Below are 72,089 nucleotides of genomic sequence, written 5' to 3'. Positions count from 1 at the left end.
ACCACAAACTCTTTAGTCTGGTGTGACCAGAACCGGATGTTTACACAGAGTTCTCTTTAGTTCCTGGATCGCCATCTCTGTGTCATCAGACCATTTTACTATCATCGATTTAGTGCCTTTAAGAAGATCTGTCAATGGCGCGGCGATCATAGCAAAATTCGGAATGAATCTCCGATAGTACCTCACCATTTCAAGAAACATTCTCAATTGCTGCTTGGAAAGCGGTTGCGGCCACTCTTGAATCGCCTCGATCTTAGTTATCTTCAGCTTAATTTCGCCGCTCCCGACGACATAGCGTAAGTACTAGGCCTCTTCCTTCTCTATGGCACACTTTTTTGGATTTATCATGAACCCCACATTTCTTAAAGCATTAAGAACTGCCCCCTGCAGAACGAATAGCACCCTGGTGTATTGAAAACACCCATCAGGTGTCGGGAAAGCTGTCTTCTAATTGGCACTCTGGGACATTGGCATGTGCCAAAAGCCCTTCGTCAGGTCCATGGTTGTAATACAACCCCTGGCAAAAATTATGGAATCACCGGCTGTGGAGGATGTTCATTCAGTTGTTTAATTTTGTAGAAAAAAGCCGATCACAGGCATGGCACCAAACTAAAGTCATTTCAAATGGCAACTCTCTGGCTTTAAGAAACACTAAAAGAAATCAAGAACAAAAAATGTGGTAGTCAGTAATGGTTACTTTTTTAACCAAGCATAGGGGAAAAATTATGGAATCACTCAATTCAGAGGAAAACTTTATGGAATCATGAAAAACAAACAAAAAAACCACTCCAAAACATCCCTAGTATATTGTTGCACCACCTCTGGCTTTTCTAACAGCTTGCAGTCTCTGAGGCCTGGACTTAATGAGGGTCACACAGGACTCTTGATCTTCATCAATCTGGCTCCAACTTTCTCTGGTTGCTGTTGCCAGATCAGCTTTGCAGGTTGGATTCTTGTCATGGACCATTTCCTTCAACTTTCATCAAAGATTTTCAATTGGATTGAGATCCGGACTATTTGCAGGCCATGACATTGACCTTATGTGTCTATTTTCAAGGAATGTTTGCACAGTTTTTGCTCTATGGCAGGATGCAATATCATTGTGGTGAAATATGTGTATATATATCTATATATGTGTAGTGACATATGTCTATGGTTATATGTGTGACTAGTGATAATGTAACATCTGTCCTGAAGGCAAGTCGCACCTAGGTGTTAATAGGTACTTCCTTTGGACTAGTAGAAATTGTGTCTCCATATCTCACCAGGAGGTCTGGCTGAGGCCAAGAAGAAAGGAACACTTTACACCCCCTGGTGCTTGGAGGGGAGATGCTAATTGCGGCCTGAGGGTTAGCTATTCCTGGGAACCATCTCACAAGTGTCTCCAGAGGAAAATAATATATATTCATTAGTAGAGCGGCCGTGCCCAATCAAACAATCCGCAATTATGATATTAACCTGGGTGGCCAGTCTAGAAACCTGACCTCAGACCAAAGTTATAAATTTAGGCTGCAGACAGAGAATTGTGTTCATATGATGGGGGCAGCCTGAGAAGCTGGAGTGATCCAATCTACATTCTTCCTACCCTCAGGGAGCAGAAAGCAACTACCAGTTAGATCATTTCTGTACGTTTTCTCCTGTTTATTTTGATACTGTTTTGCATAAGTTGTATGTCTTTTTATTATCATATTTTTATACCTTTTTCTTATTGTAAGCATTGAACCTTTTGTTATTAAAGTATAAAACTTTAACAAGTTGAACCTTGAATGTTCTAAAAGAATCCATAGCCTAAGGTGTGTGAGCCTTATGAGTGATAGGCATATTTTTATTAGTATTGTTAGTTCCGGGACTCATCGCCCGTGTATTCGGTGAGTGATGGCAGCGTGTATGAGCGGGGGTGTGGCCTGGGTCGGTATGTGATTTATGCTCCCATTACAGCATAGGACAGAGGTTGAATGCTGGGACTGAGAGTGGGGAGATAGATTAACCCTTGCAGGCACAACTCCAAGTCACGTGTGAGAGCAGGCACGTGACGAATAAGTGACACCACGGAGAAGGGATCCGTGACAATCATCTTGAAAAATGATTTCATCATCCCCAAACATCCTTTCAATTGATGGGATAAGAAAAGTGTCCAAAATATCAACATAAACTTGTGCATTTATTGAAGATGTAATGACAGCCATCTCCCCAGTGCCTTTTCCTGACATGCAGCCCCATATCATCAATGACTGTGAAAATTTGCTTGTTCTCTTCATGTAGTCATCTTTATAAATCTCATTTTAACGGCACCAAACAAAAGTTCCAGCATCATCACCTTGCCCAATGCAGATTCGTGATTCATCACTGAATATGACTTTCATCCAGTCATCCACAGTCCACGATTGCTTTTCCTTAGCCCACTGTAAACTTGTTTTTTTCTGTTTAGGTCTTAATGATGGATTACATTTAGCTTTTCTGTATGTAAATCCCATTTCCTTTAGGCGGTTTCTTACAGTTCGATCACAGACTTTGACTCCAGTTTCCACCCACTCTTTCCTCATTTGTTTTGTTGTGCATTTCCTGTTTTGGAGACATATTGCTTTAAGTTTCTGGTCTTGACGCTTTGATGTATTCCTTGGTCTACCAGTATGTTTGCCTTTAACAACCTTCACATGTTGTTTGTATTTGGTCCAGATTTTAGACACAGCTGACTGTGAACAACCAACATCTTTTGCAACATTGCCTGATGATTTACCCTCTTTTAAGAGTTTGATAATCCTCTCCTTTGTTTCAATTGACATCTCTCGTGTTGGAGCCATGATTCATGTCAGTCCACTTGGTGCAGCAGCTCTCCAAGGTGTGATCACTCCTTTTTAGATGCAGACTAACGAGCAGATCTAATTTGATGCTGGTGTTATTTTTGGGTGTGAAAATTTACAGGGTGATTCCATAATTTTTCCCTTATGCTTGGTTAAAAAAAGTAACCATTACTGACTCCACATTTTTTGTTCTTGATTTCTTTTAGTGTTTCTTAAAGCCAGAAAGTTGCCATTTGAAATGACTTTAGATTTGTGCCATGTCTGTGATCGGCTTTTTTTCTACAAAATTAAACAACTGAATGAACATCCTCCAAGGCTATTGATTACATAATTTTTGCCAGGGGTTGTATACCTTGCGGGTCCAAGTCTCTTAATAAGTTTGTCCACACGAGGCATCGGGTAAGCATCAAAGCTAGAGACTTCCTTCAGCTTGCGATAGTCATTGCAAAACCGCCACTCACCATCAGGCTTTGGTAAGAGGACGATGGGACTCAACCATCCACTTTTTGGCTCCTCTATCACACTGAGTTCTAGCATCCTCTTCACCTCACTGGATATCACCTCTCTCCGTGCTTCCAGAATTCTATAGGGCTTGAGGTTTACCCTGACATGCTGTTCTGTGAACACGTCATGCTCGACCACCTGTGTATGGCCTGGCAACTCTGAGAATAGGTCCCGTTCCGCTGCAACAGCTCCCGACACTGTTGTCTCTGGGCTGTCGTCAGAGTCTCTGCAATGGTGACATCATCCACGGTGACTTTGAGATTGGCTCCCAGGCAAGGGGTGTCCAGCGATTCTCAGACTCTCTGGGGTTTTAGCAAGTTCACATGATAGACCTGGCGCGGCTTCCTTCACCCCGGCTGGTGTACCTTGTAGTTAACTTTGCCCAGTTTTTCCACCACTTCGTATGGATCTTGCCACTTGGCTAGGAACTTGCTCTCCACTGTAGGGATAAGCATTAGCACGTGGTCCCCTGGCTGGAACTGCCTCGGCCTCGTTGATTAGTTATACACCCTTGTCTGTGTCTCCTGTGCCTGGAGAAGATATGCAACACTTTCGCCATTCTCTCCTGCAGCTTGGCGACATGCTCTGACGCCCTGGTGTGGTGTGACCTCAACTTCCCATGTTTCCTTGGCGATGTCCAGGAGCCCTCGCGGATGTCAACCATACAGGAGCTCGAACGGCGAGAAGCCAGTAGAGGCCTGGGGAACTTCCCTGATGGAGAAGAGCAGAAATAAAAGCAGGTAGTCCCAGTCTTGACCGTCCTTCTCAATGACCTTTTTGAGCATGGCTTTCAGGGTTTATTGAAGTGCTCTACTAGGCCGTCGGTCTGTGGATGGTACACGGAGGTTCGCAGCTGGGCAATCTGGAGGACCCTACAGAGTTCTTTCATAACCTTGCTCATGAAGGGGTTCCCTGGTCTGTCAGAATCTCCTTCGGCAGGCCCGTCCTAGCAAAAATATGGACAATATTGCCAATATAATATGGCAATTCACTCAAACGGGATCTCTATTACTGGTAACGGAACTAGAGACTTCGGAAGTGAGAAGAGAGAGCGGTTATCTGGCAGGTGGGGTAGGACCTACAATAATTCAGGATCTTCCGATAACATCCCAGCCAATAGAACCTCTGCAGTATTCTCTCCTGCGTTTTCTCCACCCCCAGATGTCCCCCCCAAAAACATGTGAATGGGCCATATCTAGAACTCTCCACCGGTATGGCCCTTGAACCAACAGCTGCTCCACTATTTCACTTCCCCTCAGTGAAGTCACTTGATATGACAAGTCGCTATTGACTGCAAAGTGTGGAACCTGGAGTCAGTCCCTGGCTTTTGAGCAACCCCATTAATCAGACACATTTTCAAATTTACCTTTTGGGGTAAGATCCCGCATTTAAGCAGTCCCGAAATTTTCTCCAGAAACCCTCAGCTCAGGAACCTCGGCCTCACTGGTCACCGGTTCATCTTCATTACCAGCTAGGACACACAAGGGGAACTCCTCCACCTCTGACTGCTCCACCTCCGATGGGGATTCTTCAGGGTGGCACTGGCTCCTGCCTGAGCCACTGGGCTTTCCCTACAAGTCCCAGAACAGGCTGAAGTACCACCCGATTATCACGGGGTGCAGCAAGTCTCTGACTACCTCGACCTCATGGAACTCCGTATCACGGCTCATTTTAATCAACACTCTGGCAACCGGGTAGTCTTTGGCATCCCGGTGGATACGGCGTACACCCACATATTTCCCTGGGATCAACTGGAGGGGAAGTGTAGCCCTTATCAAGGTCACCAAACTTTTACCTCAGTATTTGTAGCCAAAACCAGGAGTGGGTGATAAATACAGAAGTGGTGACGTGTTTCTATTATACTTTTCCTCTGATTGTTCCACTCCTCATTTTGGCCTACAAATACTGATGTAAAATACTGACCACATACTGAACGTGTGAATGTGACCTAAGTGTCCTGATACCAGTACTCTGTTTCTGGTCACTGCGGCCCCTCTCCAGGCTGATAGTCCACACTGCAGGCTGGGTATGCATAATATGAGCAGTGCCTGCCCAGGCTGCAATTCATCTGCTCGGCAGACAGAGCAACGGACCGCTATGTGTTCAGGACCGTGACACCGCCAGCAGATCAGGTCTTTACCAGCAGCCTTTGGTAGCTCTTTGAGACCTTGGACTCCCCCAACCAAGTGGTGGTTTTGTTACCCCTCTTTTTGGACCTGGGCTCCCGCTGGGTATCCCAGTGTGGAGATGTACCACCCCATGGCTTCTTCAGGGACCTCTTAACCACCTTGTACCTTTCTACTAGGCCCACCAGGTCATCCACATTCCGGGGGTTTCCTTGGGCAACCCAGATATGCACCGGCCTGCGGAAAGAGTGAATAAATCTGTCCTTGACGACCCACTCGACCATCTGGGCTGGAGTGGAGGACTCCGGCTGCAACCATTTCTGGACCAAATGCAAGAAGTCAAACATTTGTGAGCGGGAAGGTTTGTCACCAAAATACACCCAGTGATGAACCCTTTGGGCTCTGATAGACATAGTGATCCCTGAGCATGCCACCATCTGTTTTCAACTTGGCATATTCTTGGGCATCCTGCAAGGCCAAGTCAGCTCAGGAACTTGGCCTTGCGTTCACCTGTCAGATAGGGGGCTAAGACCTCCACCCACTGCTCCGGGCAGTCTCTCCGGCTCTGCAACCCATTCTAGAACAGTCAAGAATGCCTCTATATCATCCCCTGGGGTCATCTTTTGCATGGCTCATCTTACCGCTTTCCGGATGCACAAGTCCTCATCTTGATATGGGGGAGGGGCCGTTTCTCTGCTGCGGACATCTCCCGCCAGGAGTTCCATCTGTCTTTGCTGTTGTTGTTGCAGCTGTTGCATTAGGAGTTTATTAGTCTCCTGCTGTACCTGGTGCTGTTGCTGCTGGCTCAGGATCAGGTGCTTGAGTAGCTCGTCCATTTTGTCTGACCGCTGTTCCATCTCCATAGCTGCCTTAACCCAGGACATACGATTTGTCCACCGCCGCTACACATGTATCTGGAACATTTGCCCACATCCGAAACACCACTTGTGGCACGTCGGCTCACTTAGCTGCTCCTCGAGGCAGACACAGGCACACGTGGGTTAAAGTCTCTGGGTGGTTTATTGTATCATAAACCCAAAAATGGTGACAGAAAACAGCCTGTCCAGCTCAAAAGGGAATAAACCGTTCACACACAGTCCTGGCCAGCACTTCTGGGCCGACACATATGGCCGCTCTCACAGGTGCGTCAGCCTCCACACAACATAGAAAAAAAACTGTCTGGACATTGATTTCCCCGGCCACCCCTGAGGTGGAGATATGGTGAGTATGCATCCCACCCTTCTCTTACCTACTCACCTACAAACCCACCCATAACATGGCCGACTAACTGCTTCAGCACATGGCATGCGGAAAGGAAACATGGGTTTCTAGATCACGGACGGAAGGCAATCTCCGTGACACATATCTCCCCTGACATGCCGTGCCAGTGACCCGGTCACACCAGAGTGTTACATAGGACTGCAAGTGACATCTACTACATTATCTGTACTCAGAGAGTTATCACTGTGTTATCTGTGGTGTTACATAGGACTGCAGGTGACCTCTACTCCATTATCTGTACTCAGAGAGATATCACTGTGTTATCTGTGGTGTTACATAGGACTGCAAGTGACATCTACTACATTATCTGTACTCAGAGAGTTATCACTGTGTTATCTGTGGTGTTACATAGGACTGCAAGTGACATCTACTACATTATCTGTACTCAGAGAGTCATCACTGTGTTATCTGTGGTGTTACATAGGACTGCAGGTGACATCTACTACATTATCTGTACTCAGAGAGTTATCACTGTGTTATCTGTGGTGTTACATAGGACTGCAGGTGACATCTACTACATTATCTGTACTCAGAGAGTTATCACTGTGTTATCTGTGGTGTTACATAGGACTGCAGGTGACATCTACTACATTATCTGTACTCAGAGAGTTATCACTGTGTTATCTGTGGTGTTACATAGGACTGCAGGTGACATCTACTACATTATCTGTACTCAGAGAGTTATCACTGTGTTATCTGTGGTGTTACATAGGACTGCAAGTGACATCCACTACATTATCTGTACTCAGAGAGTTATCACTGTGCTATCTGTGGTGTTACATAGGACTGCAGGTGACATCTACTACATTATCTGTACTCAGAGAGTTATCACTGTGTTATCTGTGGTGTTACATAGGACTGCAGGTGACCTCTAGTACATTATCTGTACTCAGAGAGTGATCACTGTGTTACCTGTGGTGTTACATAGGACTGCAGGTGACATCTACTACATTATCTGTACTCAGAGAGTTATCACTGTGTTATCTGTGGTGTTACATAGGACTGCAGGTGACATCTACTACATTATCTGTACTCAGAGAGTTATCACTGTGTTATCTGTGGTGTTACATAGGACTGCAGGTGACCTCTAGTACATTATCTGTGCTCAGAGAGTTATCACTGTGTTATCTGTGGTGTTACATAGGACTGCAGGTGACCTCTACTCCATTATCTGTACTCAGAGAGATATCACTGTGTTATCTGTGGTGTTACATAGGACTGCAAGTGACATCCACTACATTATCTGTACTCAGAGAGTTATCACTGTGTTATCTGTGGTGTTACATAGGACTGCAAGTGACATCCACTACATTATCTGTACTCAGAGAGTTATCACTGTGTTATCTGTGGTGTTACATAGGACTGCAGGTGACCTCTACTCCATTATCTGTACTCAGAGAGATATCACTGTGTTATCTGTGGTGTTACATAGGACTGCAGGTGACATCTACTACATTATCTGTACTCAGAGAGTTATCACTGTGTTATCTGTGGTGTTACATAGGACTGCAGGTGACATCTACTACATTATCTGTACTCAGAGAGTTATCACTGTGTTATCTGTGGTGTTACATAGGACTGCAAGTGACATCTACTACATTATCTGTACTCAGAGAGTTATCACTGTGTTATCTGTGGTGTTACATAGGACTGCAGGTGACATCTACTACATTATCTGTACTCAGAGAGTTATCACTGTGTTATCTGTGGTGTTACATAGGACTGCAGGTGACCTCTAGTACATTATCTGTACTCAGAGAGTTATCACTGTGTTATCTGTGGTGTTACATAGGACTGCAGGTGACCTCTAGTACATTATCTGTACTCAGAGAGTTATCACTGTGTTATCTGGTGTTACATAGGACTGCAGGTGACATCTACTACATTATCTGTACTCAGAGAGTTATCACTGTGTTATCTGTGGTGTTACATAGGACTGCAGGTGACATCTACTACATTATCTGTACTCAGAGAGTTATCACTGTGTTATCTGTGGTGTTACATAGGACTGCAAGTGACATCTACTACATTATCTGTACTCAGAGAGGTATCACTGTGTTATCTGTGGTGTTACATAGGACTGCAAGTGACATCTACTACATTATCTGTACTCAGAGAGTTATCACTGTGTTATCTGTGGTGTTACATAGGACTGCAGGTGACATCTACTACATTATCTGTACTCAGAGAGTTATCACTGTGTTATCTGTGGTGTTACATAGGACTGCAGGTGACATCTACTACATTATCTGTACTCAGAGAGTTATCACTGTGTTATCTGTGGTGTTACATAGGACTGCAGGTGACATCTACTACATTATCTGTACTCAGAGAGTTATCACTGTGTTATCTGTGGTGTTACATAGGACTGCAGGTGACCTCTAGTACATTATCTGTACTCAGAGAGTTATCACTGTGTTATCTGTGGTGTTACATAGGACTGCAGGTGACCTCTAGTACATTATCTGTACTCAGAGAGTTATCACTGTGTTATCTGGTGTTACATAGGACTGCAGGTGACATCTACTACATTATCTGTACTCAGAGAGTTATCACTGTGTTATCTGTGGTGTTACATAGGACTGCAGGTGACATCTACTACATTATCTGTACTCAGAGAGTTATCACTGTGTTATATGTGGTGTTACATAGGACTGCAGGTGACATCTACTACATTATCTGTACTCAGAGAGTTATCACTGTGTTATCTGTGGTGTTACATAGGACTGCAGGTGACATCTACTACATTATCTGTACTCAGAGAGGTATCACTGTGTTATCTGTGGTGTTACATAGGACTGCAGGTGACATCTACTACATTATCTGTACTCAGAGAGTTATCACTGTGTTATCTGTGGTGTTACATAGGACTGCAGGTGACATCTACTACATTATCTGTACTCAGAGAGTTATCACTGTGTTATCTGTGGTGTTACATAGGACTGCAGGTGACATCTACATTATCTGTAGTCAGAGAGTTATCACTGTGTTATCTGTGGTGTTACATAGGACTGCAGGTGACATCTACATTATCTGTACTCAGAGAGTTATCACTGTGTTATCTGTGGTGTTACATAGGACTGCAAGTGACATCTACTACATTATCTGTACTCAGAGAGTTATCACTGTGTTATCTGTGGTGTTACATAGGACTGCAAGTGACATCCACTACATTATCTGTACTCAGAGAGTTATCACTGTGTTATCTGTGGTGTTACATAGGACTGCAGGTGACATCTACTACATTATCTGTACTCAGAGAGTTATCACTGTGTTATCTGTGGTGTTACATAGGACTGCAGGTGACCTCTAGTACATTATCTGTACTCAGAGAGTTATCACTGTGTTATCTGTGGTGTTACATAGGACTGCAAGTGATATCTACTACATTATCTGTACTCAGAGAGTTATCACTGTGTTATCTGTGGTGTTACATAGGACTGCAAGTGACATCCACTACATTGTCTGTACTCAGAGAGTTATCACTGTGTTATCTGTGGTGTTACATGGGACTGCAGGTGACATCTACTACATTATCTGTACTCAGAGAGTGATCACTGTGTTATCTGTGGTGTTACATAGGACTGCAGGTGACATCTACTACATTATCTGTACTCAGAGAGTTATCACTGTGTTATCTGTGGTGTTACATAGGACTGCAAGTGACATCTACTACATTATCTGTACTCAGAGAGATATAACTGTGTTATCTGTGGTGTTACATAGGACTGCAAGTGACATCCACTACATTATCTGTACTCAGAGAGTTATCACTGTGTTATCTGTGGTGTTACATAGGACTGCAGGTGACATCTACTACATTATCTGTACTCAGAGAGATATCACTGTGTTATCTGTGGTGTTACATAGGACTGCAAGTGACATCCACTACATTATCTGTACTCAGAGAGTTATCACTGTGTTATCTGTGGTGTTACATAGGACTGCAGGTGACATCTACTACATTATCTGTACTCAGAGAGTTATCACTGTGTTATCTGTGGTGTTACATGGGACTGCAGGTGACATCTACTACATTATCTGTACTCAGAGAGTGATCACTGTGTTATCTGTGGTGTTACATAGGACTGCGGGTGACATCTACTACATTATCTGTACTCAGAGAGTTATCACTGTGTTATCTGTGGTGTTACATAGGACTGCAAGTGACATCTCCTACATTATCTGTACTCAGAGAGTTATCACTGTGTTATCTGTGGTGTTACATAGGACTGCGGGTGACATCTACTACATTATCTGTACTCAGAGAGATATCACTGTGTTATCTGTGGTGTTACATAGGACTGCAAGTGACATCCACTACATTATCTGTACTCAGAGAGTTATCACTGTGTTATCTGTGGTGTTACATAGGACTGCAGGTGACCTCTAGTACATTATCTGTACTCAGAGAGTGATCACTGTGTTATCTGTGGTGTTACATAGGACTGCAGGTGACCTCTAGTACATTATCTGTACTCAGAGAGTTATCACTGTGTTATCTGTGGTGTTACATAGGACTGCAGGTGACCTCTAGTACATTATCTGTACTCAGAGAGTTATCACTGTGTTATCTGTGGTGTTACATAGGACTGCAGGTGACATCTACTACATTATCTGTACTCAGAGAGTTATCACTGTGTTATCTGTGGTGTTACATAGGACTGCAGGTGACATCTACTACATTATCTGTACTCAGAGAGTTATCACTGTGTTATCTGTGGTGTTACATAGGACTGCAGGTGACATCTACTACATTATCTGTACTCAGAGAGTTATCACTGTGTTATCTGTGGTGTTACATAGGACTGCAGGTGACATCTACTACATTATCTGTACTCAGAGAGTTATCACTGTGTTATCTGTGGTGTTACATAGGACTGCAGGTGACATCTACTACATTATCTGTACTCAGAGAGTTATCACTGTGTTATCTGTGGTGTTACATAGGACTGCAGGTGACATCTACTACATTATCTGTACTCAGAGAGTTATCACTGTGTTATCTGTGGTGTTACATAGGACTGCAGGTGACATCTACTACATTATCTGTACTCAGAGAGTTATCACTGTGTTATCTGTGGTGTTACATAGGACTGCAGGTGACATCTACTACATTATCTGTACTCAGAGAGTGATCACTGTGTTACCTGTGGTGTTACATAGGACTGCAGGTGACATCTACTACATTATCTGTACTCAGAGAGTTATCACTGTGTTATCTGTGGTGTTACATAGGACTGCAGGTGACATCTACTACATTATCTGTACTCAGAGAGTTATCACTGTGTTATCTGTGGTGTTACATAGGACTGCAGGTGACATCTACTACATTATCTGTACTCAGAGAGTTATCACTGTGTTATCTGTGGTGTTACATAGGACTGCAAGTGATATCTACTACATTATCTGTACTCAGAGAGATATCACTGTGTTATCTGTGGTGTTACATAGGACTGCAGGTGACATCTACTACATTATCTGTACTCAGAGAGATATCACTGTGTTATCTGTGGTGTTACATAGGACTGCAAGTGACATCCACTACATTGTCTGTACTCAGAGAGTTATCACTGTGTTATCTGTGGTGTTACATGGGACTGCAGGTGACATCTACTACATTATCTGTACTCAGAGAGTGATCACTGTGTTATCTGTGGTGTTACATAGGACTGCAGGTGACATTCACTACATTATCTGTAATCAGAGAGTTATCACTGTGTTATCTGTGGTGTTACATAGGACTGCAAGTGACATCTACTACATTATCTGTACTCAGAGAGATATCACTGTGTTATCTGTGGTGTTACATAGGACTGCAAGTGACATCCACTACATTATCTGTACTCAGAGAGTTATCACTGTGTTATCTGTGGTGTTACATAGGACTGCAGGTGACATCTACTACATTATCTGTACTCAGAGAGATATCACTGTGTTATCTGTGGTGTTACATGGGACTGCAGGTGACATCTACTACATTATCTGTACTCAGAGAGTGATCACTGTGTTATCTGTGGTGTTACATAGGACTGCAGGTGACATCTACTACATTATCTGTACTCAGAGAGTTATCACTGTGTTATCTGTGGTGTTACATAGGACTGCAAGTGACATCTACTACATTATCTGTACTCAGAGAGATATCACTGTGTTATCTGTGGTGTTACATAGGACTGCAAGTGACATCCACTACATTATCTGTACTCAGAGAGTTATCACTGTGTTATCTGTGGTGTTACATAGGACTGCAGGTGACATCTACTACATTATCTGTACTCAGAGAGTTATCACTGTGTTATCTGTGGTGTTACATAGGACTGCAGGTGACATCTACTACATTATCTGTACTCAGAGAGTTATCACTGTGTTATCTGTGGTGTTACATAGGACTGCAGGTGACATCTACTACATTATCTGTACTCAGAGAGTTATCACTGTGTTATCTGTGGTGTTACATAGGACTGCAGGTGACATCTACTACATTATCTGTACTCAGAGAGTTATCACTGTGTTATCTGTGGTGTTACATAGGACTGCAGGTGACATCTACTACATTATCTGTACTCAGAGAGTTATCACTGTGTTATCTGTGGTGTTACATAGGACTGCAAGTGACATCTACTACATTATCTGTACTCAGAGAGATATCACTGTGTTATCTGTGGTGTTACATAGGACTGCAAGTGACATCCACTACATTATCTGTACTCAGAGAGTTATCACTGTGTTATCTGTGGTGTTACATAGGACTGCAGGTGACATCTACTACATTATCTGTACTCAGAGAGTTATCACTGTGTTATCTGTGGTGTTACATAGGACTGCAGGTGACATCTACTACATTATCTGTACTCAGAGAGTTATCACTGTGTTATCTGTGGTGTTACATAGGACTGCAGGTGACATCTACTACATTATCTGTACTCAGAGAGTTATCACTGTGTTATCTGTGGTGTTACATAGGACTGCAGGTGACATCTACTACATTATCTGTACTCAGAGAGTTATCACTGTGTTATCTGTGGTGTTACATAGGACTGCAGGTGACATTCACTACATTATCTGTAATCAGAGAGTTATCACTGTGTTATCTGTGGTGTTACATAGGACTGCAAGTGACATCTACTACATTATCTGTACTCAGAGAGTTATCACTGTGTTATCTGTGGTGTTACATAGGACTGCAGGTGACATCTACTACATTATCTGTACTCAGAGAGATATCACTGTGTTATCTGTGGTGTTACATAGGACTGCAGGTGACATCTACTACATTATCTGTACTCAGAGAGTTATCACTGTGTTATCTGTGGTGTTACATAGGACTGCAAGTGACATCTACTACATTATCTGTACTCAGAGAGCTTTTACTGTGTTATCTGTGGTGTTACATAGGACTGAAGGTGACATCCACTACATTATCTGTACTTCGTGAATCTTCAGTATTATCTTTGGTGTTACATGGGACTTCAGACTATTTCTGCCACATTCTCTTTAATATATGCAGAAGCAGTGGACAGTGACATTCCCAGCTCTGCTGTACCTGCTGTGACCTTCCCAGCTCTGCTGTACCTGCTGTGACCTTCCCAGCTCTGCTGTACCTGCTGTGACCTTCCCAGCTTTGCTGTACCTGCTGTGACATTCCCAGCTCTGCTGTACCTGCTGTGACATTCCGAGCTCTGCTGTACCTGCTGTGACGGTCCCAGCTCTGCTGTACCTGCTGTGACATTCCGAGCTCTGCTGTACCTGCTGTGACCTTCCCAGCTATGCTGTACCTGCTGTAACATTCCCAGCTCTGCTGTACCTGCTGTGACGGTCCCAGCTCTGCTGTACTTGCTGTGATGTTCCCATCTCTGCTGTACCTGCTGTGACATTCCGAGCTCTGCTGTACCTGCTGTGACCTTCCCAGCTATGCTGTACCTGCTGTAACATTCCCAGCTCTGCTGTACCTGCTGTGACCTTCCCAGCTATGCTGTACCTGCTGTAACATTCCCAGCTCTGCTGTGACATTCCCAGCTCTGCTGCGACATTCCCAGCTCTGCTGCGACATTCCCAGCTCTGCTGTACCTGCTGTGAAATTCCCAGCTCTGCTGTACCTACTGTGACCTTCCCAGCTCTGCTGTACCTGCTGTGACGGTCCCAGCTCTGCTGTACTTGCTGTGATGTTCCCATCTCTGCTTTACCTGCTGTGACATTCCGAGCTCTGCTGTACCTGCTGTGACCTTCCCAGCTCTGCTGTACCTGCTGTGACCTTCCCAGCTCTGCTGTACCTGCTGTAACCTTCCCAGCTCTGCTGTACCTGCTGTAACATTCCCAGCTCTGCTGTGACATTCCCAGCTCTGCTGCGACATTCCCAGCTCTGCTGTACCTGCTGTGACCTTCCCAGCGCTGCTGTACCTGCTGTGACATTCCCAGCTCTGCTGTAACATTCCCAGCTCTGCTGTACCTGCTGTGACCTTCCCAGTGCTGCTGTGCCTGCTGTAACATTCACAGCTCTGCTGTGATATTCCCAGCTCTGCTGTACCTGCTGTGACCTTCGCAGCTCTGCTGTACCTGCTGTGACATTCCCAGCTCTGCTGTAACATTCCCAGGTCTGCTGTACCTGCTGTGACCTTCCCAGTGCTGCTATATCCGCTGTGACATTCCCAGCTCTGCTGTACCTGCTGTGACCTTCCCAGTGCTGCTATATCCGCTGTGACATTCCCAGCTCTGCTGTACCTGCTGTGACCTTCCCAGTGCTGCTATATCCGCTGTGACATTCCCAGCTCTGCTGTACCTGCTGTGGCCTTCCCAGTGCTGCTATATCCGCTGTGACATTCCCAGCTCTGCTGTACCTGCTGTGACCTTCCCAGTGCTGCTATATCCGCTGTGACATTCCCAGCTCTGCTGTACCTGCTGTGACCTTCCCAGTGCTGCTATATCCGCTGTGACATTCCCAGCTCTGCTGTACCTGCTGTAACATTCCCAGCTCTGCTGTGATATTCCCAGCTCTGCTGTACCTGCTGTGACCTTCCCAGCTCTGCTGTACCTGCTGTGACCTTCCCAGCTCTGCTGTACCTGCTGTGACGTTCCCTGCTCTGCTGTACTTGCTGCGACATTCCCAGCTCTGCTGTACCTGCTGTGACATTCCCAGCTCTGCTGTACCTGTTGTGACATTCCCAACTCTGCTGTTACGTTCCCAGCTCTGCTGTACTTGCTGTGACATTCCAAGCTCTGCTGTACCTGCTGTGACATTCCCAGCTCTGCTGTACCTGCTGTGACATTCCCAACTCTGCTGTGACGTTCCCAGCTCTGCTGTACTTGCTGCGACATTCCAAGCTCTGCTGTACCTGCTGTGACATTCCCAGCTCTGCTGTAGCTGTTGTGACATTTCCAGCTCTGCTATACCTGCTGTGACCTTCCCAGTGCTGCTATATCTGCTGTGAACTTCCCAGCTCTGCTGTACCTGCTGTAACATTCCCAGCTCTGCTGTGACGTTCCCAGCTCTGCTGTACCTGCTGTGACATTCCCAGCTCTGCTGTAGCTGTTGTGACATTTCCAGCTCTGCTATACCTGCTGTGACCTTCCCAGTGCTGCTATATCTGCTGTGAACTTCCCAGCTCTGCTGTACCTGCTGTAACATTCCCAGCTCTGCTGTGACGTTCCCAGCTCTGCTGTACCTGCTGTGACATTCCCAGCTCTGCTGTACCTGCTGTGACATTCCCAACTCTGCTGTGACATTCCCAGCTCTGCTGTACCTGCTGTGACATTCCCAACTCTGCTGTGACATTCCCAGCTCTGCTGTACCTGCTGTGACGTTCCCAGCTCTGCTGTACTTGCTGCGACATTCCAAGCTCTGCTGTACCTGCTGTGACATTCCCAGCTCTGCTGTACCTGTTGTGACATTTCCAGCTCTGCTATACCTGCTGTAGTCATGTGGTCAGTGTCTGCTATCCTTTCTGTGGCTGTCCCGGGGCAGGGGAGGTGGACCAGTGGCTGGTGGCCTTCCGTTGGCCCCGTGCTGCAGTGTGATCCTGGTTTGGCTATTTTTCTCCTCAGTTTGGGCAATGTCTTTTGTAGGTCCACAGTTCTATGTACAGTCCATCCAGTCAGCGGGTTATGCTGGGGGCTGTAGTTCTCCCAGTAGCTGGCCCTTGAACACAATCCATGCAGCGCTGATCTAATGCAGAATCCCGAGATACAAGTTCATTCAATCCCTGATAGAAGAACAATGAGGCAGAGTCGGATTGCTCAGAGTCGGATTGCTCAGAGTCGGATTGCTCAGAGTCGGATTGCTCAGAGTCGGATTGCTCAGAGTCCCTGCACCCCCAGAACCAGCATGCAGTAACTATAGTTATTATTGCTTCGTCTTCAGTATGGATTCCTCATGGGAACATATTGCAAATAAGCGTTAACCCCCACCCCAACAAACCCTACAAAATTGGCATAGATTCCAAACTCTGGCATGCAAATCCCCCCAAAATAAGGTGACTTGGACCCGTCTGCAGTCCAGGCCCCCTGATTGCGCAATGGTCAGAACGTCATCTCCGCTTCACCGCGTGACCAAATCCTGCGTTCTCAGAGCACAAAAAGGACATATGCTTTGGCAAAGCTCTAGAAACCCGGAGAAACCCTATCATACCCAAAATACTGGTGAATGATGGCCCCTCTGACTAACCACCAATATCAGACCACAATTCAGACCACCCAGTAACTGACTGCAGCGTTTGCCACAAATGCTCAAACCATTTAGTAACTGACTGTAGCGCTGACCACCAATACCAAACCTTAGGGTCAGAACACCCAGTAACTAACTGCAGCGCTGACCACCAATACCAAACCTAAGGGTCAGAACACCCAGTAACTAACTGCAGCACTGACCACCAATACCAAACCTAGGGGTCAGAACACCCAGTAACTAACTGCAGCGCTGACCACCAACACCAAACCTTAGGGTCAGAACACCCAGTAACTAACTGCAGCGCTGACCACCAACACCAAACCTAAGGGTCAGAACACCCAGTAACTAACTGCAGCGCTGACCACCAACACCAAACCTTAGGGTCAGAACACCCAGTAACTAACTGCAGCACTGACCACCAATGCCAAACCTAAGGGTCAGAACACCCAGTAACTAACTGCAGCGCTGACCACCAACACCAAACCTAAGGGTCAGACCACCCAGTAACTAACTGCAGCGCTGACCACCAATACCAAACCTAGGGGTCAGAACACCCAGTAACTAACTGCAGCACTGACCACCAATACCAAACCTTAGGGTCAGAACACCCAGTAACTAACTGCAGCGCTGACCACCAATACCAAACCTAAGGGTCAGAACACCCAGTAACTAACTGCAGCGCTGACCACCAATACCAAACCTAGGGGTCAGAATACCCAGTAACTAACTGCAGCGCTGACCACCAATACCAAACCTAAGGGTCAGAACACCCAGTAACTAACTGCAGCGCTGACCACCAATACCAAACCTAAGGGTCAGAACACCCAGTAACTAACTGCAGCGCTGACCACCAATACCAAACCTAAGGGTCAGAACACCCAGTAACTAACTGCAGCGCTGACCACCAACACCAAACCTAAGGGTCAGAACACCCAGTAACTAACTGCAGCGCTGACCACCAATACCAAACCTAAGGGTCAGAACACCCAGTAACTAACTGCAGCGCTGACCACCAATACCAAACCTAAGGGTCAGAACACCCAGTAACTAACTGCAGCGCTGACCACCAACACCAAACCTAAGGGTCAGAACACCCAGTAACTAACTGCAGCGCTGACCACCAATACCAAACCTAAGGGTCAGACCACCCAGTAACTAACTGCAGCGCTGACCACCAACACCAAACCTAAGGGTCAGAACACCCAGTAACTAACTGCAGCGCTGACTACCAATACCAAACCTAAGGGTCAGAACACCCAGTAACTAACTGCAGCGCTGACCACCAACACCAAACCTAAGGGTCAGAATACCCAGTAACTAACTGCAGCACTGACCACCAACACCAAACCTAAGGGTCAGAACACCCAGTAACTAACTGCAGCGCTGACCACCAACACCAAACCTAAGGGTCAGACCACCCAGTAACTAACTGCAGCGCTGACCACCAATACCAAACCTAAGGGTCAGAATACCCAGTAACTAACTGCAGCGCTGACCACCAATACCAAACCTAAGGGTCAGAATACCCAGTAACTAACTGCAGCACTGACCACCAATACCAAACCTAAGGGTCAGAACACCCAGTAACTAACTGCAGCACTGACCACCAACACCAAACCTAAGGGTCAGAATACCCAGTAACTAACTGCAGCGCTGACCACCAACACCAAACCTAAGGGTCAAAATACCTAGTAACTAACTGCAGCACTGACCACCAATACCAAACCTAAGGGTCAGAACACCCAGTAACTAACTGCAGCGCTGACTACCAATACCAAACCTTAGGGTCAGAACACCCAGTAACTAACTGCAGCGCTGACCACCAATACCAAACCTAAGGGTCAGACCACCTAGTAACTAACTGCAGCGCTGACTACCAATACCAAACCTAAGGGTCAGACCACCCAGTAACTAACTGCAGCACTGACCACCAACACCAAACCTAAGGGTCAGACCACCCAGTAACTAACTGCAGCGCTGACCACCAACACCAAACCTAAGGGTCAAAATACCTAGTAACTAACTGCAGCACTGACCACCAATACCAAACCTAAGGGTCAGAACACCCAGTAACTAACTGCAGCGCTGACTACCAATACCAAACCTTAGGGTCAGACCACCCAGTAACTAACTGCAGCGCTGACCACCAATACCAAACCTAAGGGTCAGACCACCTAGTAACTAACTGCAGCGCTGACTACCAATACCAAACCTAAGGGTCAGAACACCTAGTAACTAACTGCAGCGCTGACCACCAATACCAAACCTAAGGGTCAGAACACCCAGTAACTAACTGCAGCGCTGACCACCAACACCAAACCTAAGGGTCAGAACACCTAGTAACTAACCGCAGCGCTGACCACCAATACCAAACCTAAGGGTCAGAACACCCAGTAACTAACTGCAGCGCTGACTACCAATACCAAACCTTAGGGTCAGACCACCCAGTAACTAACTGCAGCGCTGACCACCAACACCAAACCTAAGGGTCAGAACACCCAGTAACTAACTGCAGCACTGACTACCAATACCAAACCTAAGGGTCAGAACACCCAGTAACTAACTGCAGCGCTGACCACCAATACCAAACCTAAGGGTCAGAACACCTAGTAACTAACCGCAGCGCTGACCACCAATGCTAAAACACAGCCCAGAGCATCCAGTAACTGACCGCAGCACTTACTACTAATACCAAACCATGGCTCACACCATCCAGTATCTGACGGCAGTGCGGACCACCAATAGTAAACCATGGCTCAGACCACCCAGTAACTGACTGCAGCACTGACCACCAATACAAAACCACAGCTCAATAACTGACCACAGCGCTGACTACTAATACCAAACCATGGGTCAGACTGCAGAGATCAGTTCTCTGATCCCACAGTGCCATCAAGACTGCTCAGCTTCTCAGGGAGACATTAATCATCTATATTAGTGGTCACCCTGCACTACGGCCAGGGCAGGTCAGACCTCCAGAGCGAGTGGCACATGTAGAAATAACGTGGGTCTGGTAGTGTCCGATGCTTATTGCTATCTGCGTGACGAGCAGCCACATGAGGCTCCACGCCGCCATCTTCCCTATGAGTGGCTCTATCATGGCCCAGGAAAATATTCATGAACCAACCACAAAAGACCCTTTCACTGCTGCCATCCCATAGATGCATGAATGAAGGTGGAAGATTGTCAGGCTGGAGAGTTATATAGGTTGCTGACTCTCACAGTAAAGAGAGTTATCAGATTTGTGGATTGTTATCATGGCAGAGGGTTGTCGGGGTGGAGATTTGACAGAGTTGTGGGTTATTACTTTAGAGAACTAGAAGAGTGAAAATTTTACAAGAATGATGATTGTCAAGGTAAGGAAAGATGTCGACTTCAGAGAATGACGGGTTCCCAGCCATCATGGTTGTGATGGTGGTGTGTTGGTAGGGTAGAGGGTTTATATTGAAGTTTGTTGTCAGGAAAAAGGTTGTCAGGTTAGTAGTTTGCCAAGAAGGATGGAGGTAAATGACACAAAATGGCACTGAGCAGTGTTGCTTCACTCTTCTGTCTTTGAGTTTCATTGTCGATAACCATAAAGACTTCTGCTACCATGAGGTGGGACGCTCTAACTATTGCTGTAGAACAGGACACCAATAAATCCAGCTCCAATTTCACCTCCCCCTCTGGCAACAACATGTCTACATAGGGACCAAGAGATGTGATGGAACCTGCCCTCGAATCTCCCCAGCCTCCCACAAACCAACATGAAGTCATCTTTTACATCTGGGTCAGGATGGGACATGAAAGTCAAATGCAAAGTGGAGAAGAAATGAAGAGGAGCCAAGATGCTGGATGAGCAGGTGATGAGGCAATCATCACAAGGAGCCAGGGAAAGAACAACGTGACTGGCTCACAATGGAGGACCACACAAGACGCCGAAGAGGAAGACAATGGAAAGAAGACAGGAACAGTTTAACTCAATAATGGAAGGTGAATACCATGACAGGACTTGACTGTTACTGTGAGAAGACCAGAGGGGTGACGTCTGAGATCTCTGACCTCAAATGATGAGGAGGGCAGAACTGGTACAACATTGAGTGCCAAGTGCCTCATGTATCTTTGGGTCTCCTCCTCTCTAAAGATCAGTGAAGGTCTAAGATCACCGAGATCTTCTCACATGATGCATGACATTATCAGAAGACCATTGTGACTTCATGTCCTGCTCCCTTTCCCAACTCCCCAAACTGTCTCTTTTTTTAGAGTTCTGCAGAGATGGACTAAGATATGAATGAAACAGGGAGACCTCTCCTTAGAGCACCATGGATGACACCTGGTGCTTACAACCTACCGGTCAGAGATATATATCCAGCAACTAATAACGACATGATGAAAACTGGAAACTGGAAGTGGCAGCAGTGAAAGCGCTCCTCCTGTGTGCTCAGTGCCCAGGTTCACACAGCTCCAGATACAAGTGGACAAACTCTAATTAAAATAGAAATATTCTTAAAGAATCTATAAAATCCTAAGCATATTGTGGAGTCGTAAAATATGAGGCATAGTGAAGGCAACAATACAATGGGAGCACGTGGAGAGGACACTATGCAATGCCTCCTACATTGGTGGACTCCTGGCGAGCTATGGACATGTTACAGAACGGTGCAGGATGAGCTCCAAGCCCTCATCCCAGGTCTCCTTTTATTGCTTCTTTTAGTAAATTGCTTAGAGTCCAAACCAGTTTCCTTTTTCCTAATTCTACAGTAATGCAGGAAATGTCCCAGTATGCCCAATGGAGACTGGTCATGGCTGAACTTAGGTGAGGATCCAAAATCAATGGGATAAATATAAATGAAAAATGTAAAGTTCTCTAGAAGAAGAACCAAGTGTCCCTCAACCTTCACATTATGGCTATGAACTCAGATTCTCTCCCATCTCTGGCCCCATGGCTATGTCCACAACTAAAAGTTTAAAGTAGATACTTTGAATGCAAATATCAGAGTTTATGTAACACTATAATAAGAGGAAAGCTCCCCCACGGCGTGGCAGGATTCCCTTGGAAGAGCAAGAAAATGCATGGAAAAGGAAAACTATCATCTGCATCTGATACTGAGGAGAGCAGCACCAGACAGGCCAGAGATGATCAACTTGGTGACCTTAGTAAAAGGATGAAAAGAAGATTGTGATATTCTCTGCTCAGTCCTCCATTGGGCTGAGCGGAGGCACCACACCCTTGAAGCAGGCCGACTCATGGTGCTTGTTCAAATATGACTTGAGAGTGAAGGTCTTGCTGCAGCGTTTACACTTGTAGTGTTTGAAGGTGGAGTGCGTCTGCATGTGGGCACGGAGGTTGGAGCGGTCTGCAAAGGCTTTGCCACAGTGAGCACAGCCAAAGGGCTTTTCACCAGTATGGGACCTCATATGACCCTGGAGAAGCCATGGTCGGCTGAAGGCTTTCCCACAGGTATCACATTTGTGCTTGAGGTCATGTGTGAGTAGATGCATGGCCATGGCCGGCATGGACACATATACTTTGCCACATGTTGGGCACTTCTTGGCTAGCTTGCTATCCAGGCTGCGATGCGTCTGCTTGTGGCGACTTAGGTTTGATGATGTGGCATAGCTTTTCCCACACTCACTGCAGCTATGTTTCTGAATGGAACGCCCCCCGGATAGCATCTTGCTTCGAGACCGACCATCTGTGATGAAGAAGGCATCCATGGAGTAACCCTCACTGACTGCTGCATCCCCATTGATGTAGCCACCCGAAATCTCTGAATGTGGACTGTCAGGTGGCTCCAAGGCGGGGGCACCGTACTCGCTGTGCACTGCTGTGTAGAGAGTGTCTGGAGATGGGACTTTGATGGCTCCATCGCTGTGTCCATCATAGGCAGATGCAGTGATATATTCACTGAGATACCCTGAAAATAGAGATGCACATGATTAGATCGGGCCGCACAATAAATCACCAATATAATATACTACAACGTGACATGAAAAACCATAAAACACCGGAAGACCCTGATAAAGACCCTTGACTACTGCAACATCCTTTTCTGTGGCCTTCCTGCTAACACTCTCGCAGATCTCCAGTCCATCCTCAACTCTGCTGCCTGACTAATCCATCTCTCTCCTCGCTACTCCTCTGCTTCTTCCCTCTGCAAATCTCTTCACTCGCTCCCATTCCCTCATCGTATCCAGTTCAAACTACTAATACTGACCTACAAAGCCATCCACAACCTGTCTCCTCCATATATCTCTGAAGTAATCTCCCGATATCTTCCCTCACGTAATCTTCGATCCTCCCAAGATCTCCTTCTCTCTTCTACACTTATTCGCTCCTCACCCAACCTCCTCCAAGACTTCTCCCGAATATGCCCCATCCTCTGGAATTCTGTGCCCCAACACGTCCGACTATCAACCACATTCGGATCCTTCAGACGGAACCTGAAAACCCATCTCTTCAGGAAAGCCTACAGCCTGCACTGACCCCGCTGCCTCCTCATCACCAACGAAGCTACCGCCTCACCAACACCGGAGCTACCGCCTCACCAACACTGGAGCTACCGCCTCACCAACACCGGAGCTGCTGCAACCCTCAACGTATTGTCTCCTTCCCCACCATCCTGTAGAATCTAAACCCACAAGGGCAGGGTCCTCGCCCCTCTGTATCAGTCTGTAATTGTTAGTTTACTATGTGTGATAGCTGTAACTCTTATGTAACCCCTTCTCATGTACAGCACCATGGAATCAATGGTGCTAGAGAAATAATAAATAAATAAAATAGTGCTGCACAATAACATCACCAATAACATTAGGTAATTACTATATTAGATAGTTAGCGGGGACTGGGGAGGTGTAATTACTGTGCACAAGAAGATAGTGTAGATAGTGACCTGGGACTGGGAGAGATAATTACTGAACTGTAAGGCCATGTGCACACGTTCAGTATTTTTCGCGTTTTTTCACTATAAAAACGTGATAAAAACGCAAAAAAAACGCTTACATATGCATCCTATTATTTAAAGTGTATTCCGCATTTCTTGTGCAAATGTTGCTTTTTTTTCCGCGAAAAAATCACATTGCGGAAAAAAAGCAACATGTTCATTAACTTTGCGGAATTGCGGGGATTCCGCCCACCTAGGAGTGCATTGATCCGCTTACTTTCCGCATGGGGCTGTGCACACCATACGGGAAGTAAGCAGATCATGTGCGGTTGGTACCCAGGGTAGAGCAGAGGAGATTCTCCTCCACGGACTGGGCACCATATAATTGGTAAAAAAAAAAAGAATTAAAATAAAAAATAGTGATATACTCACCTTTCATGGCCCCGGAGTGTTCCCGCCTCTCATCGGTGCATGCTGCCGCTTCCGTTCCTGTAGATGTTCTGTGTGAAGGATCTGCGATGACGTCGCCGTCTTGTGATTGGTCACGTGACCGCTCACGTGACCGCGACGTCATCGAAGGTCCTGCACACACACACCATCTATAGGAACGGAAGCCGCTGAGGAGATCGGCTGTCTGCAGGTGAGTATAACCATTTTTTAAATTATTTTTTAACATTCTATCTTTTACTATTGATGCTGCATAGGCTGCATCTATAGTAAAAAGTTGGTCACACTTGTCAAACACTATGTTTGACAAGTGTGACCAACCTGTCAGTCAGTTTTCGAAGCGATGCTACAGATCGCTTGGAAAACTTTAGCATTCTGAAAGCTAATTTCGCTTGCAAAATGCTAAAAAAAAAACGCAAAAAAAAAACGCAAAAAAAAAAATGCGGATTTCTTGCAGAAAATTTCCGGTTTTCTTCAGGAAATTTCTGCAAGAAATCCTGACGTGTGCACATACCCTATGGGAAGATAGTGTACACAGTGATCTGGGACAGCGAACTGGTAATTACTGTACAGGAGGAGAAGATAATGTAGATGCTGAGCTGTAACTGGAGGAAGTAATTACTAAACAGGAAGAGAAGATAGTATGAAATATAAATTACTAGTCTTCAATTATAACAGTACCTGTCATGATCCAGACCAGTTTGAGTCCTGTCTTCCCTTTTCCCGGTCTGATCATGTCAGCAGTTAACTTTTCTCAGCCTCAGTCTGGTCTAAGGTTGTCTATTTATCCCTGCTGTGTCCTGCAGATCATGTCAGTTATAGTTTCTGCCTAGCGCTGCTGTAGCTGACTCTGATTGCTCTGATTTGTCCTGCTGCGTTTGCGGTCTGAACTCGTCTCTGTTTTCCCCTGTTCCTGTCTTGACTCAGTATTTCCCTTTAGTGTGCAGACTCCCTGGTTTCACTTGGCTTGTATCCTGACCTGTTTTTGTCCTTTGTCTTTTGGCTTATCCGCTCCTGACTGTTACTGACCCCCTGGCTTGTTTCTGACCTCGTGTTTGTTTTTTCCTTTGGTACTGCTCTACAGTCTAGGATTTGACCGGCTTGTTTTGACTATTCTGCTGCCACCTGTGGTAGCCTCACTGCTTCACTGCAGGTCAGCTCTGTTTAGGTGCAGACCTGCTTCCTCTCTACTGACATCTAGTGAAGCCTACACCTACCTGCTTCGCAGCAGCTTGACATAACTGACCAGAAACAGTTTTTTTCCTCTGCTCTGATTTCTATGGATCTGCTCTGTACCTTGGCGGATCAAATGGCTACTTTGACGCAAATGATGCAGGATCTGTCTGTGGAACATAGGGCCTTGGCCACGTCTCATAACCACCTGCAAAGAGGGCTTTCTGACACAGTCAGATCTTTTCAGGGATCTTTTTCCCAGTCTGGCTGTAAGCACTCTGACACTGTTGATGTCTCATTGCACTCCCCTGAACCTATGGCCAGGCTACCAGATACCTTCTCAGGGGAAAAGGAGAAGTTCCGTACATTCAAGGAGAATTGCAAGTTGTTGTTTTCTCTTAGACCCCGATCTTCAGGAGATAAGTCAGCGAGTGGGGATAATCATTTCTTTACTTCGGGAGGGACCTCAATCGTGGGCTTTCTCTTTACCTGCTACTGCCCCTGAACGTATGTCTGTTGACAAGTTCTTTGAGGCCTTAGGACTTATTTTTGATGAGCCTGACCGGGTCAGAGTGGCAGAGGACACAATCATGAGTCTCCTTCAGGATAAGCTATCAGCCAGGGGCGGGCTGCCTTGACAGCTACGCAGTTCCGAGTACTCTCTCCACCCTCCCTGGACTTCTGGTCAGGTGACATGGTTGAAGCTAGAATGTATGGGCTCCTGGCAGTCCTGACAACAGCCCATACATTCTAGATGTCTCAGTAGTGAATGTGCAAGAATGTATGGTCTTCTGTCAGGTCCTCTCAGCAGCCCATACACATGGCTCCGAACCATCCCTCATACTGTCCCAATTTTGAGGCTGTGCCCCGCAGTCCTGCACGGGACTCTACTTTTCCCGCACAGCCAGCAGAAGAAGCAGCCGACACGCCCCTTGTTTAGGCCACGCCCCCTCTGTAACTTCTTTATTCGGGGCGGTGGTTCAGAGAGGGAGAGAGGACATTCTAAGGTACATGTGTGTGTGTGATGCATCTGGCCCTGCTGTGCTTACAGTACAAGGCATTATAACCAGGAGTAGTGGCAGCAGTTAGAGCAATCCAGTGCAGCCTGTTAGCCATAGGCGCAGTACAGTGCCTGGCAAAAGTATTTCAACCTTTTCCCACATATCATGCTTCAAACAGAGATACCAAATGTAAATTTTTGGTGAAGAATCAACAACAAGTGGAACACAATTGTGAAGTTGAATGAAATTTATTGGTTATTTTAAATTTTTGTGGAAATTCAAAAACTCCATACTTGAGCAGTCTATAAGGGTATGTTTCCACGTTAAGGAAACACTGCGTGTTTGACGCTGCGTTGAGTCGCAGCGTCAAACACGCAGCATCCAGATGTAACAGCATTTTATGAAATCCCGTCTCCACTATGCGTGGTAACACGCATCCGGCGGCCCTGCGACTCTGGACATGCAGCGCGTCTTTTTAGATTGCAGCATGTCCGTTTACCTTGCGGCGATGCTGCACCGGGTATAACACAGGGCCCTATGTGTGGGGTGCGATGATTCCGGATGTGTGCAATGAACACATCCGGCATCATCGCTTCCCCAGAGGGGGGCGGAGCTTTGGGCGGAGCGAGTTTTCAGACAAAGGCTTCGGACAAAGTGACGCTCCCAGTGTTCTGTCTCCGCCATCTAATATTGTTACCCTGATTATTTGCTTGCATAATTGCAGTTTCCTCAGTATACAGTATTGATATATTCATGCCCTTATTCATTTGTGATGCTTTGGCTCCCTCTAGCGGTCAGAGTTATGTTGGCAGTTCAATCTTGTTTTTGTATTATCCATGTCTGATTCTCCTCCTCCTTTGCAATGCATTATGGTAGCTCAGCCTCCATTTCCCTCCATTTTTCCTTTCACTTTCTTCAGTCTGCCTTCAGGAAAGACGCTTCACTTCATCCCCCTTGCGATTGCATTGCCGGTATGTCTTTATGCTTCCTATAGATATTTCTGCTCTATATTAGCTTAGTTTAACCAGTTGTACTCCCAGTTTAGTCACTAGCTTTCTAAATGTTATGCATAATGTATATCATGTGTATTATGTATCTGTTCTATGCCATGCACTGATTCTATGTATATCATTGTTCACAGTTTCACCGCATCAATATACCACTACGTTTAATAAAGCACAGACTCAACCACAGTCTCCTTATTGGACCCCGGTATAGCGGTTTAGCTGACTGTATAGCTACGTATGAGCCTGCCTCAGCTAGTGAGGACAGAACACCCAGCATTATATTATAGGTGCTATTTTAAATGGCTAAAGGTTGGTTGTATGAGGAGACATGCACTTTGGGGCTTGAACCCTTGATCTTTTTTTTTTTTGTTCAGTAAATATATTTAATGAAATTTTAAACAGGAAAAACAATAAAAAGAATCATTACAATGTCCAGAGCTATACATTACGCCTCTGAGAACACAGCACAAGTGTAGTTGAACAAGGACTCTGGCACATAAAGGGTACATGCTTCTCATCTTGAGAATCACCTCGGGACATGGACCTTATATGCAGAATACAGAACCTGTAAGAAACGCAATTGTAGAGATAGGAGAAAAGGAAAGAAAGAGAAGAGAAAAAAAAAAAGGGTGGGAGGGGGGATGGGGGAGAAGGGGAGTAAGGAGGGGGAGGGGAGGGGGGTTAAGGGAGACCCCGCAATGTACACGCCCACGTATTGAGAATTATGAGTATGTACGCAGCCAAGTCAGGAACCCTGTGCTTTCCTTGAAGGATTGCCAGAGGAACCAGGTGCGTCCCTGGACATATGCAGCATCACCATCACCCGCCACCAGCGACTCTAGACGATGTAATCTATCCATTTCAGCTATCCATTCCTCCATGGAGGGGACCTCAGTGGACCTCCACTGTCGGGGAATAACTGCCCTGGCAGCTATGAGGCAAAATCTCAGGATCCCCTTTTTAACGGAAGCTATCGAACTGGGTATCAGGGACAGTAGGGCTATTTGGGGGGAGGGCTCGTGGCGGACCCCAGTCATCAAATGAAAGGCATCGAAAACTGAGTTCCAGAAGGGTTGCAGGGGACCACAGGACCACCAAACATGAAGCATAGAGCCCGTGGCGGAGCCACATCTCCAGCAGGCGTCTGAGATCTCCGGGATAATCCTGTGGAGAAGGGTGGGACACCTATACCAGCGTGTCAGTAATTTACAATTCCTCTCCTGCGCCTGACTGGACATCGTCATCTTATGTGCAAGAGTGAAGATTTTTAGACTATCCGCCTCAGAAAAGGTGACCCCCAGGTCCCTCTCCCAAGCCTCCATAAATCCAAGCGTAGTAGGGGGAAGTGAATTCAAGACCAGGCCATAGAGCACCGAAACCACGTGGGAGGGACCCTAGGTAGGGAGCATCAGGGACTCAAATGGTGTCAGCGCCCCCATCGGCACACTGGAAAGAAAGCTCCGCAATTGCAGAAACCCTAGCCAGGACAGTGGTGTCGTAAGACCAGAACCTCGTAACCCCCGCACGCCGGAGAGCCCCGCAAGCTTATCCTTCACCTGACCCAGTCCCACCCCGTCAAGTCGTGACCAACACGGATACGTAGATCTATTAATTGCTGTGGGAAAGGCCGGATTGTCAAAAAGGGGACTCAGTCTGCTCAATCGGGAGGTCAGGTGTAATTTCACATAGGATCTATCCCAGAACCTCAAAACAGTCTGTGTGAGTGGAGCAAAACTCGACACAGGTGGGCGTCCGGTCCCCCCCCAGCCAAGGCAGCCAGTACAAAGAAGAGGGCGATAAAAGTTTCTCCAGGAGCACCCACTGTTTATGAGCATCACTAAACCTCCAGTTGACAATCCTAGAGAGTAAGACTGCCTGATAATAATGTTTAAAATCAGGAAGGCCTGCCCCCGCTTTAGTCTTGGGTCTCACTAACACTGAGAATCGAGTCCGTGGCTTCTTAGTTCCCCAAATAAAGCTATTGATGGCTGACTGCAGGCGCCTGAAAAAGCAATCCGGAACCTGCACTGGAGCAGTCTGAAAAAGATAGAGGAATCGGGGTAAAATATCCATTTTGACCACTCCCACCCGTCCGAACCAAGATAGCAGAGGTCTGCCATACCGTTTAAGGTCCGAGATAGTTTTCTGCAGGAGCGGGACATAGTTCAGAGCATATGTTGCACTAATGTCAGCAGTAGTGTTGAGCGATACCTTCCAATATCGGAAAGTATCGGTATCGGATAGGATCGGCCGATATTCAAAAAATATCGGATATCGCCGATACCGATACCCGATCCCAATGCAAGTCAATGGGACCAAAATATCGGATTTAAATAAACCCTTTCTTTTCTTGTAGGTTCATTCTACATGAAGGAAAACAACTAAGAATAATGCAGGATGTATTTGGGGAGGTGGCGGAGACATTAAAGTCATAGAGGTTTAGCCCAATCAAATAGATTAGCATGTTTTTTTGTTTTTTTTTTAAAGACGTTCGGAGTGACAAAGATATTGACTGTGTAAATATTTTTTTTATTTTGTCAGATATTGATGTTTCACTATTCCACGACCTTCCCCTTCTTTTTTTTTTTTTACTTTTCCCACACTTTCATCTTCATCATCATCAGCATCTTTGACATCAACTTCTTCTTCACCTTATTCATCTTCTTCTTCATCCTTTACCTTTTTTTTTTTTTTTTTTTATTACATTCTTCATATTCATTTTATTCAACTATTATTATTCTTCCTATTCTACATGTTCATTTTATTCAACTGTATTATTCTTCCTATTCTACTTCTTCATCATATTCTCATTTGTGACAGGCATTCCCGTAGTTGTTATCTATAAAAGTTGGAAGATTACACCTTCCGTTCTGCCAGTCACAAAAGTTACATTTGTCCGCGTTCAGTTTGGCCTGCAGCATCAGGCTTTATCCAGGGGCACCACGAGGAGGAACGGACTCACCCCCATACACTGCTTAGTCTTCTTCTGCATATAATTTAGATAATATCTTTTGCTCTGATATTAAGTCTTATGCTTAATGTTCTTCTGCTCTTTGTTCTGCAGCCTCTTGTTCTTCTGCTTCTCGGTCTTCCATGTCGTCGTCTCCAGTGTCGTCATCTCCGCCGTCGTCTTCTCGGCCGTCGTCGTCGTCATCGGGGTGGTCTTCCGGGTTGTCGTCGTCGTCGTCATCGGGGTGGTCTTCCGGGTCGTCGACTTTAGGGTCTTCAACTTGGAAATGTAGCAGAAGGTACAAGAAGGCTGAGAAAATGCCAAGAACCTGATGATGGAACTGGAACTCGGATGGCTACCCGAAGGTTCAAAGAGCCTATGGAACTACCGAGGACCAGCTGACGTTACTGGAACCCGGTTACTAAGCAGGAGGTACCCGTGCTAAAAAGCACTACCAAGGACCGCCTAACGTTGGCGGAACTCGGATACCCAGAAGGAGGCACCTAAGCCAAAGGCTCTGCCCGGAACCAGCTGACGGTACTGGAACCAGGATGGGGAGCAGAAGGTACAAGAGCAAAAGACACTGCCGAGAACCAGCTGACGGTACTGGAACCCGGATGGGTAGCCAAAGGTCCAAGAGCCAATGGAACTACCGAGGACCAGCTGACGTTACTGGAACCCAGTTACTAAGCAGGAGGTACCCGTGCCTGAAAGCACTACCAAGGACCACCTTGGTGGAACTTGGATACCCAGAAGGAGGCACCTAAGCCAAAGGCTCTGCCCGGAACCAGCTGACGGTACTGGAACCAGGAAGGGGAGCAGAAGGTACAAGAGCAAAAGACATTGCCGAGAACCAGCTGACGGTGCTGGAACCAGGTGGTGGACCCGAAGGCCCACAGGAGAGGAGAGAACAGCTAGGCCGCGAGGCAGCCGCAGTTACCGAACCCCAACAGTCCTACAGGGGGAGCTGGGCCTACTGGCACTACAGAACCAGCCTTGACTACCAGTTCACGCAGCCCACATAGGAAGCTCCTAAACTGGAGGCACCCTGGAGTTGGCTAACCCGACCGCACCACGACGGGGCAAGCATAGGTGTCTCAGTGAGCTTGGCCCTACCCGGAAACAGCTGACGGTGCTGAAACCAGGTTTGGCACGAGGGAGTACCTGTGACAAAAACACTGCCGAGAACCAGCTGGCGGTGCTGGAACCCAGATGCGTTGCCCCAGTGTGCAAGAGCCAATGGCACGACCGAGGACCAGCTGACGGTGCTGGAACCCGGTTACTAAGCTGTAGGTGCCCGCGCTTAAAAGCACTACCAAGGACCGCCTGACGTTGGCGGAACTCGGATACCCAGGAGGAGGCACCTAAGCCAAAGGCTCGGCCCGGAACCAGCTGACGGTGCTGGAACCAGGTGGTGGACCCCAAGGCCCACAGGAGAGGAGAGAACAGCTAGGCCGCGAGGCAGCCGCAGTTACCGAACCCCTAAAGTCCTACAGGGGGAGCTGGGCCTACTGGCACTACAGAACCAGCCTTGACTACCAGTTCACGCAGCCCACATAGGAAGCTCCTAAACTGGAGGCACCCTGGAGTTGGCTAACCCGACCGCACCACGACGGGGCAAGCATAGGCGTCTCATTGAGCTTGACACTACCCGGAAACAGCGGACGGTGCTGGAACCAGGTTTGGCACGAGGGAGTACCTGTGACAAAAACACTGCCGAGAACCAGCTGGCGGTGCTGGAACCCAGATGCGTTGCCCCAGTGTGCAAGAGCCAATGGCACGACCGAGGACCAGCTGACGGTGCTGGAACCCGGTTACTAAGCTGTAGGTGCCCGCGCTTAAAAGCACTACCAAGGACCGCCTGACGTTGGCGGAACTCGGATACCCAGGAGGAGGCACCTAAGCCAAAGGCTCGGCCCGGAACCAGCTGACGGTGCTGGAACCAGGTGGTGGACCCCAAGGCCCACAGGAGAGGAGAGAACAGCTAGGCCGCGAGGCAGCCGCAGTTACCGAACCCCAACAGTCCTACAGGGGGAGCTGGGCCTACTGGCACTACAGAACCAGCCTTGACTACCAGTTCACGCAGCCCACATAGGAAGCTCCTAAACTGGAGGCACCCTGGAGTTGGCTAACCCGACCGCACCACGACGGGGCAAGCATAGGCGTCTCAGTGAGCTTGACACTACCCGGAAACAGCTGACGGTGCTGGAACCAGGTTTGGCACGAGGGAGTACCTGTGACAAAAACACTGCCGAGAACCAGCTGGCGGTGCTGGAACCCGGATGCGTTGCCTATCAAAGATTGTCTTCCTACAGCCCCAACTAGCGGTGTTGGAGCAAAGGGTAAGCAGGGGGAGCAGAGTGTAGGCCGAAGCCTGCACTGGAGTCAGCTTTGTGTCTGCGTTGCGTTTGCAGGACACTTTGCCGGCTACACAGTGGGGGAACAGCAGGCGGTGCTGAACCCCACTAACACATTGGCTGGTGTTTTTCTCTGTGCAGCTAGCACTTCCGGGCAAAAACTAGCGGTGTTATAGCCCAGGGGCAGCAGGAGGAGGAGAGGAGCAGAGTGTAGGCCGAAGCCTAGTTGAACCAATTTCAAAGGTAACCTTTAACCCCCCCTCAGGTGTTACAAAGTACAAGAGCCACACCTTGTGCAGCATTAATGCTGCACAAGTAAAAGGTTGCTCTATTAATTTTTCTACTTGCACACGCTGAATGCAACACGTACACAATTTAGCCCATTCTACAGTCAAACTGTAGTTGAGGCGTGACTTGTATTTTTAAGGAGACGCAGCATAGGTGTCCCAAATAACGCCTTTGTGCTTGGCGCAGCTTCCTGAGCGTTGTTTTTTGTGTACAGGAGTCTGCGCTCTTGTGTCATCCCTTGGCAATGCCCTGTTAGCGCTGCCCGTCTTATGACCTCATTTCATGTTGGCCGCTGCGGTTAACGATGGCCATAAATCCCAGACCCACAGTGCCTTTTCATAAAGTCACACTGCGGTGCTGGGATTCGTGGCCTTGAGCAGTAAATATTTTCGACGCTCACACACGTCCTTACACCTGCTTCAGACTGGGCGGCCTCTGCTGATCCCTTTTCGCATGCCGCGGCCATGAGGCCGCACAGTCTGAAGAAGGCGGAAGGAGATGAGTGACGACAGGCGAACATATGCACTGCTCGTGCCCATAAACCACACCCTCGCTGACAAAATAAATAAGACAACGAGGGGCGTTGTTTCACGCAGGGCGGATGCACAGGCGCAGCCAGCTAACCATGATGTCAAAAGATGGGAAGCGCTACCAAGGGGGGTGCTGCGTATCATTAGAAAGGAAAGTCACACCTCAGGGACAGTGGAATGGTCTCAATGATACACATTTTGTACGTGTTGAGTTCCACGTGAGCAAGGAGAAAAAGTCAGCCACCTTGTACAAATGCAGCAGTACTGCTGAACAAGGTGGCTGTTATACATAGAAACACCTGGGGGTGGGGGGCAGGCTCCCTTCAATTTCAGTTCATGTGCCTGCATGGCGTTTGCAGGTCATGTTGCCGGCTACACAGCTAGGGAACAGCCGGCGGTGCTGAACCCCACTGACACATTGGCTGGTGTTTTTCTCTGTGCAGCTAGCACTTCCAGGCTAAAACTGGCGGTGTTATGAGCCCAGGGTCAGCAGGAGGAGGAGAGGAGCAGAGTGTAGGCCGAAGCCTGCACTGGTGGCAGCTTTTGTTCTGTTGTACCTGCGTGGCGTTTGCAGGTCACGTTGCCGGCTACACAGCTGGGGAACAGCTGGCGGTGCTGAACCCCACTAACACATTGGCGGGTGTTTTTCTCTGTGTACCTAGCACTTCCAGGCTACAACTGGCGGTGTTATAGCCCAGGGTCAGCAGGAGGAGGAGAGGAGCAGAGTGTAGGCCGAAGCCTGCACTGGTGGCAGCTTTTGTTCTGCTGTGCCTGCGTGGCGTTTGCAGGTCACGTTGCCGGCTACACAGCTGGGGAACAGCTGGCGGTGCTGAACCCCACTAACACATTGGCTGGTGTTTTTCTCTGTGCAGCTAGCACGTCCGGGCAAAAACTGGCGGTGTAAGAGCACAGGGTCAGCAGGAGGAGGAGAGGAGCAGATTGTAGGCCGAAGCCTAGTTGAAACAATTTCAAAGGTAACCTTTAACCCCCCTCAGGTGTTGCAAGGTACAAGAGCCACACCTCGTGCAGCATTAATGCTGCACAAGTAAAAGGTTGCTCTCTTAATTTTTCTCCTTGCACACGCTGAATAAAACACGTACACTATTTAGCCCATTATACTGTCAAACAGTAGTGGAGGCGTGACTTGTCTTTTTAAGGAGATGCAGCACAGGTGTCAAAATTTACACCTAGGTGCTGGGCGCAGATTCCTGAGCGTTGTTATTTGCTGTACAGGAGTCTGCGCTCTTGTTATCCCTTGGCCATGCGCTGTGAGCGATGCCTGTCTTCTCACCTCATTTCATGTTGGCCGGTGCGGTTAGCGATGGCCATGAAACCCAGACCCGCAGTGTCTTTTAATAAAGTCACACTGCAGAGCTGGGATTCGTGACCTTGCGCAGTAAATTTTGTCACCTGTCCCTCATGTCCTTACACCTGCATCAGACTGGGCGGCCTCATCTGATCCCTTCTCGCATGCCGCGGCCATGAGGCCGCACATTCTGAAGAAGGCGGAAGGAGATGAGTAAAGACAGGCGAAGATATCCACTGCTCGTGCCCATCAATCACACCCTCGCAGTCAAAATAAGTAAGACAACGAGGAGCGTGGTTTCAGGCAGGGCGGACGCACAGCCGCAGCCAGCCAACCAAAGATGTCAGAAGACGGGCAGCGCTAACAAGGGGGGTGCTGCGTGTCATTAAAAAGGAAAGTCACACCTCAGGGACATTGTAATGGTCTGTAATGAGACACATTTTTTACGTGTTTAATTAAACGTGGGCAAGTAGACAAAGTCAGCCACCTTGTACAAATGCAGCAGTACTGCTGTACAAGGTGGCTGTTATACATAGAAACACCTTGGGGTGGGTGGCGTTGTTATTTGCTGTACAGGAGTCTGCGCTCTTGTTATCCCTTGGCCATGCGCTGTGAGCGCTTCCTGTCTTCTGACCTCATTTCATGTTGGCCGATGCGGTTAGCGGTGGACATGAATCCCAGATCCACAGTGTGTTTGGAAAAAATCACACTGCGTGGCTGGGATTCGTGCCCTTGTGCAGTAAATATGTTTGCCGCTCACACATGTCCTTACACCTGCTTCAGACTGGGCGGCCTCATCTGATCCCTTATCGCATGCCGCGGCCATGAGGCCGCACAGTCTGAAGAAGGCGGAAGGAGATGAGTTAAGACAGGCGAACATATGCACTGCACATGCCCATCAATAACACCCTCGCAGCCAAAATATATGAGACAACGAGGGGAGTTGTGTTGGGCAGGGCGGACGCACAGGCACAGGCAGCCAACCAATGATGTCAGAAGACGGGCAGCGCTACCAAGGGTGGTGCTGCGTATCATTAGAAAGGAAAGTCACATTATTGCAAGAGAGCTTGGCTGAGTAGATTACACAAGAAGGAAAACACACAGCAAGTCAGCAGGATCTAGGAGCAACATGGCAGATGTGACAACCTACATGGTGAGCTGCAGCATGTGCTACATGTTCACAGATCGACCAGAAGAAGAATTAAATTTCACCTGTCAGAAGTGTAGACTAGTGGCCCTTTTAGAAGAAAAGGTGCGGGGTCTGGAAGAAAGAATAGCAACTTTGAAACTCATCAAAGAGAATGAAGACTTTCTAGACAGAACAGAAGCATCTCTACTGGTCACAGAAGGTGAAAAAAGTGTCAGAGAACCTCCAAAAGCAGATGAGTGGAAGCATGTGACCAAAAGAAGCAAGAAGACCATGGAGAAATCACCAACCACACAACTGAAGAACCGATATCAAATCTTTGTAGAGGATGAAGATGGCACACCTAAGGATGAAGCAATACAAGCAAGCAAAAAAGAAAAGGGCACACAGCAACAAGTGACAGCAAAAAGTACAGCCAAGAAGCAACGAAGAGTGGTGGTGGTGGGAGACTCACTACTGAGAGGCACCGAAGCAGCCATCTGCAGACCGGACATAACTGCAAGAGAAGTATGCTGCCTTCCAGGTGCGATGATCAAGGATGTGACCGATAGGATACCAAAGCTCTTCAACTCCAAGGACGTCCACCCATTTCTTCTGATACATGTTGGCACCAATGACACGGCAAGGAAGGACCTACCGACAATCTGCAAAGACTTTGAAGAGTTGGGGAAGAAAGTAAAGGAACTGGATGCACAGGTAGTTTTTTCTTCTATCCTTCCAGTAGACGGGCATGGCACCAGGAGATGGAACAGGATCCTTGGTGCAAACAACTGGCTAAGACGATGGTGCAGACAACAAGGATTCGGATTCCTGGACCACGGTGTGAATTACTTGTACGATGGACTCTTCGCCAGAGACGGACTACACCTCAACAAACCTGGGAAACACACATTCGCCAGAAGACTCGCTACACTCATCAGGAGGGCGTTAAACTAGAAGAAGAGGGGACGGGAAGAAAAACATTAGACTTGAACAAAGAAGATCCAGGAAAACATACTCAGAAGGGAGGTAAGAACATTTCTAAAACAATCCACAGCGAGGAGATTGGAACAAAACAAAATCCTCTAAACTGCATGCTTGCAAACGCCAGAAGCCTGACAAACAAGATGGAAGAACTAGAAGCAGAAATATCTACAGGTAACTTTGACATAGTGGGAATAACCGAGACATGGTTAGATGAAAGCTATGACTGGGCAGTTAACTTACAGGGTTACAGTCTGTTTAGAAAGGATCGTAAAAATCGGAGAGGAGGAGGGGTTTGTCTCTATGTAAAGTCTTGTCTAAAGTCCACTTTAAGGGAGGATATTAGCGAAGGAAATGAGGATGTCGAGTCCATATGGGTCGAAATTCATGGAGGGAAAAATGGTAACAAAATTCTCATTGGGGTCTGTTACAAACCCCCAAATATAACAGAAACCATGGAAAGTCTACTTCTAAAGCAGATAGATGAAGCTGCAACCCATAATGAGGTCCTGGTTATGGGGGACTTTAACTACCCGGATATTAACTGGGAAACGGAAACCTGTGAAACCCATAAAGGCAACAGGTTTCTGCTAATAACCAAGAAAAATTATCTTTCACAATTGGTGCAGAATCCAACCAGAGGAGCAGCACTTTTAGACCTAATACTATCTAATAGACCTGACAGAATAACAAATCTGCAGGTGGTCGGGCATCTAGGAAATAGCGACCACAATATTGTGCTGTGTCACCTGTCTTTCACTAGGGGGACTTGTCAGGGAGTCACAAAAACACTGAACTTTAGGAAGGCAAAGTTTGACCAGCTTAGAGATGCCCTTAATCTGGTAGACTGGGACAATATCCTCAGAAATAAGAATACAGATAATAAATGGGAAATGTTTAAGAACATCCTAAATAGGCAGTGTAAGCGGTTTATACCTTGTGGGAATAAAAGGACTAGAAATAGGAAAAACCCAATGTGGCTAAACAAAGAAGTAAGACAGGCAATTAACAGTAAAAAGAAAGCATTTGCACTACTAAAGCAGGATGGCACCATTGAAGCTCTAAAAAACTATAGGGAGAAAAATACTTTATCTAAAAAACTAATTAAAGCTGCCAAAAAGGAAACAGAGAAGCACATTGCTAAGGAGAGTAAAACTAATCCCAAACTGTTCTTCAACTATATCAATAGTAAAAGAATAAAAACTGAAAATGTAGGCCCCTTAAAAAATAGTGAGGAAAGAATGGTTGTAGATGACGAGGAAAAAGCTAACATATTAAACACCATCTTCTCCACGGTATTCACGGTGGAAAATGAAATGCTAGGTGAAATCCCAAGAAACAATGAAAACCCTATATTAAGGGTCACCAATCTAACCCAAGAAGAGGTGCGAAACCAGCTAAATAAGATTAAAATAGATAAATCTCCGGGTCCGGATGGCATACACCCACGAGTACTAAGAGAACTAAGTAATGTAATAGATAAACCATTATTTCTTATTTTTAGGGACTCTATAGCGACAGGGTCTGTTCCGCAGGATTGGCGCATAGCAAATGTGGTGCCAATATTCAAAAAGGGCTCTAAAAGTGAACCTGGAAATTATAGGCCAGTAAGTCTAACCTCTATTGTTGGTAAAATATTTGAAGGGTTTCTGAGGGATGTTATTCTGGATTATCTCAATGAGAATAACTGTTTAACTCCATATCAACATGGGTTTATGAGAAATCGCTCCTGTCAAACCAATCTAATCACTTTTTATGAAGAGGTAAGCTATAGGCTGGACCACGGTGAGTCATTGGACGTGGTATATCTCGATTTTTCCAAAGCGTTTGATACCGTGCCGCACAAGAGGTTGGTACACAAAATGAGAATGCTTGGTCTGGGGGAAAATGTGTGTAAATGGGTTAGTAACTGGCTTAGTGATAGAAAGCAGAGGGTGGTTATAAATGGTATAGTCTCTAACTGGGTCGCTGTGACCAGTGGGGTACCGCAGGGGTCAGTATTGGGACCTGTTCTCTTCAACATATTCATTAATGATCTGGTAGAAGGTTTACACAGTAAAATATCGATATTTGCAGATGATACAAAACTATGTAAAGCAGTTAATACAAGAGAAGATAGTATTCTGCTACAGATGGATCTGGATAAGTTGGAAACTTGGGCTGAAAGGTGGCAGATGAGGTTTAACAATGATAAATGTAAGGTTATACACATGGGAAGAAGGAATCAATGTCACCATTACACACTGAATGGGAAACCACTGGGTAAATCTGACAGGGAGAAGGACTTGGGGATCCTAGTTAATGATAAACTTACCTGGAGCAGCAAGTGCCAGGCAGCAGCTGCCAAGGCAAACAGGATCATGGGGTGCATTAAAAGAGGTCTGGATACACATGATGAGAGCATTATACTGCCTCTGTACAAATCCCTAGTTAGACCGCACATGGAGTACTGTGTCCAGTTTTGGGCACCGGTGCTCAGGAAGGATATAATGGAACTAGAGAGAGTACAAAGGAGGGCAACAAAATTAATAAAGGGGATGGGAGAACTACAATACCCAGATAGATTAGCGAAATTAGGATTATTTAGTCTAGAAAAAAGACGACTGAGTGGCGATCTAATAACCGTGTATAAGTATATAAGGGGACAATACAAATATCTCGCTGAGGATCTGTTTATACCAAGGAAGGTGACGGGCACAAGGGGGCATTCTTTGCGTCTGGAGGAGAGAAGGTTTTTCCACCAACATAGAAGAGGATTCTTTACTGTTAGGGCAGTGAGAATCTGGAATTCCTTGCCTGAGGAGGTGGTGATGGCGAACTCAGTCGAGGGGTTCAAGAGAGGCCTGGATGTCTTCCTGGAGCAGAACAATATTGTATCATACAATTAGGTTCTGTAGAAGGACGTAGATCTGGGGATTTATTATGATGGAATATAGGCTGAACTGGATGGACAAATGTCTTTTTTTGGCCTTACTAACTATGTTACTATGTTACTATGTTACACCTCAGGGACAGTTGAATGGTCTCAATGAGACACATTTTGTACGTGTTGAGTTCCACGTGGGCAAGGAGAAAAAGTCAGCCACCTTGTACAAATGCAGCAGTACTGCTGTACAAGGTGGCTATTATACATAGAAACACCTGGGGGTGGGGGGCAAGCTCCCTTCAATTTCAGTTCATGTGCCTGCGTGGCGTTTGCAGGTCACGTTGCAAGCTACACAGCAGGGGAACAGCTGGCGGTGCTGAACCCCACTAACACATTGGCTGGTGTTTTTCTCTGTGCAGCTAGCAATTCCGGGCAAAAACTAGCGGTGTTAGAGCCCAGGGTCAGCAGGAGGAGGAGATGAGCAGAGTGTAGGCCGAAGCCTCCACTGGTGGCAGCTTTTGGTTGGTTGTGCCAGCGTGGCTTGTGCTGGACACGATGCCGGCTACACAGCAAGGGAACAGCTGGCGGTGCTGAACCCCACTAACACATTGGCTGGTGTTTTTCTCTGTGCAGCTAGCACTTCAGGGCAAAAACTAGCGGTGTTAGAGCCCAGGGTCAGCAGGAGGAGGAGAGGAGCAAAGTGTAGACCGAAGCCTAGTTGAACCAATTTCAAAGGTAACCTTTAACCCCCCCTCAGGTGTTGCAAGGTACAAGAGCCACACCTTGTGCAGCATTAATGCTGCACAAGTAAAAGGTTGCTCTCTTCATTTTGCTCCTTGCACACGCTGAATAAAACACGTACACTATTTAGACTATTATACTGTCAAACAGTAGTGGAGGCGTGACTTTTCTTTTGAAGAAGACGCAGCACAGGTGTCAAAATTTACACCTAGGTGCTGGGCGCAGACTCCTTACCGTTGTTATTTGCAGTACAGGAGAGTGCGCTCTTGTGTTATCCCTTGGCAATACCCTGTTAGTGCAGGCCGTCTTATGACCTCATTTCATGTTGGCCGGTGCGGTTAACGATGGCCATGAATCCCAGACCCACAGTGCCTTTCCATAAAGTCACACTGCGGTGCTGGGATTCGTGGCCTTGTGCAGTAAATATGTTCGCCGCTCACACATGTCCTTACACCTGCTTCAGACTGGGCGGCCTCAGCTGATCCCTTATTGCCTGCCACGGCCATGAGGCCGCACAGTCTGAAGAAGGCGGAAGGAGGGGAGTGAAGACAGGCGAACATATGCACTGCTCGTGCCCATCAATCACACCCTCGCAGTCAAAATATATGAGACAACGAGGGGCGTTGTGTCGGGCAGGGCGGACGCACAGGCACAGCCAGCCAACCAATGATGTCTGAAGACGGGCAGCGCTAACAATGGGGGTGCTGCGTGTCATTAAAAAGGAAAGTCACACCTCAGGGACATTGTAATGGTCTCTAATGAGACACATTTTGTACGTGTTGAGTTCCACGTGGGCAAGGAGAAAAAGTCAGCCACCTTGTACAAATGCAGCAGTACTGCTGTACAAGGTGGCTGTTATACATAGAAACACCTGGGGGTGGGGGACAGGCTCACTTCAATTTCAGTTCATGTGCCTGCGTGGCGTTTGCAGGTCACGTTGCCGGCTACACAGCAGGGGAACAGCTGGCGGTGCTGAACCCCACTAACACATTGGCTGGTGTTTTTCTCTGTGCAGCTAGCAATTCCGGGCAAAAACTAGCGTTGTTAGAGCCCAGGGTCAGCAGGAGGAGGAGAGGAGCAGAGTGTAGGCCGAAGCCAGCACTGGTGGCAGCTTTTGTTCAGTTGTGCCAGCGTGGATTGTGCTGGACACGATGCAGGCTACACAGCAGGGGAACAGCTGGCGGTGCTGAACCCCACTAACACATTGGCTGTTTTTTTTCTCTGTGCAGCTCACATTTCCGGGCAAAAACTAGCGGTATTTGAGCCCAGGGGCAGCAGGAGGAGGAGAGGAGCAGAGTGTAACATAGTAACATAGTTAGTAAGGCCGAAAAAAGACATTTGTCCATCCAGTTCAGCCTATATTCCATCATAATAAATCCCCAGATCTACGTCCTTCTACAGAACCTAATAATTGTATGATACAATATTGTTCTGCTCCAGGAAGACATCCAGGCCTCTCTTGAACCCCTCGACTGAGTTCGCCATCACCACCTCCTCAGGCAAGCAATTCCAGATTCTCACTGCCCTAACAGTAAAGAATCCTCTTCTATGTTGGTGGAAAAACCTTCTCTCCTCCAGACGCAAAGAATGCCCCCTTGTGCCCGTCACCTTCCTTGGTATAAACAGATCCTCAGCGAGATATTTGTATTGTCCCCTTATATACTTATACATGGTTATTAGATCGCCCCTCAGTCGTCTTTTTTCTAGACTAAATAATCCTAATTTCGCTAATCTATCTGGGTATTGTAGTTCTCCCATCCCCTTTATTAATTTTGTTGCCCTCCTTTGTACTCTCTCTAGTTCCATTATATCCTTCCTGAGCACCGGTGCCCAAAACTGGACACAGTACTCCATGTGCGGTCTAACTAGGGATTTGTACAGAGGCAGTATAATGCTCTCATCATGTGTATCCAGACCTCTTTTAATGCACCCCATGATCCTGTTTGCCTTGGCAGCTGCTGCCTGGCACTGGCTGCTCCAGGTAAGTTTATCATTAACTAGGATCCCCAAGTCCTTCTCCCTGTCAGATTTACCCAGTGGTTTCCCGTTCAGTGTGTAATGGTGATATTGATTCCCTCTTCCCATGTGTATAACCTTACATTTATCATTGTTAAACCTCATCTGCCACCTTTCAGCCCAAGTTTCCAACTTATCCAGATCCATCTGTAGCAGAATACTATCTTCTCTTGTATTAACTGCTTTACATAGTTTTGTATCATCTGCAAATATCGATATTTTACTGTGTAAACCTTCTACCAGATCATTAATGAATATGTTGAAGAGAACAGGTCCCAATACTGACCCCTGCGGTACCCCACTGGTCACAGCGACCCAGTTAGAGACTATACCATTTATAACCACCCTCTGCTTTCTATCACTAAGCCAGTTACTAACCCATTTACACACATTTTCCCCCAGACCAAGCATTCTCATTTTGTGTACCAACCTCTTGTGCGGCACGGTATCAAACGCTTTGGAAAAATCGAGATATACCACGTCCAATGACTCACCGTGGTCCAGTCTATAGCTTACCTCTTCATAAAAACTGATTAGATTGGTTTGACAGGAGCGATTTCTCATAAACCCATGCTGATATGGAGTTAAACAGTTATTCTCATTGAGATAATCCAGAATAACATCCCTCAGAAACCCTTCAAATATTTTACCAACAATAGAGGTTAGACTTACTGGCCTATAATTTCCAGGTTCACTTTTAGAGCCCTTTTTGAATATTGGCACCACATTTGCTATGCGCCAGTCCTGCGGAACAGACCCTGTCGCTATAGAGTCACTAAAAATAAGAAATAATGGTTTATCTATTACATTACTTAGTTCTCTTAGTACTCGTGGGTGTATGCCATCCGGACCCGGAGATTTATCTATTTTAATCTTATTTAGCCGGTTTCGCACCTCTTCTTGGGTTAGATTGGTGACCCTTAATATAGGGTTTTCATTGTTTCTTGGGATTTCACCTAGCATTTCATTTTCCACCGTGAATACCGTGGAGAAGAAGGTGTTTAATATGTTAGCTTTTTCCTCGTCATCTACAACCATTCTTTCCTCACTATTTTTTAAGGGGCCTACATTTTCAGGCCGAAGCCTGCACTGGTGGCAGCTTTTGATCAGTTGTGCCAGCGTGGCTTGTGCTGGACACGATGCAGGCTACACAGCAGGGGAACAGCTGGCGGTGCTGAACCCCACTAACACATTGGCGGGTGTTTTTCTCTGTGCACCTAGCACTTCCAGGCTACAACTGGCGGTGTTATAGCCCAGGGTCAGCAGGAGGCGGAGAGGAGCAGAGTGTAGGCCGAAGCCTAGTTGAAACAATTTCAAAGGTAACCTTTAACCCCCCCTCAGGTGTTGCAAGGTACAAGAGCCACACCTCGTGCAGCATTAATGCTGCACAAGTAAAAGGTTGCTCTCTTAATTTTTCTCCTTGCACACGCTGAATAAAACACGTACACTATTTAGCCCATTCTATTGTAAAACAGTAGTGGAGGCGTGACTTTTCTTTTTAAAGAAAAGCAGCACAGGTGTCGAAAATAACACCTTGGTGCATGGGCGCAGCTTCCTGAGCATTGTTATTTGCTGTACAGGAGTCTGGGCTCTTGTTATCCCTTGGCCATGCGCTGTGAGCGCTTCCTGTCTTCTGACCTCATTTCATGTCGGCCGTTGCGGTTAGCGATGGACATGAATCCCAGACCCACAGTGTGTTTTCAAAAAATCACACTGCGTGGCTGGGATTCGTGGCCTTGTGCAGTAAATATGTTTGCCGCTCACACATGTCCTTACACCTGCTTCAGACTGGGCGGCCTCATCTGATCCCTTATCGCATGCCGCGGTCATGAGGCCACCCAGTCTGAAGAAGGAGGAAGGAGATGAGTGAACACAGGCAAACATATGCACTGCACATGCCCATCAATCACACCCTCGTTGTCCAAAAAAATAAGACACCGAGGGGCGTTGTTTCGAGCAGGGCAGACACACAGGCGCAGCCAGCTAACCAATGATGTCAAAAGATGGGCAGCGCTAACAAGGGTGGTGCTGCGTATCATTAGAAAGGAAAGTCACACCTCAGGGACAGTGGAATGGTCTCAATGAGACACATTTAGTACGTGTTTAATTAAACGTGGGCAAGGAGAAAAAGTCAGCCACCTTGTACAAATGCAGCAGTACTGCTGTACAAGGTGGCTGTTATACATAGAAACACCTGGGGGTGGGGGGCAGGCTTCCTTCAATTTCAGTTCATGTGCCTGCGTGGCATTTGCAGGACACGTTGCCAGCTGCACAGCAGGGGAACAGCTGGCGTTGCTGAACCCCACTGACACATTGACTGGTGTTTTTCTCTGTGCAGCTCGCATGTCCGGGCAAAAACTGGCGGTGTTAGAGCCCAGGATCAGCAGGAGGAGGAGAGGAGCAAAGTGTAGGCCGAAGCCTCCACTGGTGGCAGCTTTTGGTTGGTTGTGCCAGCGTGGCTTGTGCTGGACACGATGCCGGCTACACAGCTGGGGAACAGCTGGCGGTGCTGAACCCCACTAACACATTGGCTGGTGTTTTTCTCTGTGAAGCTCGCATTTCCGGGCAAAAACTAGCGGTGTTAGAGCCCAGAGTCAGCAAGAGGAGGAGAGGAGCAGAGTGTAGGCCGAAGCCTAGTTGAACCAATTTCAAAGGTAACCTTTAACCCCCCCTCAGGTGTTGCAAGGTACAAGAGCCACACCTTGTGCAGCATTAATGCTGCACAAGTAAAAGGTTGCTCTATTTAGTTTGCTCCTTGCACACGCTGAATAAAACACGTACACTATGTAGCCCATTATACTGTCAAACAGTAGTGGAGGCGTGACTTGTCTTTTTAAGGAGACGCAGCACAGGTGTCAAAATTTACACCTAGGTGCTGGGCGCAGATTCCTGAGCGTTGTTATTAGCTGTACAGGAGTCTGCGCTATTGTGATCCCTTGGCCATGCGCTGTGAGCGCTGCCTGTCTTCTCACCTCATTTCATGTTGGCCGTTGCGGTTAGCAATGGATATGAATCCCAGGCCCGCAGTGTGTTTTCAAAAAATCACACTGCGTGGCTGGGATTCGTGGCCTTGTGCAGTAAATATGTTTGCCGCTCACACATGTCCTTACACCTGCTTCAGACTGGGCGGCCTCAGCTGATCCCTTATCGCCTACCACGGCCAGGAGGCCGCACAGTCTGAAGAAGGCGGAAGGAGATGAGTTAAGACAGGCGAACATATGCACTGCACATGCCCATCAATCACACCCTCGCAGCCAAAATATATGAAACGAGGGGGGTTGTGTCGGGCAGGGCGGACGCACAGGCACAGGCAGCCAACCAATGATGTCAGAAGACGGGCAGCGCTACCAAGGGGGGTGGTGCGTGTCATTAAAAAGGAAAGTCACACCTCAGGGACATTGTAATGGTCTGTAATGAGACACATATTTTACGTGTTTAATTCTACGTAGGCAAGGATAAAAAATCAGCCACCTTGTACAAATGCAGCAGTACTGCTGTACTAGGTGGCTGTTATACATAGAAACACCTGGGGGGGTGGGGCCAGGTTCCCTTTAATTTCAGTTCATGTGCCTGCGTGGCGTTTGCAGGTCACGTTGCCGGCTACACAGCAGGGGAACAGCTGGCGTTGCTGAACCCCACTAACACATTGGCTGGCGTTTTTCTCTGTGCAGCTAGCACTTCCGGGCAAAAACTAGCGGTGTTTAAGCCCAGGGTCAGCAGGAGGAGGAGAGGAGCAGAGTGTAGGCCGAAGCCTGCACTGGTGGCAGCTTTTGTTCTGTTGTGCCAGCGTGGCTTGTGCTGGACACGTTGCCGACTACATAGCAGGGGAACAGCTGGCGGTGCTGAACCCCACTGACACATCACCTAGTGTTTTTTCTGTGTAGACAACACTTCCAGGTGGCAACTGACAGTGTTGAAACCCAGGGAATCAAAGAGGAGCAGAGTGTAGGCCGAAGCCTGCAGTGGAGCAAGTTGAAAGGGAACCTTTAACCCCCCCCCCCAGGCATTTGTTGCTGAAAGAGCCATCTTGTACAGCAGTAATACTGCACATGGAAAATGGTGGCTCCGAAAATTATGCTCCTTGCAAATGCTGAAGTACACACTCATATAATGTGTCCCCTCACACTGTCAAACCGTCCCGGAAGTGGGACTTTCCTTTGTAATGTGACACAGCAAAGCCGTCATTCCATCCCCCTTGGTGCCGTGCACCACCTCCTCAACGTTGTTTGGTTCTGTCACGGAGCCCGCGCTGTAATGTTATCCCTTGGCCATGCACAGTTAGCGGTGCCCGTCTTCTGACATCATGTAGGTGTCAGGCTGGCAGTGCCTGTGCGTCCAAGCTGCCCGAGATCCAACCTTGCAGTGTCATCTAATGGAAACAGGAACATGTCTTGGTGGTGTGTGAACATGTTCTTACAGACTTGTTCTCTGTGCAGGTAGCCCATGTGTTCCTGTTTCCATAATTGTTCTCTTGTGTCTACAAGACTGGGGAGTTCCACCACTCCTCTTGGGCTATCTGCACAAAAGCTGTTCTACCCTGTATGCACACATGGATTTTTCCTCTCTGAACCCTGTTCACACAGGTTATATACAGATGATCAGGTTTTTAAATACATCACATAGGGATTGCATACATTAGTTAGGACTGCTCTGATAAGGGTATACCGTGAAGATTGGTAGAGCAGCTTAGTATACATTTTTTGCAAAAAACGTATCAACCAAATACCCTGTTATTTACATCTTTTACTAGCACTTGCGGATTACTGCAAACATTTTTTCAAACTGAGTGTTTTTGGTTTTACCATTCTCTTTTGTGTCTTCAGGTTTCTTGGTGGTGTGTGAACATGTTCTTACAGACTTGTTCTCTGTGCAGGTAGCCCATGTGTTCCTGTTTCCATAATTGTTCTCTTGTGTCTACAAGACTGGGGAGTTCCACCACTCCTCTTGGGCTAGCTGCACAAAAGCTGTTCTACCCTGTATGCACACATGGATTTTTCCTCTCTGAACCCTGTTCACACAGGTAATGTACAGATGATCAGGTTTTTAAATACATCAGATAGGGATTGCATACATTAGTTAGGACTGCTCTGATATGGGTATACCGTGAAGATTGGTAGAGCAGCTTAGTATACATTTTTTGCAAAAAACGTATCAACCAAATACCCTGTTATTTACATCTTTTACTAGCACTTGCGGATTACTGCAAACATTTTTTCAAACTGAGTGTTTTTGGTTTTACCATTCTCTTTTGTGTCTTCAAGTGTCATCTAATGTAGTCCCACTGCGGGCCAGGGATCCATGGGCATGCGCAGTGGATATCATCGCCTCTCACTCACCTCCTTCCTGCTTCTTCAGACTGTGCGGCATCACGGCCGTGGCATGCTATTAGGGATCAGCTGACGCCGCCTAGTCTGAAGAAGCGTGAAGAAGGGGAGTGAGAGGCTAGTATATGCACTGCGCATGGCCATGGATAGCAGGCCCACTGTGGGATCACATTAGACGACACTGCGAGGTGGGATTTCGGGCAGCGTGGACGCACAGGCGCAGCCAGGACGACAACAAATGATGTCAGAGGACGGGCGCAAACTGTGCATGGCCAAGGGATAACATAACAGCGCAGGGTCCATGACGGAATCAAACAACGCTAAGGAGCCAGCGCACGGTGGCAAGGGGGTAGCAATGACGGCTGTGCTGCGTCACATTACAAAGGTAAGTCCCACCTCAGGGACGGTTGGACGGTGTGAGGGGACACATTACATGAGTGTGTAGTTCAGCGTTTGCAAGGAGCATAATTTCAAGAGCGACCTTTCCCTTGTGCAGTATTAGTGCTGCACATGGTGGCTCTTTCAGTAACAAATGCCTGGGGGGGGGGGGGGAAGGTCCCCTTACATTTTAGTTGTGCCAGCGTGGCGGTCGCATGACACGTTGCCGGATACACAGCTGGGGATCAGCTGACGTTACTGAACCCCAATAACAGAGGAGCGACTGTTGACTGTGCAGACAGCACTTCCAGGCACCAACTGGCGGTGTTAGAGCCCAGGGACAGCAGGAGGAGCAGATTGGAGGTATTGCCGCACACACAGCTGGGGATCAGCTGACGTTACTGAACCCCAATAACAGAGGAGCGACTGTTAACTGTGCACACAGCACTTCCAGGCACCAACTGGCGGTGTTAGAGCCCAGGGACAGCAGGAGGAGCAGATTGGAGGTATTGCCGCACACACAGCTGGGGATCAGCTGACGTTACTGAACCCCAATAACAGAGGAGCGACTGTTAACTGTGCACACAGCACTTCCAGGCACCAACTGGCGGTGTTAGAGCCCAGGGACAGCAGGAGGAGCAGATTGGAGGTATTGCCGCACACACAGCTGGGGATCAGCTGACGTTACTGAACCCCAATAACAGAGGAGCGACTGTTAACTGTGCACACAGCACTTCCAGGCACCAACTGGCGGTGTTAGAGCCCAGGGTCAGCAGGAGTAGCAGAGGAACAGAGTGTAGGCCGAAGCCTGATTGGAGCAAGTTGAAAGGGAACCTTTAACCCCCCCCCAAGACGTTTGTAGCTGAAAGAGCCATCTTGTGCAGCACTAAGGATGCAAAAGGAAAAGGTTGCTCTTTTAATTATGCTCCTTGCAAACACTGAAGTAAACACTAAAAATGTGTCCCCTTATACCGTTCAACCGTCCCGGAGGTGCGAATTTCCTTCGTAATGGGACACAGCACAGCTGTCATTCCTATCCCCTTGGTGCCGTGCGCTGCCTCCTCAGAGTTGTTTTAAGCTGTCACGGAGCCTGCGCTGTTCTGTTAGCCCTTGGCCATGCCCAATTAGCGCTGCCTGTCTTCTGACATAATTTGGTGTCAGGCTGTCAGTGCCTGTGCGTCCACGCTGCTCCAGATCCCACCTCGCAGTCTCGTCTAACGTAATCCCACTGCGGGCCTTGGATCCATGGGCATGCACAGTGCATATACTCGACTCTCACTCCCCTCCTTCCCTCTTCTTCAGACTGTGCGGTGTCACGGCCGTGGCATGCTATTAGGGATCAGCTGACGGCGCACAGTCTAAAGAAGGCGGAGGGAAATGAGCGAGAGCCCGAGGGGAAGATATGCACTGCGCATGCCCATGGATCCCAGGCCCGCAGTGTGACTCAATCAGAAGACACTGCGAGGTGGGATCTCGGGCAGCGCGGCCGCACAGGCGCAGCCAGCCTGACACCAAATTATGTCAGAAGACAGGCAGCGCAAATAGGGCATGCCCAAGGGATAACAGAACAGCGCAGGCTCCGTGACAGCTTAAAACAACGCTGAGGAGGCAGCACATGGCACCAAGGGGGTAGGAATGACGGCTGTGCTGCGTCACATTACGAAGGAAAGTCCCAGCTCCGGGACGGTATAACGGTATCAGTGAACACATTTTATAAGTGTTAAGTTCTGCGTGTGCAAGGAGCTAAACCAAAAGAGCTACCTTTTCCTTGTGCAGCATTACTGCTGCACAAGATGGCTCTTTCAGTAACAAACGACGGGGGGGGGGGGGGGGGACAGGTTCCCTTACATTTAGGTTGTTGTGCCAGCGTGGCGGTCGCAGGACACATTGCCGGTTACACAGCTGGGGATCAGCTGACGTTACTGAAACCCAATAACACTGGGTCGTATGTTTTTACTGTGCAGCCTGCACTTCTGAGCCGCAACTGGCGGTGTTGGAGCCCAGGAATAGCAGTTCAGGTGGTAGAAAGATGAACACAGCAGGAGACCTGGATGACACCCAATTACTTAATCAGGCAGAGGAGTGGCAAATTCCTGCGAGATCCAGGCCTGGTTCATTTTCAGGAAAGTAAGCCGGTCAACGTTATCGGAGGACAGTCGCATGCGACGGTCTGTTAGTACACCACCTGCGGCACTAAAGACATGTTCCGATAAGACACTAGCTGCAGGGCAAGCCAGCACCTCCAATGCATACTGGCTTAGCTCTGGCCATGTATCCAGCTTAGAGACCCAAAACTTGAACGGGGAAGAGCCGTCTGGGAGTACAGTAAGAGGGCAAGCCATGTAGTCCATCTGACGGAACCGTTGCCTCCTGCTGACTGGAGCCGCCGGTGATGGTGTAGACATTTGGGGCGGGCACACAAAAGTGTGCCAGAGTTGTGCCATACTGGGCTTGCCTTGGGCAGAGGCACTGCTTCTGCTCCCTCTTTGGGCAGAGCCTCCCCCACTGCCTCGATGCACTGAGCTGCTTTGTAAAGCACTAGCAGCACTCCTCTCAGTTGGACAGGAGAAGATGATGGAATTCACCAGTGTGTCGTGGTACTCCCGCAATTTACGCTCCCGGGTCAACACTGGGATGAGGTTTTGGATGTTGTCCCGGTAGCGAGGATCGAGGAGGGTGAACACCCAATAATCAGGCATGTTGAGAATGTGGTCGATGCGGCGGTCGTTTCTCAGGCACTGCAGCATGAAATCCACCATGTGCTGCAGAGTGCCAACTGGCCCAGAAACGCTGTCCCCTGCTTGAGACATGATCTCTGCCCGCTCGTCATCACCCCACCCTCGCTGTACACACTAACCACTGGACAATTGTGTCGCTCCCTCCTCTGGACGGAGCTCTTCCTCCTCCTCACAAATTGGCCCCTGCGTACCCCTTTGTGAGGAACCACGTGGCGCTGACTCTCCAGAAGCTGATGGAAAAGGTGACTCCTCATCCTCCACCTCTTCCACAACAACATCCCTTAACCCTTGCAAAGTTTGCTGAAGCAGGCAGATAAGAGGGACAGTCATGCTGACTAGTGCATCATCTGCACTTGCCATCCGCATGGAATAATCAAAAGGACGCAAAACCTGGCAGACGTCCTTCATAGTGGCCCACTCTGTGGTTGTGAAGTCTGATCGGCGCTGACTGCGACTTCTTTGCGCCTGATGCAGCTGGTACTCCATAACTGCTTGCTGCTGCTCACACAACCGCTCCAACATATGTAACGTGGAATTCCACTGGGTAGGTAGGTCACATATGATGCGGTGTTCCGGAAGGCGGAATCGGCGCTGCAGAGCAGCAATGCGGGATCTGGCCAAGCTGGAACGCCGCAAGTGAGCACACTCTAGGTGGACCTTGTGCAGCAGGGCATCAAGATCCGGATAGTCCCTCAGAAAACTCTGCACAACCAAATTGAGCACATGTGCCAGACATGGGATGTGAGTGAGGTTGCCAAGGGCCAAAGCTGCCACCAGATTTCGGCCATTGTCACACACTACCATGCCTGGCTGGAGATTCGCTGGCAGTAACCACACATCGCTCTCCTGCTTGATGGCATTCCAGAGCTCCTGCGCTGTGTGGCTTCGATTCCCCAATGAAACAAGTTTCAAGACGGCCTGCTGACGTTTGGCCACGGCTGTGCTCATGTCGGTCATAGGTAAACGTTCACGGGTCCACGTGGAGGTGGACTGTGACGGCTCCTGCAGAGTTGATTCTGAGGAACTTGTGTAAGAGGAGGAGTCAATGCGTACAGACTGGATTCCTGCAATCCTTGGAGTGGGCAGGACACGTCCTGCGCCACTCGCACGATCTGTACCTAGCTCAACAACATTAACCCAATGGGCAGTGAGGGAAACGTATCGCCCCTGTCCATGCTGACTGGTCCACGCATCGGTGGTGAGGTGGACCTTGCTACTGACGGCGTTCAGTAGCGCATGTTTTATGTTTCCCTCAACATGCCTGTGCAGGGCAGGGACAGCTTGCCTGCTGAAGTAAAAGCGGCTGGGCACCTTGTACTGTGGGACTGCCAATGCCATCAAGTCACGGAAGCTGTCAGTCTCCACCAGCCTGAACGAGAGCATTTCCAGGGACAACAGTTTGGCAATGCCTGCATTCAGAGCCTGTGCTCGGGGGTGGTTGGCTGAGAATGCCCGCCTTTTCTCCCATGCCTGTACTACCGATGGCTGTAGAGTAGACTGGGAGTGTGAGGATGACTGGGAAGGTGGTGCTGTGGGTGGAATTACACAAGGTCTCTGGACAACAGTGCCAGAGGTTCTTCCATGGCGATCCTGGGAGGAAGCCAAACCAGCTGTGCGTGAGCTGGAGGAAGAGGCAACACGAGCTGAAGAGGTGGTAGCTGCCGCTGTTGGTTGGCCTACATCTTCAGTCTGTTTCTGTAACTCCACCGCGTGCCTGGTCCGCACATGTTTCCACATATTTGTGGTATTGAGGTTGCTGACATTTTTCCCTCTTTTTACTTTCTGATGACACAGCTTGCATTTGACAAAACAAATGTCATCTGCAACTGTGTCAAAAAAGGACCAGGCACTGCAAGTCTTGGGAGCGCCCTTTTTGGCTTTGGAAAGAGACAGGCTCCTAACGGGTGCCAAAGTGGAGGCTACAGGCTCCGCAGTCTTCCCCCTCCCTCTCCCTCTTTGGCCCGTAAGGGGAATCTCTTCCTCAGAGCTGCTCTCACCACCTTCCTGTACCTCACGCCACGATGGGTCAAGGACCTCATCATCTCCACTACCCTCTGCCACCAACTGCTCCTCCTGGGTAGTCTCGGCAGCACAGTACGCACCAGAAAGCGTCACCTGAGTTTCATCATCAGATGCGTACTGCGCTGTGGTCACCGGAGGCACTGGCCCACCCGCCTCTTCAGAGTCATAGTAACATAGTAACATAGTAACATAGTTAGTAAGGCCGAAAAAAGACATTTGTCCATCCAGTTCAGCCTATATTCCATCATAATAAATCCCCAGATCTACGTCCTTCTACAGAACCTAATTGTATGATACAATATTGTTCTGCTCCAGGAAGACATCCAGGCCTCTCTTGAACCCCTCGACTGAGTTCACCATCACCAACTCCTCAGGCAAGCAACTCCAGATTCTCACTGCTCTAACAGTAAAGAATCCTCTTCTATGTTGGTGGAAAAACCTTCTCTCCTCCAGACGCAAAGAATGCCCCCTTGTGCCCGTCACCTTCCTTGGTATAAACAGATCCTCAGCGAGATATTTGTATTGTCCCCTTATATACTTATACATGGTTATTAGATCGCCCCTCAGTCGTCTTTTTTCTAGACTAAATAATCCTAATTTCGCTAATCTATCTGGGTATTGTAGTTCTCCCATCCCCTTTATTAATTTTGTTGCCCTCCTTTGTACTCTCTCTAGTTCCATTATATCCTTCCTGAGCACCGGTGCCCAAAACTGGACACAGTACTCCATGTGCGGTCTAACTAGGGATTTGTACAGAGGCAGTATAATGCTCTCATCATGTGTATCCAGACCTCTTTTAATGCACCCCATGATCCTGTTTGCCTTGGCAGTTGCTGCCTGGCACTGGCTGCTCCAGGTAAGTTTATCATTAACTAGGATCCCCAAGTCCTTCTCCCTGTCAGATTTACCCAGTGGTTTCCCGTTCAGTGTGTAATGGTGATATTGATTCCTTCTTCCCATGTGTATAACCTTACATTTATCATTGTTAAACCTCATCTGCCACCTTTCAGCCCAAGTTTCCAACTTATCCAGATCCATCTGTAGCAGAATACTATCTTCTCTTGTATTAACTGCTTTACATAGTTTTGTATCATCTGCAAATATCGATATTTTACTGTGTAAACCTTCTACCAGATCATTAATGAATATGTTGAAGAGAAGAGGTCCCAATACCGACCCCTGCGGTACCCCACTGGTCACAGCGACCCAGTTAGAGACTATACCATTTATAACCACCCTCTGCTTTCTATCACTAAGCCAGTTACTAACCCATTTACACACATTTTCCCCCAGACCAAGCATTCTCATTTTGTGTACCAACCTCTTGTGCGGCACGGTATCAAACGCTTTGGAAAAATCGAGATATACCACGTCCAATGACTCACCGTGGTCCAGCCTATAGCTTACCTCTTCATAAAAACTGATTAGATTGGTTTGACAGGAGCGATTTCTCATAAACCCATGCTGATATGGAGTTAAACAGTTATTCTCATTGAGATAATCCAGAATAACATCCCTCAGAAACCCTTCAAATATTTTACCAACAATAGAGGTTAGACTTACTGGCCTATAATTTCCAGGTTCACTTTTAGAGCCCTTTTTGAATATTGGCACCACATTTGCTATGCGCCAATCCTGCGGAACAGACCCTGTCGCTATAGGGTCCCTAAAAATAAGAAATAATGGTTTATCTATTACATTACTTAGTTCTCTTAGTACTCGTGGGTGTATGCCATCCGGACCCGGAGATTTATCTATTTTAATCTTATTTAGCCGGTTTCGCACCTCTTCTTGGGTTAGATTGGTGACCCTTAATATAGGGTTTTCATTGTTTCTTGGGATTTCACCTAGCATTTCATTTTCCACCGTGAATACCGTGGAGAAGAAGGTGTTTAATATGTTCGCTTTTTCCTCGTCATCTACAACCATTCTTTCCTCACTATTTTTTAAGGGGCCTACATTTTCAGTTTTTATTCTTTTACTATTGATATAGTTGAAGAACAGTTTGGGATTAGTTTTACTCTCCTTAGCACTGTGCTTCTCTGTTTCCTTTTTGGCAGCTTTAATTAGTTTTTTAGATAAAGTATTTTTCTCCCTATAGTTTTTTAGAGCTTCAATGGTGCCATCCTGCTTTAGTAGTGCAAATGCTTTCTTTTTACTGTTAATTGCCTGTCTTACTGCTTTGTTTAGCCACATTGGGTTTTTCCTTTTTCTAGTCCTTTTATTCCCACAAGGTATAAACCACTTACACTGCCTATTTAGGATGTTCTTAAACATTTCCCATTTATTATCTGTATTCTCATTTCTGAGGATATTGTCCCAGTCTACCAGATTAAGGGCATCTCTAAGCTGGTCAAACTTTGCCTTCCTAAAGTTCAGTGTTTTTGTGACTCCCTGACAAGTCCCCCTAGTGAAAGACAGGTGAAACTGCACAATATTGTGGTCGCTATTTCCTAAATGCCCGACCACCTGCAGATTTGTTATTCTGTCAGGTCTATTAGATAGTATTAGGTCTAAAAGTGCTGCTCCTCTGAGTCAGAGAGACAAAGCTGTTGGGCATCACTGCACACTGCCTCTTCTTCCATTTCTCCAATGCTGCTTGGCTGGCCCCCTGTTTCCAAGCCAAGAGATTCAGAGAACAGAAGTAGAGACGGCTCCTGTCCTGGGCTCTCTGACTGCCTGGCCAATTTGGCAGGTGGTGAAGAGACAGATGGCTGCTCTCCAGTGCTCTGTGCCTGAGAGGATGTGGCACTAACTGAAGTCGATGCCGAGGCGTTAGCTGCCATCCACCCGACAACGGCTTCAATTTGGTCTTCACGCAGCAGCGGTGCACGGCGCTCTCTGACAAAGCTGCGCATGAAGGACTGTTCCCTGCTGAAACTGAGTGACGACGAGTCACCGGCGCCCGCAGCAGGCACAGAATCACCACGTCCTCTCCCTGCTCCTCTCCCTGCTCCGCGCCCACGCCCACGTGCCTTACTCCCTGCCCTCTTCATCTTGGTTGACAGATAAAGATAAGCAGAAAAGTACTAAGGCCTTAGTGTGCTTATTCCTGAAATGCTCCTCCTAACAGGTGTAAGAAACACTAATGTTGTAAAGTGTGGACTAAACTTTATTATTTTTCAAATGTGGCCTACACAAGTGTTAAGTGGTGTTTGGTGAACTTTACTTTTTTTTTTTTTGCAGATCGGGCTACAGAGCTAGTTTAAATCACACGGAGACCGTGCAGACAGCCGTAAACGGCGCTGCAAGGCCCATAAAACCTCCTCTAGGTTATCCTATTTAGTGTTTTTCCACTATTTAGCTGGAGACGGGTGGAAAGACACTAATAGGGATTTTTTTTTTAAATTTTAAACAGGCTGCACTATTTGAAAAAAAGGAAATTTTTTTTCAAGGTATGAGGCAGTAACGCACCCTGAGCTGAATCCAACCGGCTATGGCTGCACACAGACTACAGGGCGAGCTGCGCTCACACAGAGACCGTGCAGACAGCCGTAAACGGCGCTGCAAGGCCCAATAAACACCCTCTAGGTTATCCTATGTAGTGTTTTTCCACAATTTAGCTGGAGACGGGTGGAAAAACACTAATAGGAAATTTTTTTTTAAAATTTTAAACTGGCTGCACTATTTGAAAAAAATGAAATTTTTTTTCAAGGTATGAGGCAGTAACGAACCCTGAGCTGAATCCAACCGGCTATGGCTGCACACAGACTACAGGGCGAGCTGGGCTCACACGGAGACCGTGCAGACAGCCGTAAACAGCGCTGCAAGGCCCAAAAACCCCCCTCTAGGTTATCCTATGTAGTGTTTTTCCACAATTTAGCTGGAGACGGGTGGAAAAACACTAATAGGAAATTTGAGAAAAAATGTGCAGCAGGCTGCACTAAGAGCAAAAAAGAACAACTGTGTGAGGCAGTGTGAACCCCCCCCTGAGCTGAATACAACCGGGTATATGGCTGCACACAGACTACAGAGTGAGCTGCACACACACACACACACAGAGACCGTGCAGAACGCTGTTAAAACAGCGCTGCAAGGCAAGAGCAAGGTGAACAGTGAAGATCACACAGCGTTTTGCTAAATTAGCCTTTGGAAAGGAAAATAAAGCAATTAGCTAGCTCGACTGGCCCTCAGTTAGAACACAGCGTCCTGTCCCTAACTGAAATCACAGCAGAGTGAGCGCAAAATGGCGGCAGCGTTTTTTATAGTGCAGAGTGACATCATTTCAGCAGCCAATCACAGCCTTGCCAGTACTTACATGCCCACCATGCTAAACAGGATGTGCCCACACTTCCAATCATTCCTCATTGGCTGCTGCGTTCAGTTTGAATTCTGGGAACTTCCGATTCCGGTATCCGATACGCGGGAAGTATCGGAATTCGGTATCGGAATTCCGATACCGCAAATATCGGCTGATACCCGATACTTGCGGTATCGGAATGCTCAACACTAGTCAGCAGGTATTAAGACTCCTAAATATTTTAAGGCATCGGTCTTCCACTTAAAAGAGAAGGACACCTGGAGCCGAGAGACTAGATCATCAGGCTGGGAGATATTGAGCGCCTCCATCTTGGAGTAGTTGACTTTAAAGTTTGAAACCTCCCTGAACCTACGGGCCTATGATACAGAGCTCCAACATGTTAGGTCCCACTCCCAGTTGCTTCAGGGAGGCACGTAGAAAGGTCCAGCCTAGGCGATCAAGCGCCTTCTCAGCGTCAATAGATAATAAACATGCTGGTACCTTTCCTGTGCGCATGTACGAGGTCAGAAGCAACGTCTTCACCGTGCTATCCCTGGCCTCCCTGTGCGGCACAAAGCCCACCTGATCACTATGGATGGACCCAGGGAGAATAGGGTTCACTTTTACCAGCTAACACTTTCGCGAACACCTTCACATCCACATTAATGAGGGATATGGGCCTATAGTTTGCACACAATAGGGGATCTTTTCCCGGTTTAGGAATCACGGTGATTGTGGCCATCAGCGTTTGGGGGGCAAAGGGGCAGCTGGCCGAGATGGAGTTAAACAGTTTGGTCATGAAGGGAACCAGGGAATTCGCATATAACTATAGAAGGCGGCGGAGAATCCGTCAGGACCAGGGCTTTTACCATTAGCCAAAGATTTTATCGTGTCTAAAACCTGTTCCGAGAGAGGACTCTCCAGGGCCTCAGACTCCTCCACCGACATAGGCGGGAGCTCTGTGTCCCGGATGTAGTCGTCCACCCGCGCTTGAAACTCGGAAGGGGACATATCAGACAGCGGGCCGCTTAAATTGTAGAGAGAGTCGTTGTCACGGAGTTACCGCGACAGAGCAATACTAGAAGACCACGGTGTCTGACGGCTTCTGCTTCATCGCTGAGAAGAAGCACTTCTATGTATTAAAGGTGCTTTGTTTTGGGGCAGAATGCTGGACACAGTGGGGCAGAATGCTGGACACAAAGTGGAGCAGAATGCTGGACACAGTGGGGCAGAATGCTGGACACAGTGGGGCAGAATGCTGGACACAGTGGGGCAGAATGCTGGACACAGTGGGGCAGAATGCTGGACACAGTGGGGCAGAATGCTGGACACACAGTGGAGCAGAATGCTGGACACAGTGGGGCAGAATGCTGGACACAGTGGGGCAGAATGCTGGACACACGGGCAGAAATGCTGGACACACAGGGGCAGAAATGCTGGACACAGTGGGGCAGAATGCTGGACACAGTGGGGCAGAATGCTGGACACACAGTGACAGGGGCAGAATGCTGGACACACAGTGACAGGGGCAGAATGCTGGACACACAGTGACAGGGGCAGAATGCTGGACACACAGTGACAGGGGCAGAATGCTGGACACACAGTGACAGGGGCAGAATGCTGGACACAGGGGCAGACCGTGAGACCCTGGGGCAGAATGCTGGACACAGTCACAGGGGCAGAATGCTGGACACAGTCACAGGGGCAGAATGCTGGACACAGTCACAGGGGCAGAATGCTGGACACAGTCACAGGGGCAGAATGCTGGACACAGTCACAGGGGCAGAATGCTGGACACACAGTGACAGGGGCAGAATGCTGGACACACAGTGACAGGGGCAGAATGCTGGACACAGGGGCAGACCGTGAGACCCTGGGGCAGAATGCTGGACACTGGGGCAGAATGCTGGACACAGTCACAGGGGCAGAATGCTGGACACAGTCACAGGGGCAGAATGCTGGACACAGTCACAGGGGCAGAATGCTGGACACAGTCACAGGGGCAGAATGCTGGACACAGTGACAGGGGCAGAATGCTGGACACAGTGACAGGGGCAGAATGCTGGACACAGTGACAGGGGCAGAATGCTGGACACAGGGGCAGACTGTGAGACCCGGGGGCAGAATGCTGGAAATTGGGGCAGAATGCGAGACACTGGGCAGAATGGAGATACGGGGCATGATTGGAGACACTGGGCAGGATGAAAGACATGGGGGCATGACTGGAGACAGATGGAGGGAGGATTGGAGACAGATGGGGCAGAATGGAGACACAGGGGGCATAATTGGAGACAAGTGGCAGGATTGCAGACACGGGGGCATGGTTGGAGACATAGGGGGCAGAATGGAGACAGATCGTGCAGGATCATGGGGCAGGATGGATATGATGGAGACAGATGGGGCCGGAGAGATCACATGGGGTGATCATATGGGGCAGGATGGGGAGATCATATGGGGCAGAATGGATACTCATGAGGGCAGGATGGGAGAACATATGGCTGGAGCCAGGAATGAGACACACGGTATCCAGGATGGGGAATATTATTATCATAGGGGCTAATTTAGGGATATTATTACTGCAGGGATGTATTTATTTTATTTTTTGAGTATACTGTTTTTAAATGAGGGGGCGGTCCTGTTACTGTATAGAGTGATACTATGTTGCCTCTTTTTCTTCATGTGGTGTAATGTAGAAGTTGTGAAAAATTAAGTAATGTATTCTACAAGCGGAGCTTGAGATAACTGTGTTATTTCCTGCAGAGACGAGTCCTGGCTGGATGAAATGATGGCGGTCTGTGCTGGATGAAAGATGAATGACTTCACCTAGAGACGTCACTCGTGAGTCAGTGTGTTACCTATACACTGTATACTATATACAGAGCTCCTGTGTGTAATTTCACTAGTGATCACTGTATTACCTGTACACAGACACTGCATACTAAGTACAGATCTCCTGTGTATAATGGGACTTATGGTGATAGTATGGTGCTTTTTTTTTAAATACTGATCAGAATTGTAGTATTCAGTCACAATGTGGTGGTAATATGTGGTCTGGACATGGTGTTGCGGTATTTGTTCCTTGTATGTGTATTATTCGATCACTGTGGTGGTAATATGTCATCTGGTCATGGTGTAGCGGTATTTGTTCCTTGTATGTGATATTATTGGTCATTTTAAAAATTGAAAAATAAATAAAAATATACCTAAATTGTATTGCATATTTGAACAAATATTTAATAGATTACAGTAGAGTAGGGCCCGGCCAAAAGTGTCTACCGTGTTATGGTGGCGGCTTAAAAAATCTTTTGGCCAAAACAAAAGCTGCTGGCTATATGTGTGATCTGGTGATGGGAACTGTTAATGTGTGACAGGTGAGAAGTGGGGATTTTCCAAGAGAGAGCGGTGGGACTGTGGACAGCTCGAGGGGTGGAGCGTGAAGGCGAGGCTGGTGTGGAGCCTGGGCGGAGTCTCAAGGGGGCCCCGAAAATTTTGCCAGTATGGGGCCCCGAAATTTCTAGTGGCAGCCCTGAGTGTACACACCCCATATGTGGTTCTAGCCCTGAGTGCCAGAAAACCTATATGCACCTCTACTGTCATGCGCCAGCGTGAAGGTGTCAGCTGCTGGCCTCTGATTGGCTGGGGGTTGGCATTGGTAATACAGTGCAGAGAGTCCAAGAGCACTACTGAAATAAAGAACTGCTGATTGAAATGTGTCACTTTGTCCTTCAAAGATTGCAGACCCCCATATTCAAATGTCTTCTATAAGCGGCCCATATGCCCAGACAAATTTGAGACCCCTGGTGTAGATAGTGACCTGGGACTGTGGGAGGTAATTACTGGACAGGAGGAGAAGATAATGAAGATAGAGACCTGGGACTGCGGGAAGTAATTATTGTACAGGAGAGGATGGTGTAGATAGTGATCTGGGACTGGGAGAGATAATTACCGAACTGTAGGAGAAGACAGAGTAAATAGTGACCTCGGACTGGGGGGAAGTAATTACTGTGCAGGAGAGGATAGTGTAGATAGTGACCTGGGACTGATGAGGTAATTACTCTACAGGAGGAGAAGATAATGAAGATAGAGACCTGGGACCACAGGAGGTAATTATTGTAATTATTGTACAGGAGAGGATGGTGTAGATAGTGATATAGGAATAGTAATTAATGTACAGGAGAGGACAGTGTAGATAGTGACCTGGGACTGGGGGGAAGTAATGTACAGGAAACAAAAATAGTGTAGTGTGTTATGATCTGGTGGCCATGGAGCAGCATGAGACGTACTCTGGAGAAGGTGGCTCCTGTACTGACCGCAAACCCTGAACTTAGCAGCGCAACTAGAAGTAGCCGTGGGGGGTACCTAACGCTCCCTAGACCCCTCGACACAGCCTAAGAATTAACTACCCCTAAAGACAGAAACAGGAAACCTATCTTGCCTCAGAGAAAATCCCCAAAGGATAGACAGCCCCCCACAAATATTGACTGTGAGAGGAGAGGGAAATAACATACGCAATCATGAAATCAGGATTTAGCATAGGAGGCCATACTAGCTAAAAAGAAAGGATAGAACAGAGTACTATGCGGTCAGTATTAAAACACTAGAAAATATCCACCACAGAAAATACAAATCACCACATCTGACTAAAGACATGGAGGGTATATCTGCATCTCCAGAGACACAGCTAGGCTGCAAAAAATCCTTCACAGACAAAGCTGGACAAGACGAAACATGAAAATGCACAGAACTATAAGGTCCACAGCAGGTGGACAGCAAAAACAAAGCCAGGACTTATCTTTGAAGAAAAGCACAGCGAACAGGAGAGACCAGAAGGGATGTGAATCCTCCAAAAACAATGGACAACTGGCACTGACTAAAGGATAAAGCAAGGCTATATAGCCCAGCCCAAATTGCAAAAAATAGATACACCTGATAAATGCTGCGATCCAACTACCACTCATAACCACCGGAGGGAGCCCAAGAGCAGAATTCACAACAGTACCCCCCCCTTGAGGAGGGGTCACCTTACGAGAGCCCCCAGGCTGATCAGGACGAGCCAAATGAAAGGCACGAACCAAATCGTCAGCATGAACATCGGAGGCAACAACCCAAGAATTATCCTCCTGGCCATAACCCTTCCATTTGACCAGATACTGAAGCTTCCGCCTCAAAAAACGAGAATCCAAAATCTTCTCAACCACATACTCCAACTCCCCATCAATCAACACCGGGGCCGGAGGATCAACAGAGGGAACAACGGGCACCACATACTTCCGCAACAAAGATCTATGGAACACATTATGGATGGAAAAAGAGGCTGGAAGGGCCAAACGAAAAGACACAGGATTGATAATCTCAAAAATCCTATAAGGACCAATAAACTGAGGCTTGAACTTAGGGGAAGAAACCTTCATAGGAACATGACGGGAAGACAACCAGACCAAATCCCCAACCCGAAGCCGGGAACCAACACACCGACGACGGTTAGCAAAACGTTGAGCCTCCTTCTGAGACAACACCAAATTGTCCACCACATGAGGCCAAATCTGCTGCAGCCTGTCAACCACAGAATCTACACCAGGACAATCAGAAGGCTCAACCTGCCCTGAAGAAAAACGAGGATGAAAACCAAAATTACAAAAAAAAGCGAAACCAAGGTAGCAGAACTAGCCCGATTATTAAGGGCAAACTCGGCCAATGGCAAGAAAGCCACCCAATCATCCTGATCAAGCAGACACAAAGCATCTCAAATAAGTTTCCAAAGTCTGATTAGTTCGCTCGGTCTGGCCATTTGTCTGAGGATGAAATGCGGAAAAAAAAGACAAATCAATGCCCAGCCTAGCACAAAAGGCCCGCCAAAACCTAGAAACAAACTGGGAACCTCTATCGGACACAATATTCTCCGGAATGCCATGCAAACGAACCACATGCTAAAAAAACAATGGAACCAAATCAGAAGAGGAAGGCAATTTAGGCAAAGGTACCAAATGAACCATCTTAGAAAACCGGTCACAAACCACCCAGATAACAGACATCCTCTGGGAAACCGGAAGCTCTGAAATAAAATCCATAGAAATATGCATCCAAGGTCTCTCAGGGACTGGTAAAGGCAAAAGCAACCCACTAGCGCGGGAACAGCAAGGCTTAGCCCGCGCACAAATCCCACAGGACTGCACAAAAGAACGCACATCCCGCGACAAAGAAGGCCACCAAAAGGACCTACCAACCAAATCTCTGGTACCAAAAATCCCAGGATGGCCAGCCAACACAGAACAATGAACTTCAGAAATCACTTTACTAGTCCATCTATCAGGAACAAACAGTTTCCCCACTGGACAGCAGTCAGGCTTATCAGCCTGAAATTCCTGAAGAACCCGTCGTAAATCAGGGGAGATGGCAGAAAGAATCACCCCTTCCTTCAGAATGCCGACCGGCTCAAGAACCCCAGGGGAATCAGGAAACAAACTCCTAGAGAGGGCATCAGCCTTAACATTTTTAGTACCAGGAATGTACGAGACCACAAAATCAAAACGGGAGAAAAACAGGGACCATCGAGCCTGTCTAGGATTCAGCCGTTTGGCAGACTCGAGGTAAATCAGATTCTTATGATCGGTCAGGACCACAATACGGTGCATGGCCCCCTCAAGCCAATGTCGCCACTCCTCAAATACCCACTTCATAGCCAACAACTCCCGATTGCCGACATCATAATTGTGTTCCGCAGGCGAAAACTTCCGAGAAAAGAAGGCACACGGTTTCATCAAGGAACCATCAGAATTCCTCTGAGACAAAACGGCCCCTGCCCCAATCTCAGACGCGTCAACCTCAACCTGAAATGGAAGAGAAACATCCGGCTGACGCAACACAGGGGCAGAAGTAAATCGGCGTTTAAGCTCCTGACAGGCAGAAACAGCCGCAGAGGACCAATTTGTCACATCAGCGCCTTTCTTCGTCAAATCGGTCAGAGGTTTAACCACACTGGAGAAGTTGGCAATGAAACGACGATAAAAATTAGCAAAGCCCAAGAATTTCTGAAGGCTCTTCACAGATCTGGGTTGGATCCAGTCATGAATAGCTTGGACCTTAACAGGATCCATTTCTATAGACGAGGGAGAAAAAATAAAACCCAAAAAAGAGACCTTCTGAACTCCGAATAGGCACTTAGACCCCTTCACAAATAAAGCATTATCACGAAGGATCTGAAATACCATCCTGACCTGTTTCACATGAGACTCCCAATCATCGGAAAAAATCAAAATATCATCCAAATATACAACCATGAATTTATCAAGATAACTCCGAAAGATATCATGCATGAAGGATTGGAACACAGATGGGGCATTAGAGAGTCCGAATGGCATCACAAGGTATTCAAAATGGCCTTCGGGCATATTAAATGCAGTTTTCCATTCGTCACCCTGCTTAATACGAATAAGATTATATGCCCCTCGAAGGTCAATCTTGGTAAACCAGCTAGCCCCCTTAATCCTAGCAAACAAATCAGTAAGCAAAGGCAAAGGGTATTGAAATTTGACCGTGATCTTATTCAAGAGGCGATAATCAATACACGGTCTCAAGGAGCCATCCTTCTTGGCAACAAAAAAAACCTGCTCCCAATGGTGAAGAAGATGGCCGAATATGCCCCTTCTCCAAAGACTCCTTAATATAGCTCCGCATGGCGGCATGTTCTGGCACAGACAGGTTGAAAAGTCGGCCCTTAGGGAGCTTACAACCTGGAATCAAGTCAATAGCACAATCACAGTCCCTATGCGGTGGAAGGGAATTGGATTTGGGCTCATCGAATACATCCTGGAAGTCCGACAAAAACTCAGGAATTTCAGAAGAGGGGGAAGAGGAAATTGACATCAAAGGAACATAACCATGAACCCCCTGACAACCCCAACTAGTCACAGACATAGATCTCCAATCTAACACCGGATTATGTACCTGTAACCATGGAAAACCCAGCACAATATCATCATGCAAATTATGCAACACCAGAAAACGACAATCTTCCTGATGGGCTGGTGCCATACGCATGGTCAACTGTGTCCAAAACTGAGGTTTATTTTAGCCAACGGTGTAGCATCAATGCCCCTTAAAGGAATAGGGTTCTGCAAAGGCTGCAAGGGGAAACCACAACGTCTGGCAAATTCTAAGTCCATTAAGTTCAGAGCGGCACCTGAATCCACAAATGCCATGACAGAAAATGATGATAATGAGCAGATCAAGGTCACAGATAACAGAAATTTAGGTTGTACAGTACTGATGTTAACAGAACTAGCGATTCTCTTTGTACGCTTAGGGCAATCAGAAATAATATGAGCAGAATCACCGCAGTAAAAACACAACCTATTCTGACGCCTGAATCTTTGACGTTCAGCTCTAGACAAAATCCTATCACACTGCATAGGCTCAGGGCTTCGCTCAGAGGACAACGCCACAGTGTGCACAACTCTGCGCTCGCGCAAGCGCCGATCAATCTGAATGGCCAGAGACATAGAATCACTCAGACCATCTTTAACGGATTCAGAAAGACCCTTTCTGAAAATTGCCGCCAAGGCATCCTCATTCCATTTAGTCAGTACAGACCATTTTCTAAATTTCTGGCAATACGATTCTGCCGCTTCTTGACCCTGACACAGGGCCAACAAGATCTTCTCAGCTTGATCCACAGAATTAAGCTCATCATACAATAACCCCAATGCTTGAAAGAAAGAATCAACATTAAGCAAAGCAGGATTGCCAGTTTCCAGGAAAAATGCCCAATCCTGAGGGTCACCACGCAGCAGGGATATGATGATTTTAACCTGCTGAATGGGATCACCAGAAGACCGGGGTCTCAATGCAAAAAACAGTTTACAGTTATTCTTGAAACTCAAAAATTTGGATCTGTCACCAAAGAATAAATCAGGAGTGGGAATCCTAGGTTCTAAGGCAGGAGTCTGAACAATATAATCTGAAATACCCTGTACCCTAGCAGCAAGCTGATCCACACGAGAAACTAACTCCTGAACACTCATGTTATTACTAGGTTCCGCAGCCACCCAGAGATTAAGAGGGAGGAATAGGCTAAGGAAAAAAAATGGCTCAAAACCTTTCCTCCCTTCTTTTGAGATGCAATTAACTCATTGTTGGCCAGTTGTACTGTTATGATCTGGTGGCCTTGGAGCAGCATGATACATACTCTGGAGAAGGTGGCACCTGTACTGACCGCAAACCCTGAACTTAGCAGCGCAACTAGAAGTAGCCGTGGGGGGTACCTAACGCTCCCTAGACCCCTCGAAGATAATGAAGATAGAGTCCTGGGACTGCGGAAGGTAATTATTGTACAGGAGAGGATGGTGTAGATAGTGATATAGGAATAGTGATTACTGTACAGGAGAAGACAGTGTAGATAGTGACCTGGGACTGGGGGGAAGTAATGTAATGTACAGGAGAAGGTAGTGTAAATAGTGATATAGGAATAGTAATTACGGTACAGGAGAAGACAGTGTAAATAGTGACCTGGGACTGGGGGGAAGTAATGTACAGGAAACGAAGATAGTGTAGTGACCTCGGACTGGGGGAAGTAATTACTGTACAGGAGAAGATAGTGTAGATAGTGACCTGGGACTGTGGGAGGTAATTATTGTACAGGAGAGGATGGTGTAGATAATGACCTGGGACTGGGAGAGATAATTACTGAACTGTAGAACACAGAGTAAATAGTGACCTGGGACTGGGGGGAAGTAATGTACAGGAAACGAAGATAGTGTAGTGACCTCGGACTGGGGGAAATAATTACTATGCAGGAGAAGATAGTGTAGATAGTGACCTGGGACTGGAGGGAAGTAATGTACAGGAGAAGGTAGTGTAGATAATGACCTGGGACTGATGAGGTAATTACTGTACAAGAGGAGCAAACAGTGCAGAAAGTCACCTGGGACTGGGAGATAAGGTAATTACTGCACATGAGAAAATAGTGTAGATAGTGATCTGTAGATGGGAGAGGTAATACTGTACAGGAGGAGGAGATAGTGTACATAGTGACCTAGGACTGGTGGAGGTAATAACAGTACAGGAGAAAATAGTGTAGATAGTGATCTGGGAACTGGAAGAGATAATTACTAAACTGTAGGTGAAGATAGTATAGATAGTGATCTGGGACTGGTGGAGGTAATTACTGAACAGGAGCAGAAGGAAGTGTAGATAGTGACCTGGGACGGGATTGGGGGTGGAAATTACTTTATAGCAGGGAAAGATAGTTTAGATAGTGACCTAGAACTGATGAGTTATTTACTGTACAAGAGTCATGATTTGATTAATAAATACAGTTTAAACATTCAGTTTCAGAAACCTGCAGTAAAAAGAATAACCTGCAGGTGGCACAACAACCTCAAATTGCTCCGTTTATACTCCACTGACACACACAAATGATACACCATTTCAAAGGTCAAATTACCTGCAGGTGGCATTTGCCTTGGGGTCTTTCCAGCTTGCCGAAGTGCTTGCCCAGGCTATTTCAGGCAAATTCGAGGTTTGCACACTTCACTGCAGGTGAGGCACATATGCAAACAAATTTGTAAACATGCACTACTTTTTCAGAGATTACTTCGCCCCACACACACAAATGGTGAGTCACATATGCAAACACATTTTTTAATATGCACTGCTTTTTCGGTGATTACTTCGCCCCCACACATACACAAATAATACACCATTTGAAATGTAAACTTGCCCCGTTCAGCAAGAAAAGACACAAACAAACCACACATTCACGATTTGATCAATAAATACAGTTTAAACATTCATTTTCAGAAACCTTGCAGAAAAAAAAAACAATAACCTGTAATTGGCGCCACAATCTAAAGACATTTTTTTTAGCCTCTGCTTATCAAACCAGTTTATTGTATTACCAATCTACATATATGAATACCTCTCTGTGGTCATCATCTCATTAAATACATTAACATTTGACCAGCTTGATTTTCCTGAAATTGCCTGCGCCCCCGACAACCAATGTGCAAAAATTTCTCATGGGCCAAATAGTCACAATCTATAATTGAAACTGTCCCCACAAGTGCCCTGAAACCAAAATGCCAAAAACTGTAGACACACAATAAAGTCCTTCTAAGTATAAGGGCCACTTAAATAGTGGCCATAGATTTCCCCCTGGCTCCTTTGATCCTCTGTCCAGCGGCACCCATGTGCCCATGATGATTTTATTGCCCGTTGTCCCTCCACACTCTCCAGCTCCTGTTTGCTGGGTAGATTGCAGCGCTCATTTTGGTGTTTCTTTATGGCTGTCCTGTTTCAGTTGTGTTGATCTCCGGGTTTGATCCTGTTCTTTGTGCCATTGAGTTATTCTGGTCCTTCCTACGTCTGCTTTACTTCAGCATTAACCCATTCCTGCTCAGCCACGGGAGCTGCGTGAATATGGTCACTATACTTAGAGGGGCTTTATTGTGTGTCTACGTGTTTTGGCATTTTGGTTTCAGGGCACTTGTGATTGTACACTTTCATAACTTGTCATTCATGCTCAGGATTTATTATTATTCCTCTATTTTTTGATAATTGCATGTTACAATCCAGGGTCTAGGGGCCTTTTGTTTCTTGCATTTATTGCATGTGATCATTATATATCATGCATGGGGGGGACACTGCTTTGGTTTTAAGTATGCTTTAAACGTCTTGTTAATAAAGTTTTGCCTTTTTATACCTAGCACTGTGGTGTGCATTCCCTACAGTGGTACTTTTTCCTGTGTTATCCGCTAAGGTGACACTCGGCTCAGGCTCGCAGCGGTCTCAGCCGAGGGTCAGTTGCATATAGCGTCCAGTTCTCTCGCATAACAGCATAATCGGATGCCATTCGCTGGTGTGAGCGAACCCTGAGGACGAGACGAGGCTTCTGCAGGGCCACGTGTAGCCGTGGGCAGGTGGCCGTCACTTGCTAACACTGTGCTGCTCACCTTTGCGGCCTGGTACGAGCCTTGTGATTGGCTGCTTGGAGGAAGCGCTGCTCTGTTAGTGAATTGCAGAAGGGTTCCTTGGGGCCGGTGTCAAACATCAGGTCATCTGCAAGTAATGGATGGTGAGGGTTGTACTGCAGAGAGCCCAGGGATGGAGGCTCTGTATAAGGATCGCACAGCCAATAATGTGTATAATCCCATAAGGACCTGAGTCTACACATCAGGAGCAACAACAAACTCAGCCCAGCTATGTCTGCACGTGCTCAGCACTGCTAGCTCTGCACATGTAAGTATGTATGTATGTATGTATGTATGTATGTAGAAGGCACATTTCTTGCACTGCATGGCTCCCGTCGGGGGCCCACATTTGCGCTTACCTTTCTTGGAGAGGTGTGCTGGGAAGTCAGCGCGGTGTCGGATATACGCGCTGTCACCGTCAGCAGAACACAAGCCGTCCTTCACTTTTTTGACCAGAAAGGACCTTGGCATTGTTCCTCTTGTCTTCCAGAGGTCAGTGCAGGGAGGAGGAGATGGTTATGGAGGTGAAGATAACCAGGGGAAAGGAGGGACATCAACTTGCAGTTGCCCACCAAATTCCTCTAAAATGGGGGCACAATATTCTCCTGTAGGTCAGAGACACTGAGACGGAAGGTGGGTGAAGTCCCGGCCCTTAAAAGAAGCAAATCCTCTGCTGGGCAACATGAGGTCTGAGGAGTTGTGCACCTCACAGAGACCGACTCCAGACTTCAGCACCGGACAGCAGCAATGGTCAGGGCAGCCTCCAGAATTCACAGAATTCAGCAGTGGATAGCAGCAGCCACAACGATCAGGGCAATTCAGCACTGGACAGCAGAAACTTCAATGGTCAGGGCTGGCTCTGACCTTCAGGTCTGCAGAGGCAGCCTCAATGCTCAGGGCAGGCTCCAGAAGTCAGCAGTGGACAGCAGAAGCCTCAATAGTCAGGGCAGGCTCCAGAAGTCAGCAGTGGCCTCAATAGTCAGGGCAGGCTCCAGAATTCAGGTCTGCAGAGGCAGCCTCAATGGTCAGGGCAGGCTCCAGAAATCAACACTAGACAGTAGAAGCCCCAATGGTCAGGGCAGGCTCCAAACTTCAGGTCTGGATAGAGGCAATGTCAACTGGTCAGGACACTGTCCAGATTTCAGCACTGGAGGAAGATAGCCTCAATGGTCAAGGTGGACTCCAGATCTCAGCACTGGACAGTGGCAGCATTAATGGTCAGCGCAGGCTCCAGAGTTCAGCACTGGACAGCGGCAGCATTAATGGTCAGCGCAGGCTCCAGAGTTCAGCAGTGGACAGCTCCAGAATTCAGCACTGGACAGCTCCAGAATTCAGCACTGGACAGCTCCCAAAACAAGAGACTGCTGCATCTTCACAGCTGTGAACGACCCTGCTGTGCACTGGGGTCTCCTACAAGCTGACCTTTGATGCTGGGGTCTCATACACCCAGGTTTGCCATGTGAAGGTGTTATTTACCCTGGTTGGTTTTGTAGAGGTCTCATTCACCCCAGTCTTTGTGGTAAAGGTCTCACTTCTGTTGCTCAGTTTTATGGATGTTTACCTCAATCTTCTCTGTTTTATGGAGGTCTCATGTCCTCTGTTGTGCGAGGTGGAGGTCTCATTTGCCTTCTTCTGAATGCAGGCTATCATAGGCCTTAGATGTTATCAGAGCAATGTCGCATAGCTCTGTCCTTGTCCAAGCTGTCTCTCGGTGCCGGTTGTCTCTCTCCTCCTGCTTGGTATCATTGTCAGTCTACAATCATTTCTGCTTGCTTCTCCCTCTGTTTCTCTGTGCCGGTTATTTCTTTCATCCTGCTCTGTATCATTGGCAGTGTAAGGCTATTTCTGCATCCCTCGCTGTCTCTGCTCCTCCTTCTTCCATCAGTCTCTCAGCCTTCGCCGTCCCTCCTTTGCAGACGTCTTGCTGGTCTAGGGCTCAGGATATGTGATCAGCTGCTGCGGGCGGTTGGGAGAAATGTTCCGGAATTCCGGTGGGAGCCCCTGATCTGTACAACTGCTGCTAAACTCTGCGGCCTGATCTCTGCAGTCAGAAGAGGAAGTGGAGCCAGAGGGAGAGTGCGCTGCCTCCAGGGGAAGAGCCTCCAACCTGCACTTTGGTCTTGCTTCTGCTGCAATGTCTCCTTCCTCTGATTACACTTTATGCAAGGGTACAAAGAGCAGAGAGGCGGACAGAACAAGCAGAGAGGAGAGGGGCAGACAGAGCGGGCAGAGAGGCAAGGGGTAGACAGAGCGAGCAGTGAAGTAAGGGGCGGACAGAGCGAGCAGAGAGGTGAGGGGCGAATAGAGCGAGCAGAGAGGTGAGGGGCGGACAGAGCGAGCAGAGAGGTGAGGGGCGGACAGAGCGAGCAGAGAGGTGAGGGGCGGACAGAG

The 72,089-nt window shown here is 47.4% G+C and overlaps 1 protein-coding gene across 1 annotated transcript; it reads right to left on the bottom strand.

Annotated features, from left to right (window-relative positions):
* Positions 1-21,838: 21,838 nt before the first annotated feature.
* On the bottom strand, positions 21,839-71,577 carry SCRT1 (scratch family transcriptional repressor 1). Its single transcript, XM_069732129.1, has 2 exons — positions 70,058-71,577; positions 21,839-23,272 (listed from the first exon to the last, which is right to left on the bottom strand). The coding sequence occupies exons 1-2, from the start codon at positions 70,167-70,169 to the stop codon at positions 22,548-22,550; spliced, it is 837 nt and encodes a 278-aa protein (XP_069588230.1). The 5' UTR covers positions 70,170-71,577; the 3' UTR covers positions 21,839-22,547.
* Positions 71,578-72,089: the final 512 nt, after the last annotated feature.

Source organism: Ranitomeya imitator, chromosome 6 (genome assembly GCF_032444005.1).
Source record: "Ranitomeya imitator isolate aRanImi1 chromosome 6, aRanImi1.pri, whole genome shotgun sequence".
NCBI lineage: Eukaryota > Metazoa > Chordata > Amphibia > Anura > Dendrobatidae > Ranitomeya > Ranitomeya imitator.
This window is presented reverse-complemented; position numbering and strand designations above follow the sequence as displayed.

Bases quoted from the DNA above. Each gene is read 5' to 3' on its own strand.
- SCRT1 (XM_069732129.1), bottom strand. From the start codon at position 70,169: ATGCCAAGGTCCTTTCTGGTCAAAAAAGTGAAGGACGGCTTGTGTTCT. The intron at 23,273-70,057 runs GTAAGCGCAAAT...CTCTATTTTCAG, and splicing joins AGCACACCTCTCCAAGAAAG to GGTATCTCAGTGAATATATC.